Consider the following 55795-nt stretch of genomic DNA (forward strand, 5'->3'; position numbering starts at 1 on the left):
AAAAAAAAAAAAGAAAAAAATCTGGTTGAGGCCTGTGACTTCATACAACCTCTCAATCTCAAGCTTTGGGCAGTGCCTCAGGATGTTTCCTGAATATTTTCAGACGCACTTAAAAGACTTGCCATACTGATTCCCAGTATTTTGCATGCCTTATATTTTAAAATTCTTACAAGCTTTTATTCAAGAGTATAAAGTTCTTGAACTTAAGTAGCCAACATTCTATTTCCCTATTTTATTACTTTAAACTTTCTTAAACTTTTTTTTTTTTTTTTTTTTATAGTCTTTCTTTGTTGCTCAGTCTGAAGTGCAGTGGCGCAATCTTGGCTCACTGAAACCTCCACCCCCTGGGTTCAAGTGATTCTCCTGACTCAGCCTCCTGAGTAGCTGGGATTACAGGCATGTACCACCACATCTGGCTAGTTTTTGTATTTTTAGTAGAGACGGGGTTTCTAAATGTTGGCCAGGCTGGTCTCAAACTTGTGACCTCAAGTGATCCACCCACCTCGGCCTCCCAATCATGCTGAGATTACAGGCATGAGCCACCACGTCCGGCCTAGTTTTAACTTTTTGATTACAAAATTGTTTACATAATTAACTGAAGTGCTTTAATACTCTAACATATTTATCTTTCAAATAACTAACAAAATGTCTATGTAATTCTCGCAACTCAAATACTTACCTGTGTTTGAAATTATTGGAATACTTGTAATACAGCTGACAAGCCCATTGGAGCTACAGAAGCTGCTGTGCTGATCAGATGGGATGGTAGTCATCTCTGTGATCACACGGCTATGAACCACGCACTAATTCAGGGATCCACTCATGCAAGTACTCATTCTATTTGAGACTTGGGCTGAAGGTGCTGATAGTCTGTCATTTCCACTCTTTTTTTTTTTTGAGATGGAGCCTTGCACTATTGCCCAGGCTGGAGTGCAATGGCGCAATCTCAGTTCACTGCAACCTCTGCCTCCCAGGTTCAAGTGATTCTCCTGCCTCAGCCTCCCTAGTAGCTGAGATTACAGGCGCCCACCACCACACCCAGCTAATTTTTTTTTCTTTTTTTTGAGACAGAGTCTTGCTCTGTTGCCAGGCGCCAGGCTGGAGTGCAGTGGCGCAACCTCAGCTCACTACAACCTCCGCCTCCAGGGTTCAAGCAATTCTCCTGCCTCAGCCTCCTGGGTAGCTGGGACTACAGGCACATGCCACCATGCCCAGCTAATTGTTTTTTGTATTTTTTAGTAGAGATGGGGTTTCACCATGTTGGCCAGGCTGGTCTTGAACCCCTGACCTTGTGATCCACCCACCTTTGCCTCCCAAAATGCTGGGATTACAGGCTTGAGCCACTGTGCTTAACCCATTTCCACTCTTATGAAGCTCACACGTCAGCGAGGATGAATGAAAAGTGACTTCTGCCTGTGCCTGGACCAAGTTTTTCTAATAAGTTCCTTTATGTTGACGTTGGTTTAAATCTTAGGACTGCTCATTGGTCTTATACTAGGGCTAATGTTTCCTGAATGCTTCTTATGAGTAAGGAAAGCTGTAGGTCATTTTGGTCGGCTAATCCACATAATCCCTATTCTGTGGGTGAAAAGGAAACCAAAGCCTGGGGCAGAGGGTGCCATGTTCTTCTAGTCTAGGCTGCTGTATACATCTGACTTGCAGGACTGAAAAAGTTCTTATTCATCAAAACCACCCCAGCAGATTCAAGCCAGCTGATACATGAGGTTGTTTTGTGTCTTTTCCTCAAGATGGGAAAATGGAGACACAGCACTTCAAACCTATACAAACTTTCTGGAAGTTCTTTTTAATGTCTTCTATAGACCCAAACATGAGGAAGACATTCCTTTTCTTATGCAGATCCTCAGCTTTGTACCCTTTACTGCTAATTTCACGCAATACTTGGATTGAGGCCCTTGTCTCCATGAGTGTCTCAATTCACATGGTGAGTCTGCAAACTGCCAAAATAAACGTAAGGTTTTTCATGCAGCACTTCCTTGTAATAGTTTGTGTTTCTTGGTATCATGATGCCTTAACTTGGTAGCTTGTATCTTCACCTCCCAGCAAACTGAATTCCCTTTTAAACTCTCGTCACGGTCTCGCATTGAGAAATGTGGTAATTGATCTTCCTTTCCAGCAGTTTCAATCCTGTGCCTTCTTCATGGCTCAGCACTCAGCAATTTGAGTGCTCCCAGGCCCTGTGTTGCATAGCCCATTTATGTGTATGTTACTTGAGAACTCTGGCCTTAAATCAAGGTACTTTAAGAACGAGGCTTATACGTGAGCATCTGTGCTGTCCACTGCAGCTAGATGTGTACCAGATCAGCAATTTCAATGGGTGGGTATTACATGGATGATTGAGCGACTAAGGATGCCTATCACCTGCCTTTCTGTATGGTTTTGTAATGGTGCTGTCATCTTGTGACCAAGTTTACAAAAAAAAAAAAAAAAAAAAAGTAGGGTATCACACTAATAATTATAACGATTTCCTGTTTCCTAGTTATTTCTTTTGTATATGCTGATAGTATCTATGATGGTGTTCCCTTATACAGTAAATGCTCAGACATACTTAGTTATCCATGGCTTAGTATTAGGTCGTAAGAGGGCTACAAACCAAAGGCAAGTACTCATTATACTTGGCAAGTACTCACTGACACTTCAAACTCAGCCAACCGAGATTTGCAAAGACACGACACAATAGGGATCGATGAGGCAACAAAAAGCAAACATTTAGCAAATACCACTGAGCTGAGCATTCTAAGGACACCACATCACTTCACTCAAGTTTCATAATGTGAAGCAGCTACTGCTATGGATGTTTCATAGCTTGGAATACAGTGGCTTCAGCATTCAGGTCACTCACTCAAATCAGGTGGGAGGGGCGAGGATATGGGCGGAGTATGGCCACCAGGTTATCCAGGCACACACCTCAAGTTCTGCTGTCACATGTTAATTTCAAATTGAGTCTCTCCTAAAGATCTCATGTCCTAAAACCAAAGACTAATCTTGTCTTCTACATGACCTTTGCTCCTTAAGAAAATTTTGAGCCAGATACCACACTCCAATAATGATATAATCCAAGTAAGATCAGCACAATTTTATAACTTTATAGCATTTTGAAATCCTAGAAGTGTGAATTCATTAACGTTCAGGACATAAAGATGTGCAAAACTTGCCTTTGACACAATTATTGCACACTTCTTTCTTCCTATAATCAAAGGAGTCTGAGAGAATATTATGTAAAAGTGAAACAGCACAAGTATGGATATTGTCAATGTGGAGCAGGAAGGTCATGAGGTCCCCCTTCCCTCTTTGATGGGAGCAGGGCACAGGCCAGATGCCTCAGGAATGAAGCTTGTTAGTAGAGGGGAGTCTGCGCCCTGTGCTCTTGTGTCCTTCAAACAGTTCTTCTCTAGAAGGTCCTTTGCCAACGTCCTCAGGGAGACCACTTTGTAACAGAAAAAAACAAAAAAACACGTTTTTTGGCCAGGTGCGGTGGCTCATCTGAGGTCAGGAGTTTGAGACCAGCCTGATCAATGTGATGAAACCCCATCTCTACTAAAAATACAAAAATTAGCCGGGCATGGTGGCAGGCTCCTGTAATCCCAGCTACTTGGGAGGCTGAGACAGGAGAATCGCTTGAAACCAGGAGGCGGAGGTTGCAGTGAGCTGAAGTCATGCCATTGCCCTCCTGACTGGACAACAAGCATGAAACTCTGTCTCAAAAAAAAAAGAAAAAGAACACTTTTCAAATGACATGCTCTTCACTCATTTTTAGCGTACCTTTGAGAAATTAAGATACAGCTGATATACTTGTGACAAAATGTGACATGATACTCTGTTCCATATAAATCAGGGAAGCGGAAAGAGATCAAAGAACTATGCATGAAAATGTAGGTGGCTGACTCAGAATAATAAAGCCAGCTGCATCTAAATTCACTACTAAGTTCAAGTGAACCCAACGAGAAAACTATGGATACAGATTAAGCCTCATCTCCCCAAATAGTAGAGGAGGATCATTCCACCTCATCACTCTATTACACAAATAGGTATCTCCAGGTTACAAACTCAAAGAGTATTATTAGTATTTGTATTATAATCCATCTTTGGAAAACAGACTATTTGAAGGAAGACAAAACCAAAATGCAACTGTGTGGTTTCCAGAGCAATTTATTCGGGAAAATCTATTCAATATGCCATCAACAGTTCTCCTGTGTGCATTGTGCTGATAAACAGACACTGAGAGGATTTAACAAGTTCATCATTTAATAAGTCTGAATTCATTTCACCACATGGCATTGTACACGGTCATCTGTTCAAACAGATTTCTTTTTTAACAGATCTTGGTTTAAAAAAGTCATAGATAGATACTGTGAGTTCTGTATAAACTGGTTAGATCCTTTGTTTTAACTTATAAGCCTCAACTTCACCGCAGAATAAAGAATGTAGGCCAAAGAAAGCATAATCGGTCACTCGTATAGAACAGTATTGTTTCTATAATTTGAAGCTTTCTGAATGGACGGGTTCAGGCCTGATGTAACTGTAAAAAGATTACTTAATGAATAGACTATATGGAAATTGTACAAAATGTTATTACCTTTAATCATTAGTAGCTTAAACAGCACTATATCACTAATTGCTATTCAAAATCAAAAACATGTTTTTGAATCCCTAAGAAGGTAGCATGTGTACACAACCATACCACCTTGTACTTAGGGGTGTGTCAGTACATAATTCAACGGAAACTTTGGCTTTAGGAAAGAGTCACAAATATTTAAAAGAATGGCTTTAATCGTCATTTTAAGTATACGGTAGGGGAAATGTGTGCTTTAATTAAATATACATTATACCAGTGATGCTGGCAAGGTTGAAAGTTACTCCTAATGTTGATAGCTATAAAAACTAGTTTGTACATAACAAGACAATGAGAGGAAAAAGCAGTCCCTTTGAAACAAAATTCTAAAATAAAAAATGTTCACAGTGGTTCATATCAACAGTATGCATTTTATGACAAGAACATGTACAGATTCAGAGCACCCTAGGGCTCTCTTTATGTCCTAAAGAAAATGAGCATTTACATGATTATGGGTTGTACTGAATTAAAAAAAGATCAATTGTACACTTACCCCTTAGAAAGGATAAACTGTCCTGGGGTGTACAGCTTTAACACCATCATTAAAATTGTTTGCAAAAGGAATAGAGAATTAAAAAACAAAACACTTTTTGGAGTGAAGTCTTTCATTTGCTGTTATAACCAGCAAATGCCATTCACTAAATCAAAAACGGAAGGAAGGGCCCCCACAAACACAGATCTATCTGAGCAAGCTGACCAGTACACATTACAGTCTTAAAAATGACGGTTATATACTCTATGTTACAAGTCCCAACTAGGCAGTGTCAAAATGACATCTATTTCTTTGCTTGTTTTGTGATCATACCCCTTGGAGGTGTTACAGGTCTCGTGGCATTTGGCTTCTTTTTCTCTGCAGGCTTTAAAATCTGGAGAGATTCAAAAGAGCTCATTTTAGGAAATATACTCAACTCCAAATCTTAAGAGTCCTTAAATCTCATTCAAATCTTTTGTTCAGATGGTGTTTACAATTGCCCCAACAACTGTGAAAGCCCTCCTAGCATATTAACACAAGCTAAGGTGACATGTAAACATTTAGTAATCAATGCTATGATGAACAGATAAAATCTATGATACGGACAAATTATTTTGTCTGACTAAAACAATTTTCTGAAGTCTACACCTGGTAGTATCTTTAGCCACTCCTGATATAGGAGAGAAAGGCCTTTACGAAAAGTGTTTCTCCAACCTGTAGGAGTCTTTGCACAATCTCTGGAATTTTGGAAGCTGCAAGTTCTCTCTGATAATTGGTAAAAACTGTTTTAATTCATTTAACTGATGACTGCCACAGCATTTGGTGGCTGTACTCATGTTTATGATTAGGCCAGTATGAAGTTGTACAAGTTTACCATAATAAGCAAATGAGAAAAAGACTGAAGCAGATTCTAAATAATGCTTTTGTGTCAGGTGGAGGCTAAATGATGTCATGGTGCATCCACAGAAGTTTTGTGGAAGTTAGACTAGAGGGGGCAGAACTAGGTAAACACATAGCATGAGGCATTTAGTACTTTTCACATGCAAGTGGTGATTTAATTTTAGCTGAACATTACATCACCATTATGGCTTTAGATTTACAGTAAAAGAGCTATAAGCATAAGGAGCCAATATGCAATGCAAAAAATTATAATTCAACACTGGGGAAAAGACGTCATAATAAATTTTTTCTTTTACAAGGGATCCACACATTATTCAACTAGGACACAGACTGGTTAAGGGAAAATAAAAATTCAGCCTACTCAGCATAAATGAACATTAGGCAAAAATGTAATTGTTTTTCAATCAGCAAAATTCAAACATATTAAAAGGAAATAATGTTGAAAGTATGCTCTACCTGAAAAGAACACATTAGTGTTTCGTCCACACTCATCATGGCACCTGCATTGTCAAACTCTCCACAATAATTGGGTGCAGAAAACAGAGTGACCAACTGCCTCTTTGCAAAAAATTCATAACCATCTTCAACCACCTTGAAGAGAAAATTTTTTCAGTATAAACAGGTGCAAATATTAGGTGAGTAAAACCATGTTTCAGTTTCCCATTGAGCCTGTCTTGTGTTCCAGAGACACTTTGTATAAATAAGCAATACCTACCCACCAAAATCAACAAGGAGAATCTGTGCTCACATACATGCTCTTAAGTGTACATGTAAAATTCAAAATCAATACCTGATGGGCTCTACATATAAGATCCAAATCATGCTTATGGAGAAATTTTGCAACCACTTCTGCACCAAATGTGAAGGACACTCCTCTGTCATTTTCACCCCAGCCTAAGACATCTTTATCGGGGTCAGACCACAAAAGATCACAAAGAAGACCTTGATCTGGTACATCAGTTGGTCGCATAATTCGCCGAATCTGCTCCATAGATTGAAGATCTGGTGATAAACCTATTCAATGAAAACAAGAAAAATGAAGCAAGCAGAACTTTTAAAAGGGTATTACCCCTCAAAAGTTCTATTTGTCTAAGGAGAAATTCAACAATCCTGACACAAAAACTGAAATCTATGATGTTTTAGTTTTGGTTAAAAGAGAAAAAAACACACAGAAAAAGGACAACTGGATACACACTGGAATTATATGCACTAATGCATGGGGCGTAGTAGGTTTAAACAGTACATGGAGAGTTACCCCAATAGACAGAGCACTGTAAAATCCAGTGACTTAAAAAACTCCTCTGTGTGCTTCCCCAGTTGATGACAATAATGAGCGATGTTATGACTGATAGCTTGTAATGACTGAGCTGAGAAGGATGCTCGGGTGTGAGGTAGTTCTCTAGGCAACCTGCACAGTTCACAGACCATTAAATCTACAGGAACACATTGTCTCGAGTTACAATATGGGATGCATATCATGTGAGATAAAAACCATGTATCCAACTCTACCAAAACCTGTGTGAGTATAGAGCACAGAGATCTCTTTAGAATTACTATTTTAATCACATTAAAGAAAGCACAACCAGTGAGCAAAACAAAATGGCTTATAAAACGTACATGTATATATTTTTAGAGATAGAATCTTGCTCTGTTACCTAGGCGGCAGTGCAGCAGTATGATCATGACTCACTGTAGCCTTAAACCCCAGGGCTCAAGTGATCCTCCCGCCTCAGCCTCCCAAACAGCTACAACTACAGGTGTGCACCATTACACCTGGCTAATTTTTAAAACTTTTTCTAGACACGGGGGTCTCGATATGTTACAGGCTGTTCTCATATTCATATTCATGGCATCAAGCAATCGTCCCACCCTGGCATCTCAAAGTGCTGGGATTACAGGTGTGAGCCACCATGCCTGACCAAAATAGCTTTAAAATCCAAGTCAGAAAAAGTTCTGAGACGATAAAAAACAGATCAAGGGAAAATCTATTCACATCTTCAGTGTTCTAGAGGATCTCTGGCATTGGCAAGTTACATGTTGTTCATTTTAGAGTTAAAAATACTTTTCTTGGCTGGGCGTGGTGGCTCACGCCTGTAATCCCAGCACTTTGGGAGGCCGAGGCAGGCAGATCATGAGGTCAAGAGATTGAGACCATTTTGGCCAATACAGTGAAACTCCATCTCTACTAAAAATACAAAAATCAGCCAGGCGTGGTGGTGTGAGCCTGTAATCCTAGCTACTCGGGAGGCTGAGGCAGGAGAATCACTTGAACTTGGGAGGCAGAGGTTGCAGGAAGCCGAGATTGTGCCACTGCACTCTGGCCTGGCAACAGAGCAAGACTCCGTCTCAAAAGCACTCTTCTAAGCTGGGCATGGTGGCTCAGGCCTATAATCCCGGCATTTTGGGAGGCCGAGGCAGGAGGAATGCTTGAGCCCAGGAGTTTGTGAGCAGCCTGGGCAACATGGTGAGACCTCATCTCTAAAAAAATAAAATAAAAATAAAAACTTTCTGCTCTATTTTCAAACCTAATTTACAGAGTCTGGAACTCCCTATAATAAATCAATTGTTACTTAAGATTTTTATCCAAATGAACTTGGCTGTGTCAGAGTGAAACTGCAATGCAACATATCAACAAAAGAGAGTTCTGTCAGAGGAAGTCATCCCAATGATAACTCACAAATGTCAAAATGTTCACCCTTTGGAAGGGATCAAAACCTATTTGGAACAAAAATCGGCCCACCTACCTCCATGACAGCAGAATATCTTCTCATCCACGATGGCTGCTATCGGTAAACAGTTAAAACAGTCTGTGAAAGTTTTCCATAGTTTAATGTTGTATCTTCTTTTACCTGTGATTAAAAAGAGAGTTTTACTGTTCTGTAGTCTCATTGTCTCAGGATAATTTCCCTCAAAGCAAGATTCTGGGTACCTTTTAAGCAAACAAAACTATGTTTTTATTAAGAATCTTAATAAAAGTCTTATTTTAAGACTCTTTTAAAATAAGAGCTGGGCGTGGTGGCTCATGCCTGTAATCCCAGCACTTTGGGAGGCTGAGGTAGGAGGATTGCTTGAGCCCAGGAGTTCAAAACCAGCTTGGGCAACATACTGAGACCCCATCAGTTTAAAGTAAAAAGAAAAAAAAAATAATAATGAAAATAAAGACTCTCCTGGAGGGAAGATGTTTATGAGAGAAACATTTGATCTAAAAGCAATGACTTACATTTTCACATGAAATCTTTTAAAATTTCACAGAAACCAGAATTCTGGATTTGATAATGATTAAGGATTACCATCAAATCCCAAGAATTATCTGGTGGCATAAATTCTGTGTGAAATACAATCTGCTTTGTCCAATCTCACCACAGGTAGTTCCCTACTTCTGAAGGCAATTAGGAACTTACACATGTGGCATTACCACCCTCCTTCTGAGGAAACCTCTGAGTTAACACCCACCCCCTATGTACCCGCCTCAGTGCTCTAGCAGGAGGCACAATGATCACAGGGCAGCAGATGCTTCTCACAGGCACTACAGGACATCTGTTTCCAACACCATACAGACTCCACATGCTCCCACAGGCCTGATGTCACAGGCTGATCATGTTACCTCACCAGCACAGGTATCCATACATTCTGGAGTCAGAGTGGCTCTGATAGAAACATGCCTCTATGTACCGTTTCGACAGGAAACCTATGTTCTGAGTTTAAAATCTACTCACATACCTTACAAGAACAAATTTCCCTGGATTGGTTGAGGATTGTCCAATTGTCCAGATGTCTCTGTCTCCTGTACCTTACTACATGAAGCACCATCTTTAAAAATCAAGAGTTTGGTTGGGCATGGTGGCTCACGTCTGTAATCCCAGAACTCACGTCTGTAATCCCAGAACTTGGGGAGGCCGAAGCAGGTGAATTACCTGAGGTCAGGCGTTCGAGACCAGCCTGACCAACATGGAGAAACCCCGTCTCTACTAAAAACACAAAAATTAGCTGAGTGTCGTGGTGCGTGCCTATAGTCCCAGCTACTTGGGAGGCTGAGGCAAGAGAAACACTTGAACCTGCCTGGGAGGCAGAGGGTGCGGTGAGCCAAGATTGCGCCACTGCACTTCAGCCTGGGCAACAAAAGCCAAACTCCATCTCAAAAACAGAAACAAAAAAACAAGTATTTGTCCTTAGTCTCTTTTCCTGTGCTATCCTGGGGACTACAGGGATATCTAAAGGTTAAACCTGTATCTCTCCTTTGAGAGTTAGAGCCAGCCAAAGCAACTGACCTCCTGAATCACACCTCACCTTGTAATGCAAATCAAGCAGCATAGGGAGTTTAGCACAGGGCTTGAAATGTAATGCAAATTCAACAAATGTTTGCCTTCTCCCTCTGCAGAGAAGACTGTTTATCTTTTCTCCTGATGATTTCTGGTTTCTCAATAACTAGGTCTAACTCTGACCATGGTTCACCCTATTGTGCATTTCTTTAGAGGCTACTAATTCCTTCAATTGGGGCGGGGGAGGACGGGGCGGTTCTGAAAGCTTAACAAACTCCTCCCTACAAAAGGCTGAAGGGCCATCTGCAAAATCAACACCTCCAATTTCCAATAGCAATACTACTACTTAATCCAAGATGCTCCAAAATCTGAAACTTTCTGAGCACTCACATGATATTCAAAGGAAATGCTCATTGGAGCATTCTGGATTTCCAATTTTTGGATTAGGGATGTTTAATCAGTAATTATAACACAAATATTAAAAAAAAAAAAAATCTGAAACCTGAAACACTTCTAGTCCCAAGCATTCTAGGCAAGGAATACTTAACCTGTATTATAAAAACAGGGCTGCACTGTCCCTCAGTGATAGTGACTTCTGTTTTCCCCAAGGTCAGCTTCACTCCTTGGGGTTTTTTTTTTTTTTTTGAGGCAGGGTCTCACTCATCACCCCAGTAGGTGGAGTGAAGCAGTGCAATCCTGCCTCACTGCAACCTTTGTCTCCTGGGTTCCTGGGATTCTCCAGCCTTAATTTCCTGAGTAGCTGGGACTATAGGCATGTACTACCACACTTAATTACTGTATTTTTAGTAGAGATGGGTTTTCACCATGTTGGCCAGGCTGGTCTTGAACTCCTGACCTCAAGGGATCCACCCACCTAGTCCTCCCAAAAGCGCTGAGATTATAGGCATGAGCTACCACGCCTGGCCTTTGATTCTTTAGTTATGCCACATGCACAAGCTTCCCTTGCCAAGTCCTGCTGGCCTCTCCATCAACAATCAGTTTGTTTCCTCCTGTAAAACGCCTCTCAGCATTTTAAGCACAGGGCTGCCTCTTTCTCGTCTCTCTTCATTTCCTGACTAAGGCGACCTCAGACCTCTAGGAACATCTGGCTCCTGAAAGGTTTAGCCTGGGTAATCGCCTAGCTTCCAAATCCTAGGATTCTGAGCCAGAACTTATAATGTGGTTTCCCATTATTGTACATCAGACAGCTCTGGTAACAGAAACAGATCAACAAACACCCACGTTTTACCCAACAACATATACCTCAGCTTTTCTGTCACATTTGCAAACTTAAAAAAAAAAAAAAAAAAAAAAGAAATGGTAAAGAACAGGCAGTGTTTTTTCTAAAATTGTCCCATGTAAATCAACATTTGAATAAAACTTTTCATTTTAATAAAATATATATTATACATATATTAAATGTCTGCAAGCCTTCAACCAAAAGCCACCTATGTCAAGGGCACTTTTATGCCCACAGGTAGACAAGGTCTATAAATTGTGTTGATGACCAAACAGGAGTTGAAACTGGTCCAACACTGATCTTCTACGTCATTTTTAAAGGCCTCTGAATTAAGGAGAAACTGAAACTGATGCAGTCAGTGTCATTACATTAGGATATACATCACAAAAATGAGGTCATCTGGATGTGAACTTCATCAAGGTAAACATGTAAAGTATTTGCTGGGCTAACAGCTATGTAAAAGGAACCCTTTCTTAACTCAAGAGTAACACTTGGAAGAAGTATCCAAAACATGCTGGTTGGGTGTGGTGGCTCATGCCTGTAATCCCAGCACTTAGGGAGGCTAAGGAAGAAGGACTGCTTGAGCCCAGAAATTACAGGTCGCAGTAAACTATGATCCTACCTCTGCACTCCAGTCTAAGGCTCTGTCTCAAAAACAACCAACCAAAAAACCCCACCACACCCGTCTCTTATTTCACTACCTAAGGAGCAGTAACTGGCTTACCGGTACTTCTTTGATACAGAATCACTGTTAATTTCAAATATCTTTCCTGTACAGGTTCAATGGTTTCAGTCAGTCCACAACCCACAGAATCTTTGTCCCTGATGATTCCACCCACCCCATCTTACCAGCTGGATCACAAGGTCACAGACCAAGCAAACATCCAATTGTGGGAAAGCGTTACGGTAGCAGAAGGGCTCAGTCTGTGAGTATATTTCTGGGATGCACTTTTAACAAATGTGCTAGCTCAACTCATCTATGTGAAATTGAGATGGAAAAACACCACATCTCGAGACTGTAAGTCACAATGTGGTCTAGGGGAGGACCACAGGGACAACCCTTTGCTGATCTCCCTATAATAATATTAGCAAATGCCAAGTATCTGAAGCTCCTTAACTACTCTTTCACTCCAAACCTGAAACCCTACTGGCAGAAATGATGAGCACAAAAGGAGGTGGAGGTGAAGATTCAAAACCTTTTCGGACATAACCATTTGGAATGGTTCTCAGATTTCTCCTCAGAATTAAGTTATCTGTGAATACAATAATTATCTTAAAGAAACCACTACCATAAAGCATTACTTCCTAATCTGATCATCACATCATAAAAGAATCCAAGACATTATTTATTATAGCAGCAGTGTTACTTTTCTACCCAAGAGAGAAAAAACTGGCTGGGCGCCGAAGCTCACACCAGTAATCCCAGTGGGTGGCCTAGGCAGGCGGATTCCTTGAGTCCAGGAGCTGGAGATCAGCTTAGGCAACAAGGTGAAACCGTCTCTACAAAAAAATACAAAAATTAGCTGGGTGTGGTGGTGCATGTCTGTAGTCCTAGCTACTTGGAGGCTAAGGCAGGAGGATCACTTGAGCCCAGGAGGCAGAGGTTGTAGTGAGGTATGGTACTACTGCACTCCACCCTGGGCAACAGAGACTCTGTTTTCCCCGCCCCTCCCCAAAAAAGCTAAGCTAACAACAAGTTAAGGAAACAGAAAACCTGAGAGATGACACCACCGCATTTAAACTCTCACAATTCCTAACAGAAGTATGTGATAACTGTTTATGATAAAGTATCTTAATTTCAACAACTCTTCCTTAAATATAGAAAAGTACTTACATTCATCATAAAATCCATAAATTCTGTTGATGCTGGCACATTCATGGTTCCCTCTGAGAAGAAAAAAATTCTCAGGATATTTGATTTTGTAGGCCAGTAAGAGGCAGATTGTCTCCAATGACTGCTTTCCCCTGTCCACATAGTCCCCAAGAAACAGGTAGTTGCTTTCTGGTGGGAAACCACCGTACTCAAAAAGTCGCAGCAAATCATAGTATTGCCCATGGATGTCACCTAGAAGCAAGAATTTTGTTACACAGTGTTCCCATACTTACAGCTCAATCCACTAACAAAGCTTTGGAAAGATATTCTTTAAATATTAATTGTGCAGTGGCACTGACCTCTAGTAATGAGAGTTTAATTTGACAGCCAACACTAAGTAATTTCCAATCTTGCATCACATTTAGTTCAACCAAGCTTAATAAAATTTTTGAGTATACGTGTATGTCCAGAACCTCACACAAAATTCAACTAATTAAGAATTTATTCTGTGTAAAGGATTATAATGTCTAGGCATGCCTTCTTGCCAAGTAACATGGTTTTCCTTTCGGACTGACTGATCAATATCAGATCTCTGACAGCTCAGTCTCTGGGTACTGTGTCAGCAGAACTGCTATACTTCTAGTGAGCCTTGGCCCCAATTGAACAAAAGCACATACATACATACACACTACCCCTACCTCCCACCCACCATCGCGTTTAGCTTTCAATTTCTCCCTGCAAGACAATGCCAAAGAACACTTTACTTTAAAACATGCACACAAAGTTTTATCGATGCAGTCAAATATACTATAAGAATATATTACTCAAATGAATAAAGTTTAGTTTTTACATTAAGACACAGATTATCTGCTATTACATAGAAAACAGAACCCCAAAATCAGCATCAAAGAAGTTCTATTTTTAGCTATAACCAGTGTTGCTTTAAGCTTAAACATATTCCTATACATCCATGTAGTTCAGACTTTTCCTTAGCTCTCCATTCTTAGTTTCCTTTTTTTCTTCTGCAATGGTCATTCCTTCAGTGAAATGTTTTTTTTAAACTAAGTCCATTAGAGGTATTTATTCTAAAGCTACTATTCAACTCAATTTTAAGTAGTTCCAGGCTATTCACAAACAGGAAAATGATTCTGCTAGCTAATACAAGGTCATCAACATATCTCTGATTCAATCAATCATGTAACCAAAGATAACTTGTGTGCCCCAAACTTACCACATATTTTGAGTGGTGCTTCAAGTTCTAGTAGGATAGGCTGACTGAGAAAGATCTCACGAGACTTTAAGCACAGTCCTCTGATTTCATTCTCCTGAAGCTGGACATTCTTACCAGGCTTGGACCCTCTCACTGCAGAGGAGAAAAACCCAAATTAGTCCAATTAAGCCAAAATACAAAATATAAGATTTAGATAAAGGGGCAAAAACATGGTTTAACTAGCTTTCTGAGTGGCTTCATTTTCAGGACACTTATAATAACCATGGTTTTAATGCCTAATTAGAATCTTAAAATCTTAGACAAGATTTAATTGCATCATCGATATCAAGTAAGACTTCTTTTATAGTATTTCAAAAAGGGGGCCATCCTGTCCATGCAAGTGCTGTTAGAAACAGGACTGGAAATATACTTAGAATGCTCCCCAATCAGTGTTTTTCAGAGGACCATGGGTATCTCCTCCTGAGGATCTCTGATTTAATTTACCTGTGAAAAAAATATTAGTGTTGTTTTCATTTCATTAAGAAAATGTTAACTCGTTGTACTTATTTTGCCATGCGATTTCTGGGCTTACATTTGTTTTTATACTCATGTCTGTATAGAGCAAAGGATGTCAGTTATGTGCTATCCTGTAAAAAAAAGCACATTTCCTAACAATTTCAACAGATAATAATGCGAGAAAGAAATCATTGCATAGCACGGGGCATCCACACCACCAGAGCACTTAGGGTTCTATCAAAGTAAAAACTGCAACAGAGCTCACTTGTCAGCAGGTAGGTAGCTGTGGGAAAGAAGAAATTTTATGTTTTGATTTCAGTTGGAACTAGATACAGATTAAGTAGCATTGAACTTCTAAGTGTACCCTAATTTTACAGTCATAAAGTGGCCCCTTCATGAAACGATCTAGCAAAATGATTTTCTGGCAGAGTCTAGGTAAGTATGGGGCCTGATTATCCTCAACTGGAATCCAAGTTTTGGTACTTGTTTTGTACAAAAGATTTATACAATCAGGCATTCTGTGAATAAAATGGAAGTGAAAACATAGGATCAGACTAAATACAGAACTTAAGCCTTCATCTTTCCATCATTAAATCCAGTATCAAGTGATTCAGTTTTAGAAAACCAGAGAATCCATGAGATTAAATCCATGTTGCTAATTTAAATTTCTTGGTTTTGGAGGCTTTATATTAAAACCACAAACTCATTTAACTTAATAGGTGAATAACAGCAACAAGCTTAACTGGTTTGTCTCTAGCTTTGTTCTGTAAATATCTAAGTAACTATATTAGAGAGTAGTAAATATTACTCAAGTGAAAAACCTGACACATTTGTTGAGAATTGTGGAGAATCATTTTCCATTAAAAGGGTTATGCCAAGTTTCCAAAATATTGCCTTAGATAAAATCATCTTCAGCCTGAATTAATTTTTAAGCAGATATGGAACATAGTGGAGGAGTATTATTTTTTCAATGAAAAGTTGCAAGAAATGATAGTAAGAGAGAAAGAACAAAAATTTTTCAAGCGCACAATGAAGTAAACATTAGATTCAAGGTGGACTGGGAGCAAGCCAGGAGCCCCACATTTCTGGATTGGTTCTATTGCTTTGGGAAAATCACTTCACTTTCGGACCCAAAATACGTAACTGACAAAGTCTCATTCTGATAAGAATGTTATACAAGAAGCAATAAAAGCAGTGTAATGCCAGGCATGGTGAATCACGCCTGTAATCCCAGCACTTTGGGAGGCTGGGATGGGCAGATCACTTGAGGTCGGGGGAGTCTGAGACCAGCCTGATCGACACAGAGAAACCCTGTGTCTATAAAAATACAAAACTAGCTGGGTGTGGTGGCGGTCGCCAGTAATCCCAGCTGCTTGAGAGGCTGAGGCAGGAGGATCACTTAAACCTGGGAGGCGGAGGTCACGGTGAGCAGAGCAGAGATCGTGCCATTGCACTACTCCACCCTGGGCAACAAGAGTGAAACTCTGTCTCAAAAAAAAAAAGAACCCACAAAAGCATTACTGATAGTTTTCGAGGAGAGATATCGAACAGACACATATTTAATACAACAGTTACTGGGCAACAAAAAATGTTTTTTCCATAAGTGATTTTCTTTTTCTCTCTAGACACCCATGCAGAGTTAGAATTCAAGTAATTACTCCTGATGAAAGATGGGATTCCTGCTTCATTGGCTAGAAAATGCCAATCATTAGTGATTTAACCACAAGTTAACCATAAACTTGGGCAGACTGCCCATCAGGAAGCTTTATTTTTGGCTAGGAAGGAAATCCTAGAAGCTTCCAGTTTCAAGTGAATTTTTTTCAGCAGAGTCCCACACTTATGAATGAATAGCTGACTCTAAGTCTTCCAGGAGAATATTTCTGTGATAATTTTGGCTCATAATATACGATAGCAGGTTTTGTTGTATGAATGCTATTGTATTTAAGTCAATGCCATCAGATGAAATCAATGTTAACATGTTTTTGGGTTTGGAAGCTCCCCACTACCACCTCTCAATAGACATAGTTTATATTTAACTCCTTTATCCTGTTTCTCTGTTTGTCCTTTGGGTGGGAGCATTCAGAGATTAGTGAAAAGCAAAAGCAAGACTATCAACAATTTAAAAATTCTTCTTTTTTGAGAGAAGGGCTCACACTGGTGCCTAGGCTGGAGTGCAGTGGCATAATCATAGCTCACTGCAGTCTCAAACTCCAAGGCTCAAGTGATCCTCCTGCTTTGGCCTCCCAAAGTGCTGGGATTACAGGCATGAGCCACCACACCTGGCCTTAAAAATTACTCTTAATGTTAAGATTAGATGCAGCTTTTCCAGAAAAAATGAAGATTATTTATTTTGAGACAGAGTTTCACTCTTGTTGCCCAAGCTGGAGTACAATGGCATGATCTCGGTTCACTGTAACCTCTGCCTCCCGAGTTCAAGTGATTCTACTGCCTCAGCCTCCCAAGTAGCTGGGATTACAGGAATGTGCCACCATGCCCCGCTAATTTTGTATTTTTAGTAGAGACAGGGTTTCTCCATGTTGGTCGGACTGGTCTCAAACTCCCGACACCTCAGGTGATCTGCCCACCTCGGCCTCCCAAAGTGTTGGGATTACAGGCGTGAGCCACCGTACCTGGCCAAGATTTATATTTAAAGAACAGTGCTTATGAGAAACATCAACAAACATGGTCTGAAAGCTTCTTAAGTTCCCTACAATCAGCAGAAGGAAAAATATACATGAATATAGAAACTACCAAAACCCTCTTCCATCAGTTATCATACAGCTGCTCAGCCTTCAGGCCTGGGCTCAGCCACCACACTTCACCCTGGAGAAAAGCTTCATTCATCTCCTTTCCCCTCACAAGCCTGCTGCATGCTTTTTGGAAGGCTCTCTCAACATCGGGTCACTACCGACCACACCTCATGATTTTATTTGTATCCTACTTGCCAGTTGGCTTCTGCCCACTCATCTGGACCCATGGGTAGAATGTAAACCCACAGCAGTAGTCCTGCTCTGTAGCATACACGAGCCATGGCCAGCACGCGGCAGGTGCTCAAAATTTGTCGCATGACTGAAGTCTGGATAAATCTTTAAGTACTGCTGACTGGTAGCATTAGAATTAAGCATACATTCCAGACTATGTACTTCTGATTGGCAAAAAGCCTGTTTCTGCGCTATAAAATTACAAAACAATAAATAGTGCCACTTGCTTACCAGGCTTTACTGGAGTATTTTTCAAAGTATGAAAATCTGGAATTACTCTTAAATTTCATGTTGAATCGTCTAACAGAGATTTCAAAATGAGGTTTGGCAGTCCAAGTGAACACTGGAGAGTTCTTAAAAGCTGCCATATAAACCGGGTGAAATCCCATCTCTACTAAAAATACAAAAACTAGCCAGGCATAGTAGCATGCGCCTGTAATCCCGGCTACTCAGGAGGTTGAGGCACGACAATTACTTCAACCAGGGAGGGGGAGGTTGCAGTGAGCTGAGATTGTGCCACTGCACTACAGCCTGGGCAACAAGAGAGAAACTCCGTCTCAAAAAAGAAAACAAAAACAAAAACAAAAACCACACACAAAAACACACAAACTCAGACCTAAGGTTGTGACTTTTCAGTATAAGTATTAACATTTCTTTATCTGGCTAGAAAGGGAGATTCAAGAGAATGTCTTATTACTGTTAAGAGTGAAGGTGGCTCTGCAGAAATGTATCTGATCTATGTATCTGGGAAATCACTGACATGAGCATATCATAAAAACTTCCACACATTTGTATTGAAAACAAATTGGTAAAAATTTGAATCATAAAAAAATAACAGCCAGGTGTGGTGGCTCAGGCCTATAATCCCAGCACTTTGGGAGGCCCAGATGGGGGATCAGGAGTTAAGCTTAGGAGTGGGAGATCAGCCTCGGCAACATGGTGAAATCCAGTCTCTACCAAAATTACAAAAATTAGCTGGACATGGTGGTATGTGTCTGTAGTCCCAGCTGCTGAGTAGGCTAAGGTAGAAGGATCACTTCAGCCTGGGAGGTAGAGGCTGCATTAAGCCTAGATTGTGCCACTTCACTCCAGCATGGGTGAAAGAGTGAGACCCTGTCTCAAAAAAAACAAATAAATAAAATAACATTGGTAATTATTTACAATACCACCTCTTTACCATAAGCAACACTAACTTTTTTTGAAGTTAGTTACTGGCAAAAAGCAAAGCAAAGATGGAAAGTATGGAAAGAAATTTAAGACAAGTTTGAGATTACTTATGATAAATAAAAAACTATTCTCCTTGCCACATCAAGGTCCCTTAATTGTTTAAAGAAAATCATATTGAAGAAATAGCATAAACTAAAAAAGCCCTAGCTGAATTCTAATGAAGTTTCAGAACCTAAGAAAGGCACAAGTGGTATAAAAATAAGCCAGCAAAGATTTTGCTGTTTTAAAATAATCCTGTTAAAGTAGGTGATAATTTTAACAACATGCCACATCATATTCATTCAGTGAATTAATAGCCTCATGATATTTGACAGATTTAGGAAAATAAGACTCAAACCAAAACAAAAAACAGTAAATATTTCCAACATTAAGCATTCCCATAAACAACTGAGTTCTTTTCTGCAAAAAATATAAACCATCCAAATATTACCAAGAATCCTTTGGGTCGGGCATGGTAGCTCACCTCTGTAATCCCAGCACTTTGGGAGGCCGAGGTGGGCATATCACCTGAGGTCAGGAGTTCGAGGCCAGTCTGGCCAACATGGCAAAACCTCATCTCTGGTAAAAAACAAAAATTAGCAGGGCATGGTGGCCCATGCCTGTAGTCCCATGCCTGTAGTCCCAGCTACTCAACAACTGAGGCTGAGGCAGGAGAATTGCTTGAACCTGGGAGGCAGGGCTGCAGTGAGCTGAGATCCTGCCACTGTACTCCAGCCTGGGCAACAGAGCAAGACAAAAAAAAAAAAAAAAAATCCTTTGGTTTCTCTGCAAAGTCACTAGCAGGAAGACTTCCATATGTGATCAACACAATTGTTTCTACACCCTGCCGTCTCCCATCCTGACTTTCCTAATGGATGGGGTTATACCTCAGCCATTTAAAAGTGGCACCAAAGCAGGGCGCTATGGCTCACACCTGTAATCCCGACACTTTGTAAGGATGAGGTGGGAGGACTGCTTGTGGCCAGGAGTTCAAGACCAGCCTGGGCAACATAGTGAGACCCCTGTCTCTCTAAGAAAAAGAAAAACAATTAGCCAGGTATGGTGGTGTGTGCCTGTAGATTCAGCTAGTCAGGAAGATGAGGAGGAAGGATTGCTTGAACCCAGGGGTTTAGGTCTCCAGCCTGGGTGACAGAGTGAGACCCAGTCTCTAGTCAAAAAATTAATAAAAGTGACATCATTTTTTTCAAGGCAGATAGGATGTAGCTGCAAAACACTGTCAACTGTTCTCAATAAAGCATCTTGAGTTTTCTACACCTAGAGTAAAGCCAATCCGTTGAAAACTTTCATTTTCCACGGTCTAAGAACACATTTTGTTAAAATACCACTGAGTAGACACTACATCTGACCCTACATTTTGAGTTTTCATGTTTTATAAGCTTTACTGTTGGTGACAATGATGGCAGTAAATCCCCATGAAGTGGGGAAGCTAGAAATTTCAGGCAAATCACCAAGATCCACGAATATATCACTGTTCTTGACGCTCTGGGTACAGAGGTCAAACTCTGTCCTAGAATTCCATAAGCTCCATAGAAATGAAATCTTTCCTTCCTAGTCTTGAACGACTCTTCAGTTTCTTTATCTACAAAGCGACTGACACCCAGAATATTATCTCCTTCATATTCCAATCTCTAAGGTCAACTAATGGCCTCAATTGTAAATTAAATTAAACCGTTAAGTCCACATAATATCAATCATTCCCCTGTTTCGTGATCAGGAATACTCACCTAGTCAAGTGGGCTGACTGGCACCTCGATTCTGCACAACAGGTTAGGTTATAACAGGACTGTGCTTTCAAAGACATTAAATCACCTCCCTAGTTTCTACAGCTGACCACTGCTAGGCTACAATTGCATGTCCATTTGCCCGGTTCTGAGGAGGAGTGCCCAGGGCTCTACTCCTGCGTGTCACATTTCCGCGCCCCCCCCCACCCCCCCAAGCACAAGGTCACACACAATTCTGTCGGATTTCACTGCTGCCTCCTGCTACTGACAGGCAAGAGGGCACTGTGGGCACAAGGAGAGTAATCCTTTTTCAATGCTGTGGTTTAAAAAAAGGACCCCTGTAAGCTGCAGATCATGTCTCCAACAGAGCTTTCCTGCCTTGCCTAGGTGGAGAGGAAAGGGGCATACAACTGACACGCTGATGGGAACGGAAGGGCAAGGGCTCACATTACAGTTCTTATCAATGAGGGAATTGGAAGCTGACAACTTGGATGTGAGTGTAAGTTACCTGCTCCGTGAAAAAAAAAAAAAAAAAAAAAAATAGTTACAGGCTGGGCATGGTGGCTCATGCCTGTAATCCCAGCACTTTGGGAGGCGGAGGCAGGCGGATCATTTGAGGTCAGGAGTTCAAGACCAGCCTGGCCAACATGGTGAAACTTCCTCTCTACTAAAAATACAGAAACTTAGTTGAGTGTGGTGGCACGTGCCTGTAGTCCCAGCTACTTGGGAGGCTGAGGCAGGAAAATCACTTGAACCCAGGAGGCAGAGGTTGCAGTGAGATGATACAGTGCCACTGCACTCCAGCCTGGGTGACAGAGCGAGACTTAATTACAGATATTCATTAGGAAGGATGACTTCTGTTTTTTTTTGGTTAGTATGTTAAGAAACCTCCCCCTTTTTAAACCATTATGTTTGTCCTTTATTATCTTTAGGACCAGGGACGGCTGCCTTTTTTAAACATCAGAATATGAACGTTTTATACTGCACCAAAAAAGTTGAACACATCGGTTATTTAAACAATCTTTTCAGAATATCTGAACACTAACTACCTTCAGAACAGCCCTTATCTATCAGAGGATTAAATTTGTAAACATTTTCTGTGAGCCAGAGCAGAGGTCATATTTAAATCACTAAAGCAAGTCAGGCAATTCTGCAGAACCAGACATGGTCTCGAAGTTTGACAATGGCCTTCAAAACAAAGACGCTTCTTGCAAACCAAGATGTGAAGTAAAGTTACAACCACCTGCTATGCAAGAAAAATGCTAGCCACCACGGCTCCTTGAAGGAGGTCATTTACAAAGTAAAACTGCCCCAAATCTCACTTTTCTTCAATACATCAGACCAAATCAACAGCTGGCTTATTTTCTCTCAAAATGCCCTGTTTTACTGTGTAGTTATTTAAATAACTAACATCAGTTATACTAAGGAGTCAACAACCTTAGGATTTTATCATCAGCAAGGCAGAGCTTGGATAAAAGCATCCATGGTGGGTTGCAGAAGTGATGCCTCCTTACAGAAAAACTACTCAAAGTTCAAAGAAAAGAACTGCAAAGGTTATAGACTAAGATTTAAACCAACATGCTGTTTCTCTTAAGGCTTCACTTTTTAGTTAGCTTTTCAGTACTATTACTGAGCTACTTCTCAACCAGCTTATGCTGCTCTCAAGCTTAAAAGATCAATGCTGAACATGCAAAAAAGTCTACCGAGGTCACAAAAGTCATATTCCCTCTACTTTCCGATATATTTACATCTTAAAGTATTTAGGAAAAAAAAAAAAAAAAAAGGTTTTGGAGGCATTACAAAAAGCACAAAATTTAGGCCTGGCACGTTGGCTCATACCTATAACCCCAGCACTTGGGGAGGCCAAGGTGGGAGGATTGCTTGAAACCAGTAGTTTAAGAACAGCCTGGGCAACACAGTGAGATTCTCATTTCTATTTTAAATCATTAAATTTAATTTTTTAAATAAAAAATTGTAAAGCACATGATTTATTACCAATATCATTTAACTTAGACATCTACATACCCTGAATGGATCATCTTCAACTGTTTCTCTGCCAATTTAACACCCACGAGAAACAAATTTAAGTATATTTTGCAGCTAGCCTATTCCCGAGGCATTACAACGCACTGCTTTATCAATTTCAGCAAAAAAAAAAAAAAAAAAAAAATATATATATATATATAAGAAAACCTGGTTTTCAAGTGCCACATAACAAGAGGAACTATTAAGAAACAATGATTTTAGATGTATCATTACTTACCAAACTACTTATTAGAATTTTAAAGATTAAAATGAAAAAAGCTGTTTATGAATACAGAGGCAATTATGGGCAAATCAGAATATAGGTTGGCAAGCCTTAGATGATCTTAAAATTTTTAATGTTTTTAATCCATGCAAATTCCAACTTTTCCTGTTTCCTCAGAGAAATAAAGCCCACTCTAGCCACACATATCCCTGCAGAGATAAGCAGAATTTTAAAATTTAGAAAGAAAATAACTTTTAATAAAAAGTTCCTTTCTTACTGCAAACTATTTTAATCAGCTTCTGACCAACTGCTGCCTCAAAAAATATTAAAGACCTATATTAACTAGTATGAAAAAGTATGGTTCTTATATAAATACCTGGCATTAAAGGAATAACAAGGTTTTCACCTACAAAACCCTGCAATAACATTTCAAGAGCCTTTCAAGGGTCCTTAATGACATTCAGTGTTTTTTTTTTAAAGACAGGATAAAAGGAAAGAATGCACAGATTAAGAAAAGTACAGGACGAGATATTTTCAGGAGTTTCATTTTAATAGCTAACTTTAAAAGATCTGCAAATTCTAACACCAGAGCTGTCCAACTGTTCATGCCCTCGACTCCACCACTCACAGCATTTATAGTCCAACAATATTTTAGGACTGTATGAAGGCAAAAAGCGGTTAAAACTGCCAAGTTCCCATTATGAAAGCGTCCAAGTTAGGGGATTTGACTGAATTCTTACAAAGTCTTGGATAAGATCTTAGCCTCCGTTAACATGCCCTTGAATCTGAAAGCAGCTCATTTCAGCTTCCGTCTTTAAAAGCTGAACCTCGCCCCTCTCCCACATCAACATGAATCAATTGCCAGGCACTTCATAAGTCTTAGGTGAGCCGAAATGCAAAGCTTTCTATTAACCTTTACTTAACCACTGGCCACCTCCTTCTTTCCTACATAAGGTGACAGTGTTGTCTGTGGCGAGTTCTAGCTCCCGGCTATCTGGGTTTGAAACCCGACTGTCACTAACTGTGTGACCTTGGTTAAGTGACTTCATCTCAGTTTCTTCTGTAAAACAACAAAAAATCGCAAATATCGCAAAGTGATTGGGACAATTAAACGAAATCTGGGTTAAGTGCTCAAAGAATGCCTGATACACAGTAAACGCTTTAGAAGCGTCAGTTATATTATAGTAATAATTTCATGGACGCAAAGGCTCTTAACACAGAGCCTGGCACATTGGAAAGATAACGATACCGTCAGCCTCGTTGGCTTCCTGTTCAGATGCACGTTCAGGAAAAGAGCGCGGATATCTATCCAAGATCAGAACAACTTAAAAGGATTTGGGGGTCAGGCGAAGACAGGTTCTCACGCCTCTCGAGACATGAACGTTCCTTACCAAGTTACGAGAAATGGACCCCTCAAGACCCTAGAACTACGAAAAATATAAAACCAAGCAGGAAAAGAGCCCCCAAACCCGGTTCAACTCATACCCTCTTCAAACTGCTCTCCGAAAGGATGAGCACCGCAAAGTCCATCTCGCATAGTACCGCACACGCCGTCCAGGAGGCTGGATTGGGGCCCCCAACCATCGCTCCAAAGACCCGTCCAGTGTGCAGGGGCAAATGGGTAGGGGCGGGAAACATGGGGGTGGGGAGCGGAGTTTTCAAATTCCAAGGCCGGGAGGAAGCCTGCATCCTCGTGCAATGAATGAGCGGAGACCTGGGCGGTCCATGCCTGGCGACAAGTTGGGGATCTCAGGCCGGCCTCCCTGCGGCTGCAGCCCCGGGCCAGCGGGCCAACTCGAGTGGCTCACTCCCCGCGGTGCTGCAAGCCCAACCGGCCTCCCAACTCCCTTCCCTCGAGTCCCCGGGGCCGCCTGCCGCCCTCCGGTCCGCCTCCCCCCGCAGCCGCCCGCCGCCCCCTTACCTTCCAGCAGCCGTTGGATGATGCTGTCGATGTTGAGTTTATCTAAATCCGCCATCGCCCTCCCACCGCCGACCCTCCCTCAGCGGCGCTGCCGCCGGCTCGCGCCCGGGACTCACACCTCCTTTCCCACGCCACGAGCAAAGGCGGTGGTGGCGGCGGTGGCAGCAGCCGCGGCGGGTCCCCCCCCAACCGCCCCGCTCCCTGCTTCCTCCTTCTCTCCCCACTGGAACCACGAGAAGAACAAAATGGCCGCCGACTCCTTAGACAGCCTCGGGCGGCGCACGGATGCGCGTGGGGAGTGCAGCGGCCCGGCCGGGACTTCTTTATGGGCCATAGGGCGCGCGGGAGTGGGCGGGGCCCGGGCGCGGGAGTGGGCGGGGCCGGGCGCGGAGCAGAGCAGAGCGGAGCGGAGATGGTTGAGCGCAACTGCATCCGTGCAAGGGATCCTTCCGCTAAACGGATCGAGCAAATAGGTCCCCCCCAACCCCGGCCCGAGCGTGAGTTGCAAAGTTGCACGCGGGAGTTTGGGCTGGGAAAGAAAATGCAGCTGTGCACACCGCGGGTTGCGGCCATCGCGGGATCCTGTACATTGAGGCAAGATGTGTGCAGACCTGGCCGGGTGGGAGCTCTCCGAGGGATCTTGCGGGTCCTGGAATTTACCCTTTAAGATAAATCTGGGGTGAGGGTGGAAAAGGAGAATAATAAAGAAAAGAAGGTTGACTTATTTTGGATTCAGATATACTGGGACTTGGGAGACGAGAAAGGCTTAGTTGGTAACTAAAATTAAAAAAAACCCTCTTCCAGATAAGTCAAAATGTAACAGTTATTCATTGTGAGTGGTGGGTATATGTGTATTTGCATTTTTTTTTTTTTTTTTTTTTTGGTGCACTTCTGTAACTTTACTTTGGGGGTTAAAAATGAGTCCTCAAAGAAAATTTCATCATCTCTATCCCTTGGATTATCTTTCCTGAACTCGGAAAGTTATATAATCATCGGGACAGTTATCCTGATTCTAGCCAGGGCGAAGTTGAACGAGCGCGTGCAGCAGATAAAAGGGGAATTTGCAGATTCCACGCGTGCAGGCCGGGGGCGGGAAGAAAAGAGGCAGGCTGTGCGGGCGGTCCTGGATTCTGCAGACACCCGAAGAAACTTTAGCCCATTCCTCTCTGGCTTCCCAGCCTCCCCGAGGGCACTCCTATCCAAGGGGTCCCCAAACTGTGCCACCTCCAGGGGCTGCGCGTCGACTTTGGCTGGGTTTGAAAGTACAGCTCACACTCAGCAAACAGATCGCTTCTCTTTCCTGACCTTTCCTTGTACGTTGCTTCTAGCAGCGCTTTACATTTTGCAAAGCCCTCTCCAAGAAATTCATTTTGTTTCCCAAGGCATGCAAGATGCATGAATCCCCAACTCCGTATGCCTCTAGGTAATTGCACCACCCAGGCATCCTCTTCCAAAGCAATGTCCTCAGGCAGCGGGCTCCGTGTCCCCTCACTTGGGCTCCCTGGCTGGTGGTGCAGGGTCCTTGAGTTTTCAGAGCTCAGCTTCTCGATCCACTTTCCTCAGGAACCAACTCACTTTCCCCTGCTACAGCTCTGTCCACCAGAAGTCACATAAGTGCCGTTTGTCAGGCCAAGGCACTGGGCCCAGTTGGTGACATTCGGAGTTGGTGCCCAGCGCTGCTGTGAACATCTGGCTGTGGAGGTCAGGGTGGCTCTTGCTGGAGTCCACAAGACCTTGGGCTACTCCAGGGCAGTGTGGATCATCGGAATGGAATTTGGAGTAGAAATATGAAAGACAGCAATTCATTCAGCAGACAAATATTTATGGAGTACCCACTCCGTGCCAGACATTGTTCTAAGGCAGGGAAGCAGGGGCAATCAAGACAGACAAGGCTTTTCTCTATGGAGGGTCATTTAGTAAGTCAGACGGATGATAAACAAAGATGCAAATAAAAATATCAGCTTCTGATACGTGCAGTGGAGAAAAATCATCAACAACAAAATGCTACTGTGTTCATTTTCTTAGTATGTGCCAAAAAATGATCTTATTGAATCCGCAAGACAATCCTAGGAATTATGTCCTATACCTATCACCCCCATCTTACACATGAAGAAAGTGAGGCACAGAGAGGCTAGGGTAGTTGCTGAAGGTCACACAGCCAGGAAGTTACAGAGCCAGGGCTGGAACTCAGGATAGCCCGAAACCACAGCTCTCGTTCATATTCAGTAAAACCCCGCAGTTAACCCCCAGCAGTGTTCACATCCCTGGCACATATCAACGTGGCACCCAGTGGAATGATTGAAATGTGCCTCTGCCCACAATAGGAGTGGCATAATTTTCCACATGCAAAATGGCAGGTGTGTTAACCTTTTGCAACATCATCAGGGCTGGAGGAGGACTTCAGACTGGGCTGGGACATGGGGAGAGCCTCTGTCCCCAGGCTGTTTTCTACTGGGCAACTCCCCTCCAGAGTTCAGCTCTGCTGACACATGCCTAAGCGATTAGCTGGCCCCGAGCCTGAGCATGGCATAACTCACCAGGGTGGGCCTGAACAGCTCCCAGGAACCACCAAACGCGTGGAGGAAAGAACTGATTGCCTGTTTGCCTTTTTCTGCCATTATCAGCACCAGTGACTTTCCTAAGGATCAGTTGATATAAGCATCTTGCCGGAAAGGCTACAGCCTAATAAATGGAATGTCTCTTCCTGTCTCTAGGCCTAAGTTTGCCTGTCTGTAAAATGAGGGAGAGTGGGTTGAAGTGCACTTTTCAAATTGTCTTTCCTGGCTCCACAGAGCTTTCATAGGGGGATGCTGAAGTTAATGGGGAGCTGATGATTAGGAGAGAGTGGCTGTGGACAAAAATATTAGAAACCCAATAATGTCTCTGAGGATACTTAGGCTTTGAGGGGGGATCCTAGTGCCTAAAGGGACCAGGCTGATAATATGAAATAATTCAGTGCTGAGTAGGGACTGTGGCTAACTAAGCCCACGTTTCATCCAAGGGGGCGGTCATTTCTCAGCTCCAGTCCCCTGGGGCCACTTGTGGCCAGACCCTCTGAGTTTTTGGTAAAACTTGAACATATGGCTTTTTATGTGAAATGTTCCAATTTTAAAAAGTTGGTCATGAACTCAAATTCTTCTAAAACAGTGTGAGGCAGACAAAGCATATCTGTGGGTTACATTTGGCCCTAGGCCAGCAATTTGGAACTCTGTTCTAGAAGGCTGGCAATGAATTCTTCTGTCCTTCCTTGCAATTTAATGAGCATTAGGATTGTGGTTAGATGACTGAAAGAAGCATCAGTCACCAAGTTTACACACTTTGGGAGGCTGAGGTAGGTGGATCATTTGAGGTCAGGAGTTCGAGACCAGCCTTGACAGTATAGTGAAACACCGTCTCTACTAAAAATACAAAAATTAGCTGGGCATGGTGACGAGCACCTGTAATTCCAGCTACTCCAGCAGCTGAGGCATGAGAATTGCTCAAGCCCGGGAGGCAGAGGTTGCAGTGAGCCGAGATCGTGTCACTGCACTCCAGCCAGGACAACAGAGTAGACTCCGTCTAAAAAAAAAACAAAAATAGGGCCGGGCGCGGTGGCTCACGCCTGTAATCCCAGCACTTTGGGAGGCCGAGGCGGGTGGATCATGAGGTCAAGAGATGGAGACCATCCTGGTCAACATGGTGAAACCCCGTCTCTACTAAAACTACAAAAAATTAGCTGGGCATGGTGGCACATGCCTGTAATCCCAGCTACTCAGGAGGTTGAGGCAGGAGAATTGCCTGAACCCAGGAGGTGGAGGTTGCGGTGAGCCGAGATGGCGCCATTGCACTCCAGCCTGGGCAACAAGAGCGAAACTCCGTCTCAAAAAAAACCAAAACAACAACAACAACAAAAAAAACAAAAATAAAAATAAAATAAAGAAGTGTTGATGATGTTTGCCTGCAAATCTAGACCTCCCTGGATATTCTGGGGGTTTTATACAAAGTAGGGAACCATGGGTACAAAGTGTGGGTGAATGCTCTTTGACAGTGTCCACGGTTTTATCCCAGTGTCCTGCGGTGTTATCAGCAGACACTGGTATTCTTTTGGGCAAATGTTTGTCAAGATCCTGCTGGGTGTCAGGCACTGTGTGAGAAGCTGGGGACACAGCTGTGAATCAGCTAGACTTAGTCCCTGTCCTCATGGAGCTCCCAGTCTAGAGAAAGACACAGACGAGAACAGAGAAGTCATTTAAGGAGGACAATTTCAAAGAGTGGCGATTTTGTGAGAAAATTAGAAAGGGTCATGTAACCACATAGGAGGACTCTGAGGATTTGACGTCTGAGTCAAGATCTGAAGGATGGAAAAGAGAAAGTCGTGGGAAGGATAGCATAGGGGAAGAACATTCCCAACAGGGACCAGCAAGTACAAAGGCCCGGGGGCAGGAACGATCGTCCAGTTTTAGAGGAATGGGAAAAAGGCCAGAGTGGCTGGAGTGCAGTATGAAGGGTGGGAAGAGTGTCAAGTGGGGGTTGGAGGCCAGGGGTGGCTCACGCCTGTAATCCTAGCACTTTGGGAGGCTGAGGCAGATGGATCAAGAAGTCAGGAGATCGAGACTGTCAGGGCCAACATGGTGAAACCCTGTCTCTACTAAAAATACAAAAATTAGCTGGGCGTGGTGGTGCGTGCCTGTAGTCCCAGCTACTTGGGAGGATCAGTCAGGAGAATCGGTTGAACCTGGGAAGCAGAGGTTGTAGTAAGTTGATATCACGCCACTGCACTTTACCCTGGGACAGAGCGAGATTCTGTCAAAAAAAAAAAAAAAAGAAGAAGAAGTGGGGGTTGGAAGGAAGGCCGGGTGTGGTGGCTCACGCCTGTAATCCTAGCACTTTGGGAGGCTGAGGCAGGCAGATCAATTGAGGCCAAGAGTTCAAGACTATCCTGGTCAACACGGTGAAACCCCATGTCTACCGAAAATAAGAAAATTAGTCTGGAGTGATGGCGAGCAATTGTAATCCTAACCTACTTGAGAGAGGCTGAGGCAGAAGAATCACTTGAACTCAGGAGGTGGAGACTGCAGTGAGCCGAGGTTNAAAAAAAAAAAAAGAAAGAAGAAGAAGAAGGTAGGTGTTGGAGAAGATCACTCAGGATCTTTTTATTTTTTGAGACAGAGTTTTGCTCTTGTTGCCCAGGCTGGAGTGCAATGGAACCATCCTGGCTCACTTCAGCCTCTGCCTCACCAGTTCAAGCGATTCTTCTGCCTCAGCCTCCCAAGAGGCTGAGATTACAGGCGCCCACCACCACACCCTGCGTAATTTTTGTATTTTTAGTAGAGACAGGGTTTCATCATGTTGGCCAGGCTAATCTCAAACTCCTGACCTCAGGTGATCTGTCCACCTCGGCCTCCCAAAGTACTGGGATTATAGGCATGAGCCACTGCTCCTGGTAGACTCAGGGTCTTATAAACCAAAAGAAGACACTCAGATTTTATTCTAAGCTTAATGGGAAGTCACTGCAGAGTTTTAGTTAGAGGATTAACATGATCTAATTTCACTTTTTTTTTTTTTTTAGAGACAAGGTCTTGCTCTATTGCCCAGGCTGGAGTACAGTGGTGCCATCATGGCTCACTGCAACCTCGACCTCCCAGGCTCAAGTTATTCTCTCACCTCAGCCTTCCAAGTAACTGGGACTACAGGTGCACACCACCACACCCAGCTAATTTTTAAATTTTTTGTGGAGAAAGGGGTCTTGCTATGTTGCCCAGGCTGGTCTTGAGATCCTGGGCTGAAGTGATCTGCCCATCTCCTCCTCCCAAGGTGCTGGGATTACAGGCATGAGCCACTGTGCCCAGACTGATTTCACATATTTTTTAAATTTTTCAGACAGAGTCTTGCTCTGTTGCCCAGGCTAGAATGCAGTGACATGATCTCAGCTCACTACAACCTCTGCCTCCCGGGTTCAAGTGATTCTCCTGCCTCAGCCTCCCTAGTAGCTTGGATTACAGGAGTGCATCACCACACCCAGCTAATTTTTTGTATTTTTAGTAGAGATGGGTTTCACCTTATTGGCCAGGCTGGTCTAGAACTCCTGATCTCAGGTGATCCACCCGCTTCTGCATCCCGAAGAACTGGGATTATAGGCGTGAGCCACCACGCCTGGCCTCATGTTTTTTTAAAATAAGCCTTTTATTTTGTAATAGTTTTAGGTTTACTGAAATGTAGCAAAGATGGTACAAAGAGTTCCCATATGCCTTTAGGTTTCCCTATATGTTAACATCAACAGCCAAGGCATTGCTTGTAATTATTTCCTAACACCTAAATCGTAAAGAAATGGTGGATCAGGCTGGGTGTGGTGGCTCATGCCTGTAATTCCAGTACTTTGGGAAGCTGAGATGGGTGAATCGCTTGATCCCAGTTTGAGCCCAGCCTGGGCAACATGGCAAAACCCCGTCTCTCAGAAAATACAAAAAATTAGCCGGACTCAGTGGTGTGTGCCTGTAAGTCTCAGCTACTTGGGAGGCTGAGGCAGAAGAATTGCTTGAGCCCCGGAGGTTGAGGCTGCAGTGAGCTGTGATTGCACTATTGCATTCCAGCTTGGGTGACAGAGTGAGACCCTGTCCCTTCCACAAAAAAGAAATGATCACAAAATATCACATCACATATAATTACCAAGAGAGCATCTTCTGCTAAATAAGGTCTGATTGTGTGTGTGTGTGTGTGTGTGTGTGTGTGTTTTAGGAGATCAGGTGTGTGTGTGTGTGTGTGTGTGTGTGTGTGTTTTGAGACGGAGTTTCACTCTTGTCGCCCAGGCTAGGGTGCAATGGCATGATCTTGGTTCACTGCAACCTTCGCCTCTGGGGTTCAAGTAATTCTCCTGCCTCAGCCTCCCGAGTAGCTGGGATTACAGGCATGCGCCACCATGCCCAGCTAATTTTGTATTTTTAGTAGAGACGGGGTTTCTCCATGTTGGTCAGGCTAGTCTTGAACTCCCGACCTCAGGTGATCTGCCTGCCTCGACCTCACAAAGTGCTGGGATTACAGGCTTAAGCCACTGCGCCCGGTCAACATCAGGTCTTACTATGGTGTCCAGGCTGGACATGAACCCTTGGGCTCAAGTGATCCTCCTGCCTCTACCTCCCAAGTAACTGGGACTACAGGTACACACCCCCATGCTTAGCTCTGATTGCATTTTTTAAAAGATCTCTTTAGTTTCTGTGAGGAGAAAGGACTGTAGGTGGGCAGGAGAGGAAACTATGAGACTAGAGAGCGGGCTATTGAAAAATGTGGCAGTAGCTAGGCAGGGTGGCTCACGCCTGTAATCCCAGTACTTTGGGAGGGTGAAGTGAGTGGATCACTTGAGGTCAAGAGTTGAGACCAGTCTGGCCAATGTGGCAAAACCTCATCTCTACTAATAATACAAAAATTAGCCAGGCATTGTGTTGGGCACCTATAATCCCAGCTACTCCAGGGCTGAGGCAGGAGAATCGCTTGAACCCAGGAAACGGAGGTTGCAGTGAGCCAAGATCATGCCACTGCACTCCAGCTTGAGTGACAGAGTGAAATTGTGTATTTAAAAAAAAAACAAAAAAAACCACAAAATATGGCTTTACTGCTGAGTCTCAGTTTTCTTACCTGCAAAATGGGGACATTATTACCTATCTCAGAATGTGGTTGTGACAATGTACCTTCCAAAGTACTTAGGGTGCTAAGAGGAATAGTAATGACAATGACAGTGATACTAGCTGGCATTTATTGAGTGTTTTCTGTGTGCCAGTCTCTATGCTCATGGCCTTTCATGCATGCTTATTTTATTTTATTTTTAAATGAAGTCACTTAGTCACCCAGGCTGGAATGCAGTGGCATGATCTCGGCTCACTGCACCCTCTGCCTCCCAGGTTAAGCGATTCTCCTGCCTCAGCCTCCTGAGCAGGGGTAGCTGGGATGACAGGCATGCACCACCATGCCTGGCTAATTTTTTTGTATTTTTAGCAGAGACAGGGTTTCTTCATGTTGGGCAGGCTGGTTTTGAACTCCTGACCTCAGGCGATCCACCTGCCTTGGCCTCCCAAAATGCTGGGATTATAGGCGTGAGCCACTGTGCCTGGCCTAATTTATTTTATTTTTGTAGAGACAGAGTCTCACTATGTTGCCCAGGCTGATGCTGAATTTTTGGGTTCAAGTGATCCTCCAATCTCAGCCTCCCCAAATGCTGATATTACAGGTGTGAGCCACTGTGACCTGCCTGCATGCTCATTTTAATCTTCACACTATTTTAGGAGTTAGGTTTCACCAAGGGAAATAAATTTATAACCCAGGTAAGGAGGGCCAGAGCGAAGATTTGAACCCAAGGAATCTGACGTCATACTTCTTCCTCCAAACATAGAAGCTGTGTTCTTGGGGATCAGGGGGAGCAGACTCTTTGGGATACTCCCAGGAGCCTTCTTGGAGGAGGGGGATTTAGGTGTGCTGTTTAAAACCTCTTGAATCAGCCTTGGCCTTCACAGAGGCTTCATTGTCATTGGGCGTGCCTTTCTTTGGGAAGGCCCCAAATATACTTTCATCCGGACTTATCCGACAGAGAAACTAGGATGATTATCGCCTTGCTAAATGTTTCTTAGCATCACAAAATGACACTCTGTGGTTGGGAAAGAAACAAGCTGCCCCAGCATCTGGAGGGTGGATCACACCGCCATTTGGAATGAAGTCTGGCGAAGGGAGGCTCGCTTTAGAGCAGGGATTGCTGACCTGAGCACTATTGATGTTTTGGGCCAGATCCTTCTCTGCTGTGCGGGGGCTGTCCTGTGCACTACATGGTGTTAGCAGCAACCCTGATTTCTACTCACTGGGTATCAGTAGCATGCCCTCTTCTCTAGTCATGACAATAAAAGATGTCTCCTGGCCAGTGTGGTGGCTCACACCTGTAATCCCAGCATTTGGGGCGGCCAAGGTGAGAGGATTGCTTTGAGCCCAGGAGTTTGAGACCAGCCTGGACAATGTAGTGAGACCCCATTCCTTAAAAAACATGTCTCGGCTGGGTGCCTGTAATCCCAGCACTTTGGGAGGTTGAGGTGGGTGGATCACCTGGGGTCAGGAGTTCGAGACCAGCCTGGCCAACATGGTGAAACCCCATCTGCACTAAAAATACAAAAAAATTAGCCAGGTGTGGTGGCAGGCACCCGTAGTCCCAGCTACTCAGAAGGCTGAGGCAGGAGAATCACTTGAACCCGGGAGGCAGAGGTTGCAGTGAGCCGAGATGGCGCCACTATACTCTAGCCTGGGCAACAGAGCAAGATTCTATCTCAAAAAGAAAAAAAAAGAAAAAGAAAAAGAAAAAAAATTTAATGAACTATTTAGAACTCGGAGCAAAGTATAGATTGGTAATGGAAAAAAATGTAATGAACTATTTAAAGCTTAGAGCAAAGTACTTGCATATAGATACCTCTGTTCACACTTAGAGATTCCAAATGTTAACATTTGGCCATGTTTGACTTAGTTTTTTTTTTTTTTTTTAGGTAAGAAAGGAAATGAAGTATTATGGTTGTTTTTTTTTTTTTTTTTTTTTTTTTTTTTTTTTTTTTTTTTTTTTTTTTTTTTTTTTTTTTTGAGACGGACTCTTGGTCTGTCGCCCAGGCTGGAGTGCAATGGTGCGATCTTGGCTCACTGCAACCTCTGCCACCCAGGTTCAAGCGATTCTCCTGCCCCAGTCTCCCGAGTAGTTGGGATTACAGGAACCCACCACACCCGGCTATTTTTTGTATTTTTAGTAGAGTCAGGGTTTCGCCATGTTGATCAGGCTGGTCTCAAACTCCTGGCCTCAAGTGATCCACCCGCCTTGGCCTCCCAAAGTGCTGGGATTACAGGCGTGAGCCACCACGCCCGGCTGACTCTCTTCGAATTCCTAATCCATCAGGTTCATTTCCCCTTTCCTCCCCCAGAGGTAGCAACCAGGCAGCCTAAGATTGTTGTGTAGGTGATGATGTTTTCACTAGGTTACAACATCTAATAAACAAACTAACAGCCAACAGGGAAGAAAACCAACAGCCTTAACCCTCAGGGGCAGGTGGAATGAATTTTCATAAAGCCAGATTTATTTCGTTTAAAAGACCAGCTTTGATTCTGAGAGCAGGACATTCTGACTTTATTTATATTAAAATGCCCTTCCAAGTAAGAAGAGTGGTAATCGTGACAGATAGCTATTTTTTAAATGTCCCATTTGGCAAAAGGAAAAAATCCAATCATAGGATGATGGAGAAAGAACTTGCAGCATGTTTAGGCAGTGAGGAAAAGGAAAGAAACCGAGCTGCGTGTATCAACACGGATCCATCTCGAAGCTAATATCAACGGAGCAAAAGCCAGCTGGGGGAAGCATTTGGGCTGGGTGATGCTACCTACATAAAAGTTTAAAATGGCAAAACAATATCACATAGTTAGGGCAGGGTTTTTCAAACTTTTGGGGGCCGCAATGTACTTTAAGAAAGATATTTTAGGCGGGGAGCGGTGGCTCAAGCCTGTAACCCCAGCACTTTGGGAGGCCAGATCATGTAGGGTCAGGAGTTTGTTACCAGTCTGGCCAATATGGTGAAACTCTGTCTCTACTAAACATACAAAAAAGTAGCTGGCACACATCTGTAATCCCAGCTACTCAGGAGGCCGAGACAGGAGAATCTCTGGAAACTGGGAGCAGGTTGCAGTGAGCCAAGATCCCAGCCACTGCACTCTAGCCTGGGCGACAAAGCTAGATTCTCTTTAAAAAAAATTTTTTTTAGGCTGGGCATGGTGGCTCATGCTTGTATTCCCAGCACTTTGGGAGGCCGAGACGGGAGAATGACTTGAGGCCAGGAGTTTGAGACCAGCCTGGTCACCATAGTGAGATCCCATCTCTATTTTTATAAAAATAATATGGGCCAGGCCTGGTGGCTCATGCCTGTAATCCCAGCACTTTGAGAGGCTGAGGTGGGCAGATCACTTGAGGTCAGGAGTTTGAGACCAGCCTGGCCAACATGGTAAAACCCTATCTCTACTAAAAAGACATAAATTAGCCGGGTGTGGGGGCGGGCGCCTGTAATCCCAGCTGCCCAGGAGGCTGAGGCAGGAGAATCAAAACAAAACAAAACAAAACAAAACAAATACCTGTTTGGAGCCTGGGCAACATAGTGAAACCCTGTCTCTACACACACAAAAAAGAAGTTGGCTAAAATGGTGGCCCACACCTATAGTCCTAACCACTCAGGAGGCTGAGGCAGGAGGCCTTGAGCCCAGGAGGTGAAGGCTGCAGTGAGCTGTGATCGTGCCACTGCATTCTAGCATGGGCAACTGAGACCCTATCTCAAAAAAAAATACATATATATATGTCCATCCATTCACCTGTTGGCAGGCATTTGGGTTATTTCCAGTGTTTGTATCATGTATCATTTTAATGCCTGAGATAGTTTATCAAAGAGTAAATATGTATTTGAGATGGCTTCCAAAAAGAAAAGAAACACGTAGAGTCCTAACTACACAAAAGCAAAGGGAAAGGAAAACACAAAAAACAAACAAACAAAATAAATACATCCTGTTACAACCCCCCACCCACCACATTATTCTGGCAACTTTCCTGGTGTCCAGTCCTCAAGTCAAGGCTTCCTTGCCAGCACAAAACTACTGAATGCTGTTCACAGCGGAAGCTGATGATTGGCCACTGGGCAGGGAAACCAGTGGTCCCCAGAGACCATGTAGGTTTCTGCACTGACCCGGCCTTTTCTCCTAGGAAATATTGATCAAAATAAATGGGCTGTTGGCTCAACTTCGAAAGCTGTCTTTAGATTTCAGATTTGTGTGGCCTGGAACATCCAGCCCTCCGGGTTCCCTTGCTGGGCATCTGAGCCCCACATTGATGGTTTCTGGAATAAGTGCTTTCCACCATCCCTTCCATCTGTCCACACACTGGCCAGCCCCCAACACTGCAAGGAAGGTCCATCCAGATTTTAGGGCCCTTCAGAGCCAAGAACAGGCTACCAGGGCCTGTTCAGGGCAAATTGTCATTTCTGCTTATGTATGTTCAAACCTCATTGTCATCATCATTATCTTCTCTTTTTTTTTTTTTTTTTTTTAGAACGAGTTTCACTCTGTTGCCTTGGCTGGAGTGCAGTGGCACGATCTCAGCTCACTGCAACCTCTGCCTCCCGGGTTCAAGCGATTGAGCTCAGCCTCCCAAGCAGCTGGGATTATAGGCGCCTCCCACTACCCCCGGCTAATTTTTGTATTTTTAGTAGATAACGGGGCTTCATCGTGTTGGCCAGGCTGGTCTTGGACTCTGACCTCGTGATCCCGCAACTTGGCCTACCAAAGTGCTGGGATTGTAGGCGTGAGCTACCGCACCAGCCCTTCTTCTTGTTAAAGGCAGGGTCTCTCTGTATTGCCCAGGCTGTAATGTAGTGGTGTGATCTTGGTTCACTGCAGCCCCAACCTCCCAGGCTGAAGTGATTCTCCCACCTCAGCCTCCTAAATAGCTGGGACCCCAGGCATGTGCTATACCCTGTACGTGTGAAAAGTTTTTTGTAGGGAAGGGGTCTCACTCTGTTTCCCAGGCTGGTCTAGAACTCCTGAGCTCAGGTGATCGTCCCACCCCAGCCTCCCAGACTGCTGGGATTACAGGTATGGCCTCATGTTCTTACAGCCTTGAAATTAGAATAAAATCATGGCTTGAGAGCCAGTTGGGAAACTGAGGCCAACTAGGGAGGCGGGAAGGCTGCGAGTGGGCCCAGAGCAGGCAGCTCTCATGTCTGGCTGCCCACTGTCTGGGTTGATCTTGGAAGGCCATTCTCTGTCACTTACAAGTCTTGTTTGGCTGATTTGCCTCAGCCAGGTTGGTGCCAGTTACATGGAATCAGCCTATTGGAATCAAACTCTAATTTTGTTCCTTAGTGGCTGGGCAGCTTTGGGCAACCTTCAAACTTCCGTTATGTCATCTGTAAAGACAGTACGGGATGGACTGGAATGAGGTAAGGAGGTGCTTCGCCTAGGACCAGACGCATCATATGAGGATTGTATTTTCCATATTTTCTAAAATTAGCCATGACAATATTTCCAGTCCCATGTTCTTCTAGAACATTACCCCTCCCCTAGCAAGAGAGTGAATCTATGGCCCCTCCCCTTACCACGGGGTGGAGGCTACAGTGGAAGAGATACTATGTAGCTTTAGAGACTTGGTCTCAGAAGGTAATATGGCTTCTTCTTTTTTTTTTTTTTTTTTTTTTTTTTGATTTTGCTTTAGGATGTGGAATCAGGTAATATAGCTTCCATCCAGCTTTCTCGTTTTCTTGGGACACTTGCTCCTGGAATCCTGCTGCTGTGCTGGGAGAAGACCAAGGTCACATGAAGAGCGTCTGCGTAGGTGTCTGGCCACAGCCCGAGGTGAGGTCCCAGTTAACAGCCAGCATCCACCACTGTTGCACATACGAGTGAAGAATTTTCAGATAACTCGAGCACCCTTCAAACCCCCCAGGGGATGCCGAGTAGGACAGATGAGCTTTCTCCACAGAGTCCTGCTCAAATTACAGATATGTGAGCTCAATAAATAACTGGTATGTTTTTTTCTCTTTTTTTTAAAATTTATTTTATTGCATTTTAGGTTTTGGGGTACATGTGAAGGACATGCGAGATTGTTGCATAGGTACACACGTGGCAGCGTGATTTGCTGCCTTCCTCCCCATCACCCATATTTGGCATTTCTCCCCATGCTCTCTGTCCCCAACTCCCCACCCCCCACTGTCCCTCCCCTATTTCCCCCCAACAGACCCCAGTGTGTAGTGCTCCCCTCCCTGTGTCCATGTGTTCTCACTGTTCAACACCCACCTATGAGTGAGAACATGCGGTGTTTGATCTTCTGCTCTTGTGTCAGTTTGCTGAGGATGATGGTTTCCAGGTTCATCCATGTCCCTACAAAGGACACAAACTCATCGTTTTTGATGGCTGCATAATATTCCATGGTGTACATGTGCCACATTTTCCCTCAGTCTATCATCGATGGGCATTTGGGTTGGTTCCAGGTCTTTGCTATTATAAACAGTGCTGCAATGAACATTCGTGTGCACGTGTCCTTATAGTAGAAAGTTTTATAATCCTTTGGATATATAGCCAGTAATGGGATTGCTAGGTCAAATGGAATTTCTATTTCTAGGTCCTTGAGGAATTGCCACACTGTCTTCCACAATGGTTGAACTAATTTACACTCCCACCAACAGTGTAAAAGTGTTCCCATTTCTCCACATCCTCTCCAGCATCTGTTGTCTCCAGATTTTTTAATGATTGCCATTCTAACTGGCGTGAGATGGTATCTCAATGTAGTTTTGATTTGCATTTCTCTGATGACCAGTGATGATGAGCATTTTTTCATATGTTTGTTGGCCTCATGTATGTCTTCTTTTGTAAAGTGTCTGTTCATATCCTTTGCCCACTTTTGAATGGGCTTGTTTTTTTCTTGTAAATCTGTTTTAGTTCTTTGTAAATTCTGGATATCAGCCCTTTGTCACATGGGTAAACTGCAAAAATTTTTTCCCATTCTGTTGGTTGCCAATTCACTCTAATGACTGTTTCTTTTGCCGTGCAGAAGCTGTGGAATTTGATTAGGTCCCATTTGTCTATTTTGGCTTTTGTTGCCAATGCTTTTGGTGTTTTGGTCATGAAGTCCATGATGAACATAATGCAAAAATCTTCAATAAAATACCGGCAAGCCGATTGCAACAGCACATCAAAAAGCTTATCCGCATGATCAAGTAGGCTTCATCCTGGGGATGCAAGGCTGGTTCAACATACGCAAGTCTATAAACGTAATTCACCACATAAATAGAACCAAAGACAAAAAACACATGATTATCTCAATCGATGCAGAGAAGGCCTTTGACAAAATTCAACAGCCCTTTATGCTAAAAACCCTCAATAAGCTAGGTATTGACGGAACGTATCTCAAAATAATGAAAGCTATTTACGACAAACCAACAGCCAATATCATACTGAATGGGCAAAAACTGGAAGCATTCCCTTTGAAATCTGGTCTGGTTTTAAGCCACTAAACATCCAGGTGTTTTGTTATGCAGAATAGATGAGCAGAACACACAAAGGCCACCGTCAAGCTCTGTGCATCGCTCCATGCCTCTCTCTTGCTTGCGCTTCATACTCCCCATCCAGCAGTAAATCCAAACACATTCCAAATCCAACACCCTCCTCCTTTTTTTTCCTTTGAGACAGAGTCTCACTTTGTCGCCCAGGCTGGAGTGCAATGGCGTAATCTTGGCTTACTGCCATGTCCACCTCCTGGGTTCAAGCAATTATCCTGCCTCAGCCTCCTGAGTAGCTAGGATTATAGACGTCCATTACCACGCCCGGCTAATTTTTTTTTTGAGACAGAGTTTTGCTCTTGCTGCTCAGGATGGAGTGCAGTGGCGTGATCTTGGCTCACTGCAACCTCCACCTCCCGGGTTCAAGTAATTCTCCTGCCTCAGCCTCCTGAGTAGCTGGGATTACAGGCATGTGCAACCACGACCCAGCTAATTTTGTATTTTCAGTAGAGACTGAGTTTCTCCATGTTGGTCAGGCTAGCCTTGAACTCCTGACCTCTGGTGATCCACCCGCCTCAGCCTCCCAAAGTGCTGGAATTATAAGCGTGAGCCACCACGCCCGGCCTAAATCCAACCCCTTTAAGCCCAAGCCACTGTCACCTCTTGCTGGGAGGACTAAACGATTTCTTCTCTTGCCTGCCGACTGTATCTTCTCCAGGCACAGTCCAGAACGATCTCTGAGAAATAGAAATAGGATGTTGCCCCCTGCTCCAAAGCTCCAATGGCTTCTTGTTAAACTTGGAATAAAATCCACACTCCTGACTGTGACCTACAAAAGTCAGCAATTCAAGGAGAAGAAGAAGGAGAAGCAGCAGCAGCAGCAGCAGCCCTGATTTATAGCTTTTGCCAGTTTTCATGGTGTTAATACTCCCTTCACAATCAATTTCGAATTTACCAATTTCAGGCAGCAGCATCCGGCTCCCAGGAGCCAGGAGAACCTCTGACTTATCTCCAGCCTCAAACTCTTTCACCTTCCCCTTGCTCCTGCCTTGAGCCACACTAGACTTGGCTGTGCCTGAAACATCCCAGGCAAACCCCCATCCTAGAGCCATTCCTTCCACAGAAATGTCCTTCCCCAGCTATTTATTCCTTCATTCCGTTCAGATCTCTGTTCAACTGTCACCCTGGCAGAGAGGGTTTCCCTGACCACCGGAATAAAATGCCCCCTAGCACCCCCAACGCTTCCATCACACTTTCTCTCTCTCTCTTTTTTTTTTTTTAAACAGGGTCTTGTTCTGTCACCCAGGCTGGAGTGCCGTGGCATGATCGGGGCTCACTGTAACCTCAGTCTCCCAGGCTCAGTTGATTCTGCAGCCTTGGCCTCCTGAGTAGCTGGGGCTACAGACACACGACACTGCACCTGGCTAATTTAAAAATGTTTGGTCTGGGCACAGTGGCTTATGCCCGTAGTCCCAGCACTTTGGCCTGGCCAACATGGTGAAACCCTGTCTCTACAAAAAATACAAAAAAAATTAGCCAAGCATGGTGGCAGGCGCCTATAATCTCAGTTACTCAGGAGGCTGAGGCAGGAGAACTGCTTGAACCCGAAAGGTGGAGTTTGCAGTGAGCCAAGATTGTGCCACTGAACTCCAGCCTGGGTGACAGAGCGAGACTCCAGCTTAAAGAAAAAAATACATTCTTGAATAGGCCAGGCATGGTGGCTCATACCTGTAAATCCCAGCACTTAGGGAGGCCAAGGTGGAAGGATGGCTTCAGGCTAGGAGCTTGAGACCAGCCTAGCAACGTATGGAGATCCTGTCTCTACAAAAAAATTTAAAATTAGCCAGGTGGGGTGGGTGCACTGAAGTCCCAGCTACTCAGGAAGCTGAAGCAGGCGGACTGCTTGAACCCAGAATTAAGCGTGCGGTGAACGACGAGCATGCCGCTGCTCTCCAATCTGGGTGAAAGAGTAAAACTCTGTTTCTGAAACAACAAAAAAAGCTGAATAACCATAAATGAATGGGTCGGGCGCGGTGGCTCACACCTGTAATCCCAGCACTTTGGGAGGCCGAGACAAGTGGATCATGAGGTCAGGAGTTTGAGACCAGCCTGGCAGAGACCGTTTCCCTGACCCTGGCCAACATGGTGAAACACTGTCTATACTAAAAACACAGACATTAGCCAGTGTGGTGGCTTACTCCTGTAGTCCCAGCTACTCGGGAGGCTGAGGCAGGAGAATCGCTTGAACCTGGGAGGCAGAGGTTGCAGTGAGCTGAGATGGTGCCATTGCACTCCAGCCTGGGTGACAGAGCAAGACTCCGTCTCCAAAAAACAACCCCAAAGACCCAAAACAATAAATGAATAAATTGAAGCTTTTAATGTTATAGTTGTAAAATGGGGCTAATAGTTGGGGGAAGAATTCAGTGAAGTGATGCCAGGAAGTGCTTAACACAGCACTATGCTCTGGGTAGGTATGCATGGGAACCTTGCTATTCACCTCACATCACAGGCCTGGCGGGGACCAGGAGTTGATACCTGTTTCTGGAAGGAAGAAAGGCCATTTGTGGGGCATCCCAAGGGGCAGAGCAGGCCTCTGTCTGGCCCTATCGTGTCCATCACTGCAGCCATCAGGGCTGGGGACAGTCTCTTTTTGGCTTTGCTGCTTTATAGACTAAGGAAGAGAGAGCACCCGAGGGAGATTTCGGGCTGGGAAAAAAAAATCTTGATTATTTTGACAGTGGGAGTGGGAGAGGAGAACAAAGGGCTCTTTATTGATTCAGTTTTCCAAAGTCCAAAATCAGCACGGCAACGTCACTGAGGGAAATAAAAATTAAAAGAATAATCATCTCTCTCCTTTCATACTCTTATTCTATTTTTTTCTTGTTGTTTATTTATTTGTTTTGTGATTATGTTGAAAGATAAAAACAAAGTCCTGATCGTTTCGTGAAAGCTGTTCAAATATTTATGGATGAATGACATGGTGTCTGGGATTGGCTTCAAAATAACCTGTTGCCAGTTGTGTTCTCCAGAAGCAGGCACTGAGATGGAGTTTGAGGTGCAAGATGTATGACAGGCTTTGAAAATATACAACGATTTATTTATTGTTCAGTGCAAAAAGTCACATTGCAGAGCAGTATGTAAGTCATAAGCCTGTCTGTGTAAAATAAAAAAGTATGAGGTGGTTATATATCCTTGTCTAGACAGTGAAAATTTCTGGCAGGGGGTTGGGCACAGTGGCCCGCACCTGCAGTCCCAGCGCTTTGGGAGGCCGAGGCAGGTGGATTACTTGAGCCTAGGTTTTCTTTTTCTTTCTTTCTTTCTTTTTTTTTTTTTTGAGACGGAGTCNGTCTCGATCTGTCACCAGGCTGGAGTGCAGTGGCACAATCTTGGCTCACCGCAATTTCTGCCTCCCGGGTTCAAGTGATTCTCCTGCCTCAGCCTCCCAAGTAGCTGGGATTACAGGCATGCACCACCATGCCTGGCTAATTTTTGTATTTTTAGTAGAGACAGGGTTTCACTGTGTTGGCCAGGATGATCTTGATTTCTTGACCTTGTGATCTGCCTACCTCGGCCTCCCAAAGTGCTGGGGTTACAGGTATGAGCCACTGCGCCCCGCTGAGCCCAGGTTTTCAAAACCAGCCTGGGCAACATAGCAAGACCCTGTCTCTGTAGCAATAAAAACAAATTTTTTAAAAAAGAAAATTTCTGGCAGGATATACAGAAAATGACAACAATGGGGAGTATGGCTGGGTGGGAATAGGTGCCTCTGCTCCCCTTATTATCTTCTATACTATTTGAATTTTTATTTAATTTAATTAAAACAATCAATCAATCGATTTATTTATTTATTTATTTATTGAGACAGAGTCTCACTCTGTCGCCCAGGCTGGAGTGCAATGATGTGATCATGGCTCACTGCACCCTCTACCTCCCAGGTTCGGGAGATTCTCCTGTCTCAGCCTTCTGAGTAGCTGGGACTATGGGACTACAGGCGCATGCCACCACGCCCGGCTGATTTTTGTTTTTTTGGTAGAGACAAGGTTTCACCATGTTATCCAGGATGATCTCGATCTCCTGACCTTGTGATCTGCCCGCTCGGCCTCCCAGAGTGCTGAGATTACAGGTGTGAGCCACCACACCCAGCTAATTTTTGTATTTTTAAAAGAGACGGGGTTTCACTATTTTGGCTAGGCTGGTCTCAAACTCCTGACCTTAAGTGATCTGCTCACCTCAACCTCTTGAAGTGTTGGGATTACAGGGGTGAGCTGCTTCGCCCAGACTGATGCTAATAAGTTTTTTTTTTTTTTTTTTTTTTTTGAGATGGAGTTTCAGGCTTTTGCCCAGGCTGGAGTGAGGTGGCTCGATCTCAGCTCACTGTAACCTCTGCCCCCGGGGTTCAAGTGATTCTCTTTACTCAGTGTCCTGAGTAGCTGGGAATACAGGCACCTGCCACCACACCTGGCTAATTTTTGTATTTTAGTAGAGATGGGGTTTCACCATGTTGGCCAGGCTGGTCTCGAACTCCTGACCTCAAGTAATCCACCCACCTCGGCCTCCCAAAGTGCTGGGAGATTACAGGCGTGAGCCATCGCGCCTGGCCAGTAATCTTTTTTAACAAAAAGAAAGTACATCTCAAGTCCAGTTGTTAGATGATATTAAAATATCCAGTCTGAGTTTAAGAAAATGGTTTGGCCTTCGAGTGTATATATTTACAATTATCTTCTATTTATGGCATGTGGCGCTGATTTTACATTTATAAGGGTTTTTTTTTTCTTTTTGAGACAGATTCTCACTGTGTTGCCCAGGCTGCAGTACAGTGTCACAATTTTGGCTCACTGCAGCTTCAGCCTTTGGGGTTCAAGCAATCATACCTCAGCCTCCCCAGTAGCTGGGATTACAGGTGCCTGCCATCATGCCTGGCTAATTTTTGTATTTTTAGTAGAGATAGGATTTCACCATGTTAGCCAAGCTGGTCTCGAACCCCTGACCGCAGGTGATCCATCTGCCTTGAGCCTCCCAAAGTGCTAGAATTATAGGTATGAGCCACTGCGTTTGACCAGGACTCTTTATTATTTTATATAAAAAAAAATTTATTGAGCACCTGCTACCTGCCAAGCCCTATTCTAGGTGGTAAGCGAAAATTAAAAATAAGAAAAATTCAAAAACCACTGCTCTTATGCAGCAGTGGGGGTAGGGGACATAAAATAAAAATGATAAATAATGATGATGCATGGTGAGATCATGAAGAAGGGGAATAGAGAATTGGGACTGTTTTTTGCAAGAACCAGAAAAGCCACTCCAAGTGGCTGGCTTAAGCAAAAACGTTACTTGATTTACTAATATGAGTAAAAAGTACATGCATAATAAAAAGATATTCAGCAGGGCGCGGTGCCTCACGCCTGTAATCCCAGCACTTTGGAAGGGTGAGGCAGGCCAGCATGGTGAAACACTGTCTCTACTAAAAATACACTAGCTGGGTGTGGTGGCAGGCACCTCTAACCCCAGTTACTTGGGAGGCTGAGGCAGGAGAATCAATTGAACCAGGGAGGTGGAGGTTGCAGTTAACCAAGGTTTGCGCCACTGCACTCTAGCCTGGGCCAGAGAGTGAGAGTCTGTCTCAAAAAAAGAAAAAAAANAAAAAAAAAAAAAAAAGACATTCAGGTGTGGGTTGATCCAGGAGCTCAAATGATGCTATCAGGGCTGATCTCTGTGTGTCTCCTTCTTCCCATCCCTTAGTTTAGCTACCTTCTGTGCTAGTGCCGCTCTCAATCAGATCTTACCCTCTGGGTGGAAAGGTGGCTGTCAGCAGCCCCCACCATCCTACCCTCACAGTCCCAAGACCAGCAGAGAAGGGAGTTACCTTTATCTTTGTAGCAGATGAAACGAAAATCCTGGGCCTGACTCTCAGTGGTCCAAACGGAGTCACTAACCACTGTGGCCAGAGGCCTTCCAGGCTCTGATTGGCCACGCCCAAATCACACACTACATTGGATACAGAAAGTAGAATTTCCATCACCCAGACCACATGAGCCAGTAGTAGGATAAGAAGGTGTGTGGAGGAAAACTGAGGTGTTGTTACTTGAAGACGGGTGAGTCGGTGGGGTGCGTGGGTGAAGAAACAATGTAAGTGGTTGGAATGTGGCAGCTGAATTTAAGGGGAGAGTGGACCTCATTTCTCTGAGTTCTAATTTGGCTATCCTTGGTTGCATCAGAACATTATTTGTGGGCCAGGCACGGTGGCTCACACCTGTAATCCCAGCACTTTGGGAGGCCAAGCGGGGAGGATCGCTGCGGCCAGGAGGTCCAGGCTGCAGTGAACTATGATGGTGCCACTATACTCTCGCCTAGATGACAGAGCAAGATTCTGTATCAAAAAAAAAAAAAAAAAAAAAAGACCAGAAAAAAATTATTACAGAAAAATTTTTGGCAGTTGTGGCTTGGTGTCCCTTGCCAAGAAATGCATTCGTCAGGATGAAAAGGTCCAGCTACGTAATGAATGAGCCTAGTGGGGCGATGGTCAGGTCTACTGTGAGTGGAATGGGTGTCCCCTGAGCTCAAGGGAAGGGGGACTTGGTGTTGGGGCAGCTCATACCCTCGCGTCTGGACCAACCTCAGGCCTGATCTGACGCGATGGGTGTCTCTGATTCGTGTCTCTGCAGAAAGCAGAAGTCACCTGGGCTATTGCAGAGTGGGGGTCGAGGCCTTTGACAGGAGACGGAGATAAGGTGAGGGACGGCTGGATCCCAGGGGCATGCGCAGAGGAGCCGAACCCTTCAGGAGGCAGGCTGGAAATCGTCTCCTCTGTGAGACTTGAGAACGTTCCTCTGCAACCCCCAGAAAACACAATCTTCCACCATGCTATGCCCACAGCATACAAATAATAAAATAAGGCCAGGCATGGTGGCTCTTGCCTGTAATCCTAGCACTTTGGGAGGCTGAGGCAGGTGGATAACCCGAGGTCAAGAGTTCAAGACCAGCCTGGGCAACATGATGAGCCCCATCTCTACTAAAAATACAAAATTAGTCAGGCGTGGTGATGTGTGCCTGTAGTCTCAGCTACTTGGGAACTGAGGCAGGAGAATCACTGGAACCCGGGAGGCGGAGTTTACAGTGAGCTGGGATCATGCCACTGCTTTCCAGCCTAGGCGACAGAGTGAGACTTTCTTAAAATAAAATAAAATAAAATAAAATAAAATAAAATAAATTAAAATAACAAGAAAGGTGTCTACCATAGAATTAATTTTGAATTAATTTGGACTGCATATAACAGAAACTCAAGCACTGATTGGTTTGTTTTTCTCTCACATTAAAATAAATTTATGGAGGGGTGGGAGACAACTTAGGGCTTCTGCAGCCTCCACCTCCCAGGCTCAAGCTGTCCTCCCACCTCAGCCTCCCTAGTAGCTGGCACTATAGGCACACATCACCACGCCCAGCTAATTTTTGTATTTTTAGTAGAGATGTGTTTCACCATGTTGGCCAGGCTGGTCTTGAACTCCTTGCCTCAAGTGATCCGCCTGCCTCGGCCTCCCAAAGCGCATGGATTATAGGCATGGGTAGGACAGGGTCTTGCTCTGTCACCCGGCCTGGAGTGCAGTGGTTTGATTACAGCTTACTGCAGCCTTGATGTCCTGGGCTCAAGCAATCCTCCTGTTTCAGCCTCCGAAGTAGCTGGGACTACAGGCACGTACCACTGTGCTTGGCTAATTTTTATTTTTATTTTTGTAGACATGGGGTCTCACTGTGTTGCCCAGGCTGATTTTGAACTCCTGGCCACAAGCAATCCTCCCTCCTTGGCCTCTCACAGTGCTGGGATTACAGGTGTGAGCCACTGTGCCCAGCCTCTGTCTCCTTTTGCACATTCTCAAGGCTGCTGGAGAGTTTTCATAGCCCATTCTAGAGAGGGGCCACAAAGTCACAAAGCTGAGGGCATGGACACGTGATTCTATTAAAGGAGAAATGGAAGAATTCCAGTCCACTACCAGGACCAAGAGAGAGTACTAATACTTCTTTTTAATGGCTCTCATGTCCCATCTTAGTGTCTTGCATCTTGTAGGTGTGCAGTCAACACTGCTGCCTGAATTATAGCTTTCTGGCCACTCCCACACGGCAGCAGCTTCCTGCTTGCACGGGAAATTGAACACACAACAATCACACCTAAGGCTTATTGCACACTTGACTTCAAGCCAGACACAGTGCTTAGAGAAACACCTTGCATACGTCTTTTAATTTTATTTAAAGCTTTACAAATTGTGGCTAAGTATCTTATTATTTAATAATAATTTTTATTTCTTTATGAGATGGGGTCTCTCAGTCTGGGCAACATACCAAGACCTTATCTCTTCAAAATGTAAAAAAGAAAAAAAAAGTTAGCTGGGCATGGTGGCACGTGCGTGTAGTCCCAGCTGCTTAGGAGGCTGAGGTGGGACAATTACTTAAACCTAGCAGGTTGCAGTGAGCTGTGATTGCACCACTGCACTCCAGCCTGGGCGACAGAAAGAAAGCAAACAAACAAACAAAAAAAAAAAAAAAAAAGGTAAGAGATGGGGTCTTGCTATGTTGCCCAGACTGGTCTCAAACTCCTGGGTTCAAGTGATCCTCCTCTCAGCCTCCTGAGTGGCTGGGATTATAGGCACATGCTACCGTTCCCAGATTAATAATTATTTTTATTAGAGACTGAGGCTTGAGGCCCAGAGAGGTTAAGTGATTTGCCCAAGGTCGAATAATAAATTGTGGACTGGGGACTTGAACCCACATCTGCCTGAGTCAAAAGCCTCTTTTCTTAACTATTAGGTGATCTTGCTTCCTTGATCCTCAAAAAACTACCAGGGCTGGGCAAGGTGGCTCATGCCTGTAATCCTAGCACTCTGGGAGGCCAAGGTGGGTGGATCGCCTGAGGTCTGGAATTCGAGACCAGCCTGGCCAACATGGCGAAACCCCATCTCTACTAAAAATACAAAAAGTAGCCGGACAGGGTGGCATGTGCCTGTAGTCCTAGCTACTAGGGAGGCTGAGGCAATAGAATCACTTGAACCTGGGAGGCAGAGATTGCATTAAGCCAAGATGGCACCACTGCACTTCAGCCTGGGCAACAGAGTGAGACTCCCTCTCAAAACAAACAGCCGTCCTTCAAGAGAACCCACATGTGAGCCTGCGGATCTTCACTGCTCGCATCTATGATGATCAAAGAGGATATAAAAAGGCCTGCGCAGGCTGGATGGGGCTGGGCCCCAATTTCCATGATGAGGTACAATGAGTTTAGGTATTGCTGGGACACCTTTGTGGATCACTAGCAACGTCCCTTCCAGCCCCGGGATGGACTAGATGAGCACAGCCAAAATGCGAGTAGGAGGCTGCAGACCATTCTCCAGAATCAGGGAAACTGAAGGATGGGCCTCAGTCTCTGAGGAAGGCAGAGACCTGGGCTGAGCAGCAGAATAAAGGATCTTCTTCCAAGAAATGCAACCAGGCCGTTCACCACCATCTCCAGCTGTTCACAGACACCAGCGAAGCAATGCGCTGCTCACCAAGTAGATTCTTTTAAAAATTAGATCTAATTACTTTTCATCAAAAATGTATGTGATGTTTCAAGAATACAGTAGTGAGATTGTGCTCAATACACTTGGAAAGGTTTCAAACCTACTAATCCAGCGACAGTTTGAATTGGTTTTACATGTAGAGAAAGACAATGAAATACTAAATAAAAAACCAACCCAAAAAAAGCCTACCAAGATGTATGCACTATAACATTCATTGCAATGTCATCAGAGCTAACGCTTATGGGAGGCTTATTCTGTGCCCAGCTGTGTTCTCAGCATTTGATATGAATCATCCGTGTCATCCTCCCTAACAGTCCTATAAAGTAAGCACTATAATTATCCCAGTTTACAGATGTGGAAGCAGAGTCATAAGGAAGTCAAGTGAGTGGTCCTTGAGTGGCTAAATTAAGAATCAAACCCAGGCAGCCTGTCTGCAAAACCTGTAGCAGACACTGTATAGCCTTTCAGTAATCGCCTTTCTGTGCAAGAAAGGTTCAAACTGTCCACTCTGCAATTGCACAATCCCAAGAGTGAGTGCCTCCTTAAATTTTGCACCCTGGTCACCTCACTTGCCTCCCTCTAGTCATGGACCTGCTGCTAGCACCTGTACTTGGCTCTAACCACCAGGGCTTGCTCAACAAGTCTGGGGGAAAATCAGTAGTGCCAAGAAGTTAGCTTACCCTGGGGACATCCTTCAACCAATGGCTGACAGATGTTGGTGGATAAATACCCCAGCTCCCTCGCTCCTCAGATGGGATAATTCTGTTTTTATTTATTTATTTATTTATTCAGAGACAGAGTCTCACTCTGCTGCCCAGGCTGGAGTGCAGTGGTGTGATCTCAGCTCACTGCAACCTCCGCCTCCCGGGTTCAAGTGATTCTCCTGTCACAGCCTCCTGAGTAACTGGGATTACAGGCACCTGCCAAAATGCCTGGCTAATTTTTGTATTTTTAGTGGAGATGGGATTTCACCATGTTGGCCTTGAACCCCTGACCTCACGTGATCTGCAGATGGGATAACTCTGAAGTGTGTTCTGCTCAGCTCTCAGCATTTCCAAACAGAATGGCCCAGTCGCCATAGTGGTAATTTGCTTGATAAAAATACCTTTCTATTAACTTCCTTCTCTTACTTTTTTCCTGATGTTTCCTGGAGTCATCCTCCAAATATACAACTTGCAGTAGAATCCTTGTCTCTGAGTCTGTTTTGGGAGGAACTCAAACTAAGTCGGAACCTAAAGTCCCAACCTCTACACATACTGCCTATACACGCCAATGTCTTTTGTAACAGCAAACGGAACAAGCAGCTTAGAAAAAGCCTGGAAGTCACCTAAGCAGGAAACAGGCTAAGAAAATCTTTGTGTGCATGTATATATAAGTGGTTGTATATTCGTGTATGTAAGTGACTTTATATGCATGTATTTAAATGGTTGTATGTGTATGCAGGTTTGCATGCATCGGTGTGAAGTTATGTGGTCATGGACCTCTTCCACACCATAAAAACTTGCTTGAAAGTTCGACGTCATCCAGTCAAGCCAAGAGCAGGCAAACTTTGAAGAGTGGACCAACTTTGCTTCCCAAACAGCCCAAGAGGAAGGACACCTATTGATAAGCTCAACACGAACAAATTTGCCATTTGTTGTGAATGATCAGGGTTCAAGCCAGCCTTAAGCAGCACCTCAAGCTGTGGATTTTCTGTTCTTGTGTTTTTATTTTATTTTTTTTTGGGGGGGAGGGTTTCCTTCAGAGGCCTAAGGTTGGGAAGAGGAGTGTGGAGGAAAGAAGTTGGTATATATTTTTTTTGAGATGGAGTCTTGCTCTGTCCCCCAGGCTAGAGTGCAGTGGTACCATCTCAGCTCACTGCAACCTCCACCTCCCTGGTTCAAATAGTTCTCCTGCCTCGGCCTCCTAAGGAGCTGGGATTACAGTTGTATGCCGCCCTCCCTGGCTAATTTTTGTATTTTTAGTAGAGATGGGGTTTTGCCATATTGGTCAGGCTGGTCTTGAACTCCTGACCTCAAGGGACCTGTCCGTGTTGGTCTCCCAAAGTACTGGGATTATAGGTGTGAGCCACCGCACCTGGCCAGTGTAGCTTAAACTGGAGGGTGTTGCAGTGTTCTTGTCAACCCAAATTATATCTATCTACATTATTTAGCCTGGATAGCTCCGCAAGGTTATAATCCTACTTTGAGATCAAGGTCAGGCCTTGGTCAGGCCTGGGATCTGAAATATTAGCTGAACTTGTCCTTGTATCTCCTATTAACAGAGCCCTTTCTCAACTCCAAGCCCTTTATGGACAAGATCTCATTTAATCCTTACCATAACCCTGTGACGTATAAGCAGTATCACTATCCTCATTTCACAGATGTGGAGACTGGAGATCCAGGAGGTGAAGCAGCTTGCTCAAGGTCACCTAGAATTCGATGTGGGGAAGAGCTGGGATTTGAACTGAGGTCCCTCTTCTTCCATAGCCTTTGGTCCTTCCCAGAACCTTGGGGCAGATGTGTAAGTCAGCTTTGCTGCATAGCAAACAGCCCTCACACTCAGTGGTTTACAACAACACACGTGGATTTCTTGCTCTTGTTAACATCAGTGGCTGCAGCTGTGGCTACGCTGGGCTCTGTTCTGTGTGTCTTTCCATTCTGGGGCCCTATGGGACGTGCCCATTCTTGTTGCAGAAGGGAAACTTGTAAGAAAGCAGGAGAAAATTCTAGCAATGCTTCTTACAGCTCTTAGGTGGGTGTGATGGGCATGACATATTCTTTTGGCCAAAGCATGCCATATGGCCAAGTCAGTTGAAAGTCAGAGAAAGGAGTGTACAATTAAGAACGATAATATATTCTGGCATGCTTGCTCTCCTGGTTACAAATATTTATTTCTGTCCCATCTGCACTCAAAATACACCTCCCCATCCCCCAAGGAAGACACCTCGATAAGTCACGTCCAGTCATGACAGAAGTCTTCACGTCTAGGATCCTGTGCTGGTCTCTACTTCATTTGCGGAGAGAGCATTGCCTCCAAGAGCCTTTTCTGCAGGCCCTTGTACTGTCTTTTGTTTATATATTTTTTTCTTTAATTATGAATTTAACTTTAAAACCAGATCAGAGGAATACTTTTTCTTTTGTTTATATTTTTTTCTTTATTAATTGTACTGTGTGAAAGGAATAGACTATCGCTGTTTCGGTTCCCACGGGACTGCGTCGGGGAAGGCATTTCAGTAGCAGGAGAGTTGGAGATGATGATAATAATACTAATCGCTAAGACATATTGTGTGCATGCTGTGGGGTGGGCAACATGTTAAGAACTGTGTCTCTTTTCAGCATCACACCACCATTTTATTATTTTATTCCATTTGTTAGCATTATCAACCCATTTTCTAGACATGGAGGCCGAAGCTCGCCCCTGACCCCAGTTCATAGAATCGCTTGATTTCCTGAAATGCCTCCTCACTGCTTGCTTATGATGGCTGATGGTCCTGGGCTGTTAACCCTTTAATCTCTACAGCTGCTGTCCCACTTCTAATGCCTTTCACTCTGTCTGAAGCAGTCCAATGCCCCACCATGTTCTCCCAAAAATCACACTGATCTTTTTTTCCCCATCCCTCTCAATCTACAACTTGTCACTCTGAGCAGTGGTCTATAATTGATTTTTTTGTATTTTTTTTTCAGGCAGGGTCTCATTCTGTTGCCCAGGCTGGAGAGCAGTGGTGCAGTCATGGCTCACTGCAGCCTCAATCTCCTGGGCCCAAATGATCCTCTCATCCCAGCTTCCTGAATAGCTGGGACCACAGCTATGCACCACCCTGCTGGCTTTTTTTTTTTTTTTTTTTTAATGGAGATGGGGTCTCACTATGTTGCCCAGGCTGGTCTTAAACTCCTGGGCTCAAGCACTCCTCCTGCCTTGGCCTCCCAAAGTGCTGGGATTACAGGTGTGAGCCACTGCACCTGGCCTGTAAATATTTTTTTTCATTGTCTGAAGTATCTCTAACCTTGGCCTGTTATAAACTGTTGTTATAAACTGTTTAAAACTATTGCTAGTTTCAAAGCAACTAGGCTGGACACAGTAGCTCATGCCTGTAATCCCCGCACCTTGGGAGGCCAAGGTGGGCGGATCACCTGAGGTTAGGAGTTCAAGACCATCCTGGCCAACATGGCAAAACCCCGTTTCTACTAAAAATTCAAAAATTAGCTGGGCATGGTGGCATGCGCCTGTAGTCCCAGGTACTTGGCAGGCTGAGGCACGAGAATCACTTGAACTTGGGAGGCGGAGGTTGCGCTGAGCTGAGATCACGCCACTGCACTCTAGCCTGGGCAAGAGTGGGACTCTGTCTCAAAACAAACAGGCCAGGTGTAGTGGCTCAGGCCTGTAATCCCAGCCCTTTGGGAGGCCGAGGTGGGTGTATCGCAAGGTCAGGAGATCGAGACCACTCTGGCTCAAAGGTGAAATTCTGTCTCTACCAAAAATACAAAAAATTAGCTGGGCATGGGGGCATGCGCCTGTAGTTCCAGCTACTCGGGAGGTTGAGGCAGGAGAATCACTTGAACCTGGGAGGCGGAGGTTGCAGTGAGCCGAGATCACGCCAATGTACTCCAGCCTTGGCGACAGAGCAAGACTCCATCTCAAAAAAACCACAAACAAAAAACAACAACAACAAAAACCAACTTTAGTCACTTTAACAAATAGACGCCAGGCTAGACATGGTGGCTCACACCTGTAATCCCAGCACTTTGGGAGGCTGAGGGGCGTGGATCACCTGAGGTCGGGGATTCAAGACCAGCCTGACCAACATGGAAAAACCTCACCTCTACTAAAAAATACAAAATTAGCTAGGCATGGTGAACATGACTGTAATCCCAGCTACTTGGGAGGCTGAGGCAGGAGAATCGCTTGAACCAAGGAGGCGGAGGTTGTGGTGAGCTGAGATTGTACCATTGCACTCCAGCCTGGGCAAGGAGAACAAAACTTTGTCTCAAAAAAAAAAAGAAAGAAAGAAAGAAAGAAAGAAACAAATGGACACCAACTAGCAGTGACTGAAATAAGATAGAAGCTTATTTCTCTTTCATATAAAGGTAGTATGAAAGAAAAATATCTTGGGCCTCCAAAATCCCTAAGCTAAGGGAAAATTCAACCTGGGAACTGCTGATGGCAAACCTGCCTCCCATTCTATTCAGTCATCCCTCCTCACTGAGACAAATGCTATCTGATTGCATCCTTTGGAAAGGCTGATTGTCCTTTGGAAAGGCTAATCAGAAACTCAAAAGAATGCACCTGTTTGTCTCTCATCTAACTGTGTCTTGAAAGTCCCCTCCCCCACTTCCAGTTTTCCCGCCTTTTGAACCTAACCAATGTTCATCTTACTTATGTTGATTGATGTCTCATGTCTTCCTGAAATGTGTAAAACCAAGCTGTACTCTGACCACTTGGCACCTGTCATCAGGGCCTCCTGAGGCTGTGTCATGGGCACACGTCTTCAACCTTGGCAAAATAAACTTTCTAAATTAACTGAGACCTGTCACAAATTTTGGGGGTTCACAGTACATATGGGCAGGCTTGGGCTTAATGGCATTTCCATAATTATCAGGTACCTGGGCTCCTTCCATCTTATTTTTCTGCTATCCTCAACAGTTGTCTGCCCTCTTGAGACACAACGCAGCTGCTGTAGCACCTGCCATCACATCTCTATTCCAGCCATAGAGAAGCTTGCAAAGGGGAAGCAAAGAGCATGTTCCTTATTTTTAAGGACACTTCCTAGAACTTGTACATCCATGTCTGTGTACATCCCATTGGCTGGAAGGTAATCAATCATATGATCATATCACTATCACAGAGCTGCAGTTGTTACCAGAAAGGAGACTCAATCCAGATCCCAAGAGGGGGTTCTTGGATCTTGCACAAGAAATTATTTAGGGTAAGTCCATAAAGTGAAAGCAAGTTTATTAGGGAAGTAAAGAAAACAAGAATGGGCTGGGTACAGTGGCTTACACCTATAATCCCAGCACATTGGGAGGCCGAGGCAGGCGGATCACATGAGTCCAGGAGTTCACAACCACCCTGGGCAATGTGGCAAAACCCTATCTCTACAAAAAAAATACAAAAATTAGACAGGA

General features: G+C 44.1%; 1 protein-coding gene across 1 annotated transcript; it reads right to left on the reverse strand.

The window, feature by feature from the left end:
* Positions 1-4149: 4149 nt before the first annotated feature.
* Positions 4150-25459, reverse strand: PPP1CC (protein phosphatase 1 catalytic subunit gamma). Its single transcript, XM_017542219.2, has 8 exons — positions 25139-25459; positions 14546-14677; positions 13336-13566; positions 8747-8851; positions 6793-7016; positions 6459-6593; positions 5436-5496; positions 4150-4537 (listed from the first exon to the last, which is right to left on the reverse strand). The coding sequence occupies exons 1-8, from the start codon at positions 25191-25193 to the stop codon at positions 4467-4469; spliced, it is 1014 nt and encodes a 337-aa protein (XP_017397708.1). The 5' UTR covers positions 25194-25459; the 3' UTR covers positions 4150-4466.
* Positions 25460-55795: the final 30336 nt, after the last annotated feature.

This window comes from Cebus imitator, unplaced genomic scaffold (genome assembly GCF_001604975.1).
Source record: "Cebus imitator isolate Cc_AM_T3 unplaced genomic scaffold, Cebus_imitator-1.0 Scaffold8, whole genome shotgun sequence".
Taxonomy (NCBI): domain Eukaryota; kingdom Metazoa; phylum Chordata; class Mammalia; order Primates; family Cebidae; genus Cebus; species Cebus imitator.

Coding starts and splice junctions, on each gene's coding strand:
- PPP1CC (XM_017542219.2), bottom strand. CDS start 25,193: ATGGCGGATTTAGATAAACTCAACATCGACAGCATCATCCAACGGCTG. Junction 14,678..25,138: donor CATCCAACGGCTGCTGGAAG/GTAAGGGGGCGG, acceptor TCTCCTCTGCAG/TGAGAGGGTCCAAGCCTGGT. Junction 4,538..5,435: donor ACCTGTAACACCTCCAAGGG/GTATGATCACAA, acceptor ATCTTTTTACAG/TTACATCAGGCCTGAACCCG.